Source organism: Trichosurus vulpecula, chromosome 1, assembly GCF_011100635.1.
Source record: "Trichosurus vulpecula isolate mTriVul1 chromosome 1, mTriVul1.pri, whole genome shotgun sequence".
In the NCBI taxonomy this organism is placed as follows: Eukaryota; Metazoa; Chordata; class Mammalia; order Diprotodontia; family Phalangeridae; genus Trichosurus; species Trichosurus vulpecula.
This window is the reverse complement of record NC_050573.1, coordinates 521,951,420-522,023,508: the sequence shown is the minus strand read 5'-3', so window position 1 is coordinate 522,023,508 and position 72,089 is coordinate 521,951,420. Positions and strand designations below refer to the sequence as shown.

At 43.7% G+C, this 72,089-nt stretch overlaps 1 protein-coding gene across 2 annotated transcripts; it reads right to left on the bottom strand.

Annotated features, from left to right (window-relative positions):
- Window positions 1–17,200: 17,200 nt before the first annotated feature.
- On the bottom strand, window positions 17,201–52,101 carry TNFRSF13B (TNF receptor superfamily member 13B). 2 transcript variants are annotated; one of them, XM_036741904.1, is made up of 5 exons: window positions 52,007–52,101; window positions 45,693–45,833; window positions 42,785–42,901; window positions 23,662–23,850; window positions 17,201–17,824 (listed from the first exon to the last, which is right to left on the bottom strand). In XM_036741904.1, exons 2-5 carry the CDS (start codon window positions 45,799–45,801, stop codon window positions 17,532–17,534), a joined length of 708 nt encoding a protein of 235 aa, XP_036597799.1. In that variant the 5' UTR covers window positions 45,802–45,833; window positions 52,007–52,101; the 3' UTR covers window positions 17,201–17,531. The 2 variants fall into 2 exon arrangements, with proteins under 2 accessions (XP_036597799.1, XP_036597798.1); XM_036741903.1 differs by having other exon boundaries at window positions 42,710–42,901; window positions 52,007–52,081.
- Window positions 52,102–72,089: the final 19,988 nt, after the last annotated feature.

The following is a 72,089-nucleotide window of genomic DNA, read 5'->3' as shown; positions in this document are numbered from 1 at the left end:
TCCTAGTCTACCTCCAAACAGTCGGGCTTGCCACCCTGGAGCTGAATAGAACAATTCGCCGCTGAAGTAGGAGTTTAAGAACAGCGGCTGAAGGTCCGAGAAGCTAGGAGATGGTTGACACAACAGTTATCTGCTAATACCGAGGGCAACCGTAGGATGAGGCTGGCTGGCAAGCTTCCTTAGTGATAAGCTGCAGCACATTTCTAGTAGTGACCTAACCGATTGTCTGGCCTCCTTGCCCGGACCCTGCCTGCCTGCCTGCCTGCCATGGACCATCACAGATTCCTAACATCCCCATCAGACTCAGCTTCAAATATTCATGATGTAATGCTTTTAAGGGTATCGCCCCCTTCTCCCCCTCCACCTCCCCCCATTGCTGCCTTTAATAATGCAACAAATAGGTCTGCAGTGAAGGATCGGCTTTGCTCACTCCCAGCCCATGCTGAGGAATGCAGCCTTGATCCCTGTATGGTTTGGCTGGAAAGAGCGCCCCCTTGTGGCTAATACTGACTCCTCTGCATGCAAGGCAAACAAAGCAAATTCATTTTGTGCTGTGCTGGCTTTTGCGGGGTTTTTCGTTTTGTTGTTTTTTTTTGGGGGGGGGGTTGGGGTTTTTTTTTTAACTTTTTGTTTTTAAGCTGGACAAGTTAATTCTTACTTGACTCACCCCAGTATCATGCTTGTGCTGCTCAGTAATTGCAAATCCCAAGTAGCCAGAGCATGTGGAAGAGGTGGCCAGTCCTCGAGTCTCCCTTCTTTACCTTGCCCGAATTTGCCACCCTTTGCTTCATCTACCTTCCTTGCCTGCCCTGTTCCTTCTTTTCTCCTTTCCATGTGTTCAGGCAGAAGGAACGAAAGCTGCACTCAAAACTCAAGGAAGAGTTGATGAGAGCCAATGGATCTGCACTGATTTTTTTTAAGACAATTTAAAAAAATGGGGGGGGGGTCCAGATTAATCTTCCTTGTTCGATTGTCACCCGCTCTTGACGTTGGTCTTGCAAGCACTTTGATAGATGGATTGAAAAGTTTTCAGTTTTTGCTGAAGCATCCGTAACTACCTACCTCTATACCTGCTGCTGCTGAAAATCCCTCCTCTGTAACCTTGGTGACATTAGGCAGTGGGATATGACAGTGCACTGGCTAAGCTGCCTTCCTGGTCCTGACAGAAGTGGAGGAAGGCTGAGGCCTCTAAACTCCTGCTGCAGCTGTCAATGCCTTTGCCCGGGCTCTGGCAGTGGGACCTGTCTTTCTTGTGCTGACTTGAATTCACCTTTAAAAGGATAAACTAAACCGAAATCAAATATGCCTACTGCAGTGTTGGGAGCTTCCTCCTCTTAGTCCCCAATCCAGCTGTCAGAAGTGGAAGGACTGTTTCCCTACCTCCTGATAACTGCACCCCTCTGTATGTGTTCAGACTTCTGCAAAGTGCATCATACCACCAGGTATCTGATCATCTGTGGCACCCTGATGTGTTGAGAAAAATAGATTGTCGAGACTTGTGTATTTCTGGAACTGTTCTGGCCATCATTTCAACCACTCACTGAAGAAAAAAGTGGTGTTTTGGTTTTTTTCCCTTCAAATGTCTGAACTGTGCGCTTTGAGGCAGCCATGGCAAGGGGATGGGAGAAAGAAAAATTGTGACCCAACTGCATAAAATAGTTAACTTGGCCCATGCGATCTGGTTTCCTTAGGGCAGAAGATTGGTAAATTACCAAGTTTCAGTGGCTGGTCTGGGATGGGCGCTGGCACTGGATCATCCCTTGCAGCAGCAGCAATGGGGTACCGGTGTATATCGATGCACTCGCTCCAACTTTCCTGAGTGCTATTGTATTGAAATTGGGTGTGTGTGGGTGGGTGGGAGGGTGGGTGCTCTTTTCATTGTACAAAGACTCTGTTCTTTTGAAAATTCAGGTAACGGTTTTGTTCACTTTCTTTGAAAGAAAACTTTGAATGAAATTCCCGTGGTTGGGGGAGGTGGGAATTTTATTCCCAAGATGTTTACACCTTCCATTGCCTATCATTTCATTTGAGGAGCTTCTCAATTCCTGCCCTGATGGCTTGTAGTCCTTCAGATTCCCATAATAAAGCCTACATTCTATTCTGGGACATGGCTGCTTTCTCCCCTTGTTAAGCACCTAAGTGCCAGAAAGAGAGTGGCTGTGAAGAATGGTCAGCAGCCCAGGATGTGTGTCTGGATGTTTGAGGGTGCACAGCTGCTCTTCTCTTGTTACCTGGCAACCAGAGCAGAGCCTGCAAGAGGCCAAGTGGTCCCTGAATGAATGAATGAATGAATGAGTGAGTGAATGAATGAATGAGTGAATGAAAACTTGAGTTTGACTGGTTCTCCTCTCCCCTCCCCCCAGGTGGCAAAAGGCATGTTTTTTCTGTTTTGTCCCTGGCTGGGACATCTACCTCTCTGGGCTAAGGAGAGCACATCAGAGCTTTGTCTTTTCCTTTCCTCAGCCTATCTATGGGACCAGATTTTTACTTATGATTACGCTTTTTGAATAATGGTGATCTTGACCAGGAAAAGGTGTAGCTTCCTTACTTCTTTTCCCCTCTTTGTATGAGCAGAGTCCATAGACTTTCTGATACCATCCTAGTAGATCCCCTTCATTCCTACAATCACTGTATTTTAACAACCAGAGGGCAGAATTGGGGCCATGGATACTCACAATTAGGTCTTCAGATAGGTAGTAATGAGAAATTTTGACAAGTATATTTTTAGAGGTTTATGTTTTAGAAAGACTACCAGACCAGGATTTAGGAGATCTGAATTGGCCACTTATTAGCCTGATGACCTTGGGCAAGTCACTGATCTCACAGCTTGCACAGGGTTGTTGTGAGGATCAGATGAGATGTGTACAAAAGCACCGCCAAAACATTAGTGATCTACAAATGTAAGGGAGCTATGTCATACCCTGCTGAAGGGAGGGAGAGTTGAACAGATTCTTAACATACCTCTCAGTAATTATATGACTTGGAGCAACTAAATTCATTTCTCTGGGCCTCTGTTTCCAAATCTGCAAAATGGCTGGGTAGGTCTAACATGCTGTGACCTCCCTCATTTAAAGACCTACATAGAAGGAGTTCTTGGTGCCCTCAAAAGAGATGAGACATGACAAGGTGAGGAAAGACCCACAATGGTTTAGAGTACTGGAGGATTTCAGGGGTCTAAATCCTGGATTGGGTGGTGGGGGGGTAGCATCTTTATTTTCACTAACTTCAAACTGAAATTTAGCATTTCCCTCAATTATTTGAAAACATTTTGAGGAGTCCATAGGCTTTACCAGACCTCCAGAATTATCTATGACACAAAATAGGTTAAGATCTCCTGCTCTAGAGAAAGGCCACATCTATACCTGCCCAGTCAGTCCTTTCCTTCTGGGCCATCATTAGCCAATCACAGTTACGGTTAACTTGACTCCAGTGATCCACTCTGATTTCTGAAGGTGTCCCCAAAGTGCAGGTTATCTGCTATGGTTTGGTTTGTAAACAAATCCTTTGCCTTGCTTCTTTCCACCAATAAAGTCAGCAAACGTTTTCTGCTGCTGTGTGGTCAGGAACAGTAACTACAGTTACAACTTTAGGGGAGGAAAAAAAGACAAAACTGCTAAACTTTCATAAATTAAGCTTTTCACATACTATGCATGTAACACCAGATGAGGTAGAATTGAGTTTTGGTCCAAGCTCTGACCCTGGGCTTTAGTTTCCTCATTTACAAAACATGGACAACACCCTATCTTACAGTTTTATAAGGATCAAAGGGGTGATTATGAAAGTTGCAAATTATAAAAACAGGCAAATTTCAGAGGCGATTTTTTTTAATTGGGGTAGAACTCAGTCTTGCTTCTTAGATTTTCTTTTTTAAAAAAAGTTTTTCATCCTTTTTCCTGTTGAACGTTAAGATCTAGGTTGGAGGCGTCCTTGGACAGTTATCCCCATGCTGCTCTAACTTTATCATATCCCATGTCTAATAAGTGCATGGCTCAGTCATGGTCCCTTTTCAAGCAGGTGATGATGTTCCAATGTCAGGGAACATCTAAGTCTCTGTCCTTAGCCAAAGTCTATTCAGTAACGTGAATTACTTGGATACAAATGTTGGTAGTATACTTAACAGCTATGGGGATGAGAACAGTAAGAGGGATAAACCATGCGACAGATGATGTTCAGGATTCAAAATGAGAAGTAACTGAACATCCAGGATATCCAAAGAGAAATCTTAGAAGAATGATGTATCTGCTTTCAAAAATGTGACAAGGCTGTTATATTGAAGGAGGGGCAAATAGACTTGTTCTCTGCCTTTCCAAATGGCAAAAGTAGGATGAGTAATTAGAAAGTACAGATACAAGATAGAAAGGGAGGGTGCTAGCAATTGGGCGATCAGAAAAAAGGCTCCATCTGAGCTGCCTCCAGAAGGAAGAGAAGATTCTATGAGGCAGAGGTGAAGAGGGAGAGAGTGGAAGGTGGAGTGACTTATGGAAGCAGAGAGATCACTTTGGCTAAATGACGGAATGTAGAAGTAACATGCAATGAGGCTGGAAAGACAGATTGGGATCAGGTTCTGAAGAATTTGAAAGCAGAGTAGCAGATTATATTTGTTCCTAGAGGCAATGTGGGAACCGCTATTCAGTAGAGGAGTGTCCTGGTCAGATATGTGCTTTAGGAAAATCATTTAGCAACTGTGGGATGAGGGGATGACACAGGGAAAGATCGGGCAGGAAAATCAGTTAGGCTATTGCAGTATATAGATGCAAATTGGTGATGGTCCTACACAAAGGCAGTGGCTGTGTAAGTAGAAAGGAGGGGCAGATACAAGAAATTCTATGGAGGTTAAAACTTTGAGATTTGGCAACTGCTTTGGTGAGGAGTCCAGAATAAAAATGAGGTTACGAAGATGGAAGAATGGTGGTGCTTTTGGCAAAATAGGAAAATTTGGAAAAGGGTTAGTTTTGAAAAAGGAAGAGCACAGTTTTGAACAATGTTGAGTTTGAAATGCCTTGGGGACATCCAGTTGGAAATATCCAATTGGCAACGGCAAGACGAGCTCAAGAGACTGGACATAAACCCTTGGGAACTGATGTGATTGCCAAGAGTAAGAGGGTAAAGAGAAAATAAGATGGCCCTAGACGGAGGGAGTGTGGTATGGATGATGAGCCCAAGAAAGAGACAGAGCAGTCAAACCAGCGGTAAGCAAACAAGGAGAGTACAATGTTACATAAACCAAAGAAGAGAGAGTATCCAGGAGGAGGGTGTGGTCAACGGTGTCATAGGTTGCAGAAGTCAAGAAAGACTAAGCTAAGAAAAGACCCATCAGGTTGAGTGATTAAGAGGTCTTGGTGAACTTTGGAAAGAGCTGTTAAACTTGAGTGATGCGGTCAGAGGCCAGATTGTAGAGGATTTAGAAGAAGGAGGAGACAACAAAGTATGACACATTTCACCTTAAAATATTAACTTATTAATTAGCTAGTGTTTCATGTAGTGGATTAAGCAATGGATTTGGACTCCAAGAATGTCAAATCCCTACTCTGCTTCCCTACACCCATCACCCTCTCTGGGCTTCAGTTTCCTTGAATGTAAAGAGCTAGATGTCAGCCCTTGGTCTATGATACTAGGGTTATCCAACTAACAGAACAGACTTCCAATAGTGAGTAGGGGAAAACGTTAAAATGGCCTCCAAGGTCCTTTCTAATGCTAAACATAGCCGATCGTAAGTGAGATGGTTTTCCCAGATTTTTGTGTCTGGCTACTCAGTTCTCTAGAGCTACTTTGCATATATAAGTGCAAAATACCAGCTTGCAAGTTGATGGTTTGTTACTGTGGGATCTTATATTAAGAGCTAGAAGCGACCTTTGAGGTCATCAAATCCAACCTCACTTTATAGAGGAAGCAGGTTTAGCAAGATTGAGTGATTTGCCCAACGTCACACAACCGGTAAGTGTCAGAGGCAGGATTTGAACCCAGATCTTCCTGACTCTCAAATCCAACACCGTGCATTAATTTGATATTTATGAGATATACTCGCCATCGCTGTATTACACTGCTACAAACTGTTCCTCTAACTGGCCAGCCGTATCTCCAATGTATCCCTTTGGTCATTAGGGAGATCAGATAGATCCATGTAAATCAGATAAGGAACCCAGTTAGGAGTGGGGGGGGGGGGGAGGGTGCGGGGGAAAGGATGCTGCTCTACAGAAGAGTTAGGAGACCTAGCCATGATCCCGGCTCTTTCACCAGCTTGTTGAGGCACCCTGGACTTTTCCTAGTCATTTATAACATCTCTAGGACTCGATATCTTCATCTGTTAAATGGGGGGAAATACCTGCTCTGCTTACTTCAGTGTTTTTAAAGAACAGATGATTTTATGTGAAAGTGTTCAGGGGTTATATCAAAGAGCCTGCTCTACTGAGTCCATTGTCTGGTCTGAAATGAAGAACTGCATTTTAAAATCTATGATCTCAGTTCAATCCTAAGTGGGATTGACACTTTTTACCACTCACCTGGCATAAATGCTTATGTTTAGGTTTGTTTTATGTTTAGCTTTTAGCCACTGGGCAGTGGCTATTTATAAGGCTGCTGGGTACAGTAGCTCCCTCCCTATTCCAAGACACGCACGCACACACACGCACGCACGCACGCACGCACATCACCTTCAGCTGACCCACACATTTCCGTAGAAATAGCCTAGTTTGACAGGATGCCATTTCAAGGTTAATGCTTCTAAACCAAGAGGTGGATTTGAGATTGATCCCATAGATGCGATCACAAAAATGAATTTCAGTGGCAAGAGGCTTGCTTTCCTTTTCCTTTTCCTTGCGTTTCCTTTTCTAAATCTGCGAAGGGAATTGGCTGCAGTGCATTTAGAATCATATCACTTTAGAGCTGGCAAGACCTTTCCAAATCTCAAATGCTATGTCTGGTGGAGCCTAGGGGATCCTAAATTCTCACTGCAACAGCTGCGGACTGCATTTCCTAAATAGACTGTACACATGCAGCTACGTCCATGAGAATACCCATTTTTCCTTAGGGCTACAGATTTCATTTGTATGTCTGTCATCTAAGGACCAATCTCACTTTGGCAGTGAGGATTCTACTACTTCAATTCAACTAAATGAGCATGTATTAATCACCTACTATTTGCAAGGCAGTTGGGGATACAAAGAGAAAAAAAAGTAAGCCCCTTACATTCTTTTGGAAGATATTCATGAACATTTTGTGAGCTGCATTATGTAGATCCACACAAATTAAATCATGCATTCTTAAAAGTATAATTTTAATCAGCTCCTAAAAACTTTTGCTTTTTAAGTCCCAGAGGGAGCATGTCTTCAAAAGTAAGGGTTTTTTAAAGTTTATTGATATCTTTTATTTCTATATCACTTATTTCCAGATGTATTCGCTCTCTCTTCCCCTGAAATGAAGAATAAAAAAGGGTGGGGAGGGCAGTACTGATTCAGCCAAGACCAACCAACTTATCAGCCATGTCTGACAATAAATGCAGTGTTCTGAACACATTACCTCTGTCTGAAAAGAAGGAAGGAAGATACATTTTTTTTCATCTTTTCTTAGGGTCCAAGCATGGTCATTATAATGACACAGTCCTCTACTTACTACAGGATTTACGTTTGTTCCATTTACATTGTTACAATTTTGTATATTGTTTTCTTAGTCCAATTACCTCACTTTGCATCAATTCATGTAAGTCTTTCCATGTTTCTCTATTCACATTCAGCATTTCTTGTGGCACAGTAATATTCCATTGCCTTCATGTACAGCAATTTCCTTTAGCCATTCCCCAATCAGTGGGCACCTAGTTTGTTTCCAGTTCTTTGCTATTACAGAAAATACTGCTATAAATGTTTTGGTATATGGAGCCTTTCTACCTTTGATTCTTTAGAATGTAGCCTTTGTTTTCTATTTCTGCCCCCCTCGAGTTAACCTGGCCTTGTTTTTGGAGCCATTACGATGTCTTTGAACTCAGTTAGGTTCTTGTGGAAGCTGTGATCTACCAACCCATGATACTCTGACATAGCGACAGAGACATGAAGGTAGAGAAAGTTTCTCCAGAAGTCAGACTAACCCCAAAGCATTGAAGGGTTGGATGATTTGAACTGACATTGAGGTCTTTTAAAAATAGGTCTTGGGGGCCTTTTGAGTCTTTGGGGAAGCAGCTTGAATTTTTTTCTGGTTTCAAGTTGCAAAGCAGGCCAGAAAGTGTTCAATGGTGAAAACAACATGGGGGAGCATCAAAATGTAGCACAGAAGTGAACATCCCCTTGGGCATCTCTGACCCCAGAGGACTGCCACCAATTAGTAGCTACCAATTTAGGTTTGTCACTAGCATCGCTTCTGTAATTCATGAGCCAGGATCCCTTTGGACTGCAAACGGCTTGGCTTGTGGTGTTCTAAGAAGTGAGCACATGTACAGGAATGTGTCTGTTCTTCCCTTGCCTGCTTTTCATCTCAAAACCCTCTGCTTCTTCCCACTCCACAGCTTGGTTCTACAAAGCCAGAGTTCATGATGTCAACCTGAAATACAGGCTGCAAGGTAATTTTAACTTAGGATTCCATCTTAGACATAGCAGAGGAGCCTCTTGTTCAAAAGACTGTCACTGGCAGCAGTAGAGACAGATAGGACAAAATGTCCACAGGGGCCCAGTTAGACTTAATAGAACTTTACAAGCATGCTTATTAATAAGAGTAATAATCAACAGCATCAGGTACCCAGCACACCTGAAAACCACCAGTGCCCACTCTGGGAGCAGCCTGTTGTGCTGGGAGATGTAGGGCTTAGAGACACAGATAGGGAGGTTGAACAGTGTGCCATAGTGGACAGAGAGCTGTTCTGGGATCCCAGAAAATCTGAACTCAGATCCCTGCTCTAAAATTGGCCAAGTCACTTAATCCCCTACGTTCCTCCAGGTAACTTTTTAGGACTTGTCTATTGAATCCAAAATTTCATACTGGGTGTTCTCTGTGCTGAAAGAATTGATCACACAGGTCTAATTCATCACACTAGGTGAAAACGAAGCACCCAAGAATTCCACTACTGGAAATGCCACCCGGGATTCTCTTTTTTGGGGGCAGGGGAAAGGCAAGGCAATTGGGGCTAAGCGACTTGCCCAAGGTCACACGGCTAGTAAGTGTGTCAAGTGTCTGAGGCTGGATTTGAACTCAGGTCCCCCTGACTCCAGGGCCAGTGCTCTACTCACTGCGCCACCTAGCTGTCCCAGGAATCTCTTATAGCCACAACATTTCCCTACTCCTCTCCCCTCATTGGGGGTGCAAAAGGAGAAGTAACTTGGTCTCTGAAAATCACGCCACAATTCATTATGCAGAATGAGATACACATATTTGAACGTAGCCAATACAGTCATCCTTTCCATATCATGACTTTTCCCACTGTGGTTTCCGTATATTGTGGGTTGGCATAAGAAATTAAATGGGAATTTGGGGGGAGTTTTATGGAAGCTGCAGACAACACAGGAAAAAGTTTAGAAACTCAGAAATGCATAAAATATATGTGTAGTACTACGTAATATCAGCCCAAATTTTATAATAAGGTACTGTAATCACTGCATAAAAGAAAAAGAAAAAATTCAGACTTTTCTGGTATAAAGGGAAGGCCAAAAACTTTTGTGTGGATTTTCCAGATTATGGGGATGCCATGTCTCTAACTCCTCTCCCCTATGTGGAAGGGATAACTGTTATGTGGATTTGTTTTGCTTAATGATAGATGTACATATGTATACATACATACATATATATATATATATTTGTTTCAAAGGTTTTATTTTTATTTTTTAAGGGGAAGGGTAGGAGGGAGAAAAAAATAAATGTTTAAAAATTTAAAAAGATAATTTTTTTAAAAATTACACTCTAGAGACATTATCAGATGAGACCAGACTAGCTAGTCTAGCTAGGAAAATGGTGGAGCGTGCCTTTTGGGGGAGAGGATCAGCTGGTTATACTTTGTGTGTTTTTTTAAAGAAACAACAAAGATAAGGAAATTATTGACTAGTACATCTTTATTGCTGTGTATTTAGAAGCCTGTTTTGTAGCTATCGGACCCTGACCATCTGTGTGATGGTAATCCATGCCTACCCTTCTCCCTTCCAAATGCTTTTATATCTATATTTTATAGCATCCCAATCTTCCACGAGGAGTTTATGAGGAATATAAGGTTAGAATTTTTCTCCCCTTTCACACTGAGGGGAGTAGGGAGAAAGGGAAGCATTGTGGTTAAATGATTTGCTCAGAATCACACAGATAATTAGGATATCCATTCAGTGAACTTACTAAACACTACTTCAAGCCAGCCAATATGGTAGGGAAGCCTTTCTAGAAAAGGTGGTAACTAAGTCCAGCCTTAAAGGAAAGTGGAGATAGCCACAGAGAGGGATGGAGTTGAAGGTAGGAAAATGCATTCTGGGTAGGACACTAAGCAAAGGCGGAGGCAGAGACAAAGACAAGAACAAGGCATGGTAAGTAACATCATTTAGCCAGGATGTCAGCTGGAAAAGTAGGTTGGAATAGTTTGATTCACGCAAATAGAAAGATTGCTTTGGCAGGGATATGGAGGATAGACTGGAGAAAGGAGAAGCTGGAGACCAGAAGACTAGTTGGGAAGCCATTCTCAGAGTTCAGGTGAGAGGTAATGGAGGGGAGAGGGCCTACATAGAATGGGCCCACCCCCAAGGGGTTTGCAGTCTAACAGAAGAAGACAGCACAGTATAGGGGAGTGATGGCCCAGGAGGAATGTTTGGGGAATGTTAGCTCGACCACTGTTTTCAGAACTAGAATGGAGTAGGAAGGGATGGGCCTGGCAGAAGGGTACGTGCTCCTTAGCATGGCATAAAGATGGCGCAGGTCCAAGGTGCATGTAGTGAATGATCACCAGCAGAAGCCCAGGGTCCTAGGGTGGGGAAAGGATTGTTGTTGTTATTTGTTCTTCATTCTCAAAGAGGACCATGACATCAGGAAGATGACACCAGGACTTGCAAGTGAATTGGATTTAAGTGAGGGAGGGCTGGGCAAAAAATCACCAGCCTCACTCTCTCCTCCAGAGCAATCTGGGTCTAGTGGTAAGGTATAGATCAGGACACTGGAGACAGCCCCCTGAGAACATGAAGTGCCAGCTTGGAGGTGGAGGCTAGATCACAGGAGCATGGAAGCATGAATACAGCCAGGGACAATTAACTTTGCCAAACACCTGTCCAAGATCTATAGAGTTGATTGTTTGGACTCTTGGTGACCCCATTTGGGTTTGTTTGCTTTTTTGGCAAAGGCACTGGAGTGGTTTACCATTTCCTTCTCCAGCTCATTTTACAGATGAAGAAACTGAGGCAAATAATGTTAAGTGACTTGCCCAGGGTCACACAGCTACTAAGCATCTGAAGCCAGATTTGAATTCAGGAAGACTCATCTTCCTGACTCCAGGTCTGGCCACCTAGCTGCCCGTATAGAGTTAATACTCTTACATATAGATGGAGCATTCTAGGATTCTACTCACACTGGCCTAAGTCTTGTTCCTGAGGAGTCATGTGTGGTCATAGATGATTGCAGCAGGCATAGAAGGTAGGAGATAGAGGAGAAAGATAACTCAGATCTCTCAATCCATAGGCTGGTTTTCCTCCCACTAGGCTGTGTTTGTTGATCTTCTCCTTTGTCAGATCCCTACAAGGTGACTGAAGAGGAAGGAGCCTGGTCTTTTCTAAGCAGTCACACCTCACATACAGTCTGAAACTCAGATTGCTCGAATCTGCCTGTATTTTGTCTCCCAACTCCCCAGGCTAATGCATTAGAGCAAAAGTGACATCTAAGTGGCTGTTGGTGACAGATGTGTGATGGAAACAAGTATGGCTAAAAGGTTTGAGGACCAGCCCCAGACAGAACTAATAGCATCCCTCTGTCCATGGTGCTACACTGCCATTCAGCTGCTCTTAGATTTGCATTACCCAGTTCTCCAAGGAGAGGAGATGTGATGTGTTTACTTTGGGAGATTCTGAAGGAGAGCTGTGGCCTAAACCTTCTCTGCTTAGCATTTTGAGAAAAGCCTAAGAGGTAAGATCAGGGCATCAGTTCATTGCAATGGGTTCGTTCTCACAGGGACAAAAAGATCAGTCTAGAAGTTCATATTTATATGTATCCAATCCCTATTCCAAGTCCATAAAGAGAAACATGTTCTAGTGGAGTTTGCCTCTCCTGCCTGTCTAACAAAGGCTGGTGCCCTGATTCTAGAGACCAGAGAGAGCTTGACCTGGAAAACGATCCCAAGCCTAGAGGCATCATGTTATGTTGAAAAGAGCCCTGCCCCCAAAAGCAAAAAAATTAGATTCAATTCTACCTTTGATGCTTACTACTTGGGTAACCTTGGGCACGTCCCTTAATTTCCTTGGGACTCAGTTTCCTCATCTGTAGTTTGGACTTATTGGCCTCTGAGGTTCCTCCCAGATCTAGACCCATTATCCCATGATGTGCTTTTGATCAGGATTCTTGATTGTGCAGGTCAAATCCTATCATGGAAGCACTAAATTTCATTCCATGGTGGACCCGAACCTCCACAGTGACCCAGCCTCAATCCATGGAGCACCACAGACCCAGAAGCTTCTTCTCACTTCAACTGACACTTAATCAGGGCACTTGAGTCTCTGCTTAGGCTTCCTAAAGTCAATTTTTCCAACTTTAAAATAAATTTCTTTTTTTTTAGATAAGAGCCACAGCCAGGTTGAGACAAGGGCGTTTCAAGCTTAATTTTACTCATTCTCCCCAAAGTGCCATTGGTGATAGGGAATAGCAATGTATCTTTTTTACATGGGAAGAAATTTAGAAATTGTGGGGGCTAATGTAGAGAAATGCAATCTCAAAATGATCCCAAAGCTCCCTTTTGTCTACTAGCTGCAGTCTTCTCCCCATAAAGCCATAGATAGACTACATTGGCTGCTGGTCAGCTAGAACTGAGGCAGCTGCGTGGCCCAGTAGATAGAGCGCTGGACCTACAGTCAGGAAGACCTGAGTTCAAATCTAGCCTCAGACACTTACAAGCTGTGGGACCTTGGGCAAGTCATTTAACTCCCGTTTGCCTAAGAGGCATCCAAGTGGCTCAGTGGATAGAGCTGTGCGCTTGGAGTCAGATACCCACAGCTAGTCACTTAACCTGCCTCAGCTTCCTCAACTCTAAGAAGGGGATCACAATAGCACCTACCCCCCAGGTTGTGAGGATCAAACACAATAATATTTGTAAAGCTCTTGACTCAGTGCCTGGCACAAATCAATGCTTGTTCCCTCCTTCTAGTCCTGACTCTGCCTCTAACTGGCTGGGCAGCCTTGGCAAGGTCCTTCCTTCCCCGGATCTCTGTTTACTCATCTGTAAAATGAGAGAATTGAACTAGATGATCTTTAAGGACATCCCTGTCAAATTTGGCATTCAATCCATTCCATTCCTTTATGAATTTAAATCTTCCCCAGATTTGCTTATGCTGTAAATTGTGATCTAGGCAGATTAAAATGTCCTTTCTCCCCCCCCCATCCCCAATCTCCATCAAAGGTAAGGTCCTAACAAACAGTAGCTTTGCCAAAAACGTGGAAAATAGAATCGTAAGAGAGATAAAAAGGTATTTTGGGGTTACATTCCCATTCTCTGCATGAAGAAGTGACTTTGTGGAAAAGGGATTAGATTTATTCTGCTTGGCCCCAGAGGGGTCTGAGAGGACTGGGAGCAATGGGTAGAACTCAAAGCTTAATTACATTAATATGATGTTAATATATTAACATCACATTAATTATATTATATTAATTAGACTGATGAGACATATCCAAAGTGGAATGGACAGGCTTGGACTTGAGCCTCCAAATTGGGCTCCCCCTCAGTGGGAATCTGAGTCAAAGAAGCATTACCACGTCAGGAATGTTATAGAGAAGAAGAGTCTAACACATGGCCTATAGCTACTTGCAACCAAAGCAGTCCCAAGTGCTGCTCAAACCAGATTAAAATGTAATTGGAAAATATTCAGCAAAATAAATAAAAATACAATAAAACATAGATAATGTTAAAAAAAATGGGGTTTTAAGTCAATATTCGGCCTGCAGGGATCCTTGAGTAGTGTTTCTCTTTGATTTTGATAGCACTGCTGTTGAGGGGACCCTTGTCCAGGTAAGGGTTGGACTAGATGCCCACCTCCCTTTCCAGTCTGAGATGCTGCAATACTTTGCTTATGTGTTCATGCAACCATGGACTGCCTCCATCTAAGTTCTGCACTGATGCCTCATCTCGATGTGGAAGGGACTCTGCATTCTTGATAGCTGAGTACATTCTGGCAAACTCTGTCTGTTGTCCAAGGACCAACTTAACTAAGTTTGGAGAGACTCACCACCACGTAGGCAGTAGAGTGACAGATTTTTTTAGCTGCAGAAACTCAGTCAGAAAGGTTAATTCAATTCAATGGGTGTTTATTAAGCACTTATTAATAGGTGCTGGGGACACAAAGATGGGGGAAGACACCCACTCCCTGCCCTCAAGAAGCTTACTCTACTGGGTAGAACAACACGTACGCAGATAAGTAAAAAGCAAAATATATGCAAGATGGGGCAGCTAGGTGGCCCAGTAGATAGAGCACTGGACCTACAGTCAGGAAGATGAGAGTTCAAATCTAGCCTCAGACGCTTACTAGCTGTGTGACGCTGGGCAAGTCACTTAACCTCTGTTTGCCTTAATGTGCTAGAGAAGGAAATGGCAAACCACTCCAATATCCTTGCCAAGAAAATCCCATGAATGGTAGGGTACATGGGTCGTGAAGAGTCAGACATTACTGAATGACTGAACAACAAATATACAAGATAAACATCATTGCAACACCCCAGAGAAATACCACCCACTGAACTGTCTATGGTTGTGTTCCCCTAGAGCAGTGGTTCTTAATGCAAAAAGGTGGGTCATAGGTCCCTTTCCTGGTCAAATGAAACCTATGGACCCCTTCTCAGAACAGTGTTTTTAATGTATAAGATAAAATCCATGGGATTACAAAGGAAGCCAATTATATTGAATTAGGAAAATATCTTTTTTTAAGTTCATAGACCCCAGGTTAAGAAGCCCGAACCTCGAAAATGTTCAAGGTATCCTGTGGGTCTGCACACCTTAACCTATAGTTTACAAGCCCCCACTGATGGGTTTACCTTTCAGTAATCAGCAAAATGACATAATTACTAAAATGCCATAATAAGTGAAGGAGCAACAAAACATCTCTCCAATAAACCTGGGACACACTCTCCTACAAATACACTCAGCATCAGCTGACAGAGAAGACATTCCGGGTGGCCCCAAGGAGAGAGGCACACGTTTGAGAACACTGTGGGACCGTCATGGGTCCCACAGAAGGAGTAAATGACGCCCTTGTTGCTTCAGGGTCACTGATGTACAGTGTTGTGATTTGCTTTGGTGTTGAGAGCGTACACACTGCAACCACAGACCCGGAAGAATTGAAGTACAGAACGTGAAAGCCATCAGGCACCAGAGAAAACATCTAGCCCAGCCCTCTCATTTTACAGACAAAGCCTAGAGAAATAAAGTGCCTTTTCCCTTTACACAAGGGGAAGATCTGGGATTAGAACCTGGGTGTCCTGTCTTAAAGTCCAACACTCATTCCTCTACCCCAAGTTGCTTCCAGATGCTTACCCTATTTGTTCTAAAATTTGTTCCAGCCTTAGAGGCTAGGTGGAGACGGGGCTCCGACAGACGGATATCACTTCTGACATCAGACAGGGTACCTTCACATTCAGCCAGTGGGGAAACTCTCTGCCTTGAGCCAGTTTCTCACGACTGCGTAAAAAATGATTTCTCCCTTGGCTGTCAGGAGCTTATCATCCTGTGATAAAATGGGTTTTTCAGACTCTCTTATGCATGAAATTGCTGTCTTCGCTTTTCCTGCCTTATCTTAACTGATGTATATCAAACCCTGGGACTCTTTGGGGGCTGCTGACTCCTTCTGTTCTGATCCACAAAGGGAGAATATAAAATCGTCTCTTTACATTTTGCAGGACCCATTTGAGTTTCCTTTCCCCATCAAAAAGGAGAGGAAGGTGTCATTAGAGGAATCTGGGAGTCTAAATAAAGATAGGTTTAAACAGATCTCAGCCCTGATAGAAGGAGAGCTTGGCAGCCTGGGGTTGAACGGATCAGTGTCGCAGCCAGCTCCCCGCCTACCCTCCCTCCACTAGCTTGAGCAAGAAAGAAGAGGTGGTGGAAAATTAGCTTGTCGCTTAAGGGGCCATGACGTGACTCTGCTAGGTACGGCTGTCCTAGGGGTTTAACGTTAACCAAATGTCTACTTAAGATTCAGAGTGTACCATGTGATAGGAAAGGGAGGAGGATAGCTGGCAGGTTTCCATCTTTTCCCACTAAATATAGCCTTCTAAAACATATAGCTCTCCTTCAGGTCTGACCTAAATGCCAACCTTTACAATTTGTTAGGCTAGATGACTTGGCTCCTTGCCAAGAGCCAGACCTAGAACTCACCTTAGGAGCCACGCCCCTCACGCGAGAGAGAAAATGGAGGTCTAGAGAGGGGAGGGGGCTCACCCAGGATCATGCAGCTGGTGAATAAAGGAGCAAAGGCAGGATTATGAACCCACATCCTCGGACTCCAAATACAATGTTCTTTCCACTACACCAAGTTGTGATAGACGAGGTTGGGTAGGTAGAAACCTGCCTGCACAAAACAGCTTTGATGCGAACAAGCAAATAGCAAAGGGCGCACAGCCTCTCCTGCCCTCACTACTGAGGGTGTGGAGACCTAGGCTGAGGATCCGGAAACCTTAGGCTGTATTGTACTTCTCACCCTTTCCCCTCCTCTCTCTCTTTCCTCTTCCCTCTCTCTTCTCTCTTTTCCCCTTCCCTCTTTCTCCTCTCTCTTTCCTTTCTTTTCCCTCCCTCTTTTCCTCTCTTTCCCCTTCCCTCTTCCCCCTTCATTTTTTCACTCTTCCTCTTTCCCCTTCTTCCCTCTTTCCTCTCTCTCTCTTCCCCTCCCTCTCTCATTCCCTGTATTTCCTCTCTTTCTTTTCCCCTCTTTCCCCCTCCTTCTCTCTTCCCCTTCCCTCTCTTTTCCCCTCCCTCTCTCCTCTCTCTTTGCTGTTCCACCTCTTTTCACACAACCCCCCTTCATACCCACTGCCCCTTAATTGAAAGACATAAATATAAATCACGGTCATTCTCTATGCATTGTATTCAGTTACTTCGGAGCCAAAGTAAATTAAAGACTCTGATTCCAGAGCGGGTGCCATCATTAATACCCAAGAAAAAGGAAATGGATTGGAGAAGCTTTGTTCTGTTTCTGCCACATTAGGTGGGTAGGAGAGCAGGGGATGATCTCAATGAGAATAACCAAATGGAGAAGGTCATAACCCAAAAGGGGAGGGGGGCCCTGCTCAAATGAGATTTTATTTCCATAGCGGAAGGAAGTGTTCGTGAGGCTCTGTTTGTTTGGGGAGAGAACAGCCAGCAGCATCTCCAGCTTCTTCATGTCCTGCCTCCTTTGTCCGTTTCATGGGGAGGACACTTTCTCCTGTGAGGGCGAGCAGATGATCTTGAAGCAGCCTTCCTTGCAGCCTGGGCTAGACCCTGACGATGCCGTGCCCACCAGACCAACGCATCCCTGGATGGCGGCTACGTTTTCCTGCTGAGGTGGGACCTCGGGGTGTGAGAGCTCCGTAGGGGCTGTGCTCTCCTCGGTGGGGGGAGTCTGCTCCGGGAAGCTAAAGCTAGATGTCTCCACAGGCTCTGGTGTCTTGAACTCCTTGCATGCATCTCCAACACTTCCTGCTTCCATTAAATGATCTGTGAAAAGTGGGTGGGAGCAGAGTGAGTTCTCTAAGACAACCCTTCCACTGTGGGGGACACAGCTTCACCTTCATGTCTTTCTCACCAGGGGCACTCCACACCTCTGAACCTCAGGCTCTTCATCTGACAATCACATATATGCCCTCATGCTTGCTGTGAGAATAATAGAAAAAAAATCACTCTGGAAAGCACAATTAATAGAACCCTGGGCCTCGCTGGATTCCAGGCCTGACCTTGCCACTTACTGGCCTTGTGAGCTTGGCCCAGTCGGGTACTTTGAATAGCAGCATTGTGATATATGAAAAGGGCACTAGATTTAGAGTCAGAGAACTTGGGTTCAAATCTTACTTCTTCTACTTTACTACCCATGTGACATGGCAGAAGTCACTTGCCTTCTTTGAGCTTTGGTCTTCTCATTTGTGAAATTACAATACAGGATTAGATGACCTTCAAGATCACTTTCAATTCTTAAGTCCTCTGGGCCATGAAGTTGGGGATGATAATTACTTGTCCTACTTGCCTTACAGGGGGGTTATGAGCATCGGAATGAATGAATGTGTTGGATAGAGCCAGTCTCGGGGGTCAGCCCTCACCTCTGTGATGCAGACTCGCCACCTGGGGGACCCTGAGCTTCTCAGTTCTTGCCCACATGCATCAGTTAGAGGAGTTTCCTAATGAGGAGTTCAGTGAAATCATCATCATGATGTTAATGAAATAAATTCTCAGTGAAATCACAGGTCCAGACCAGAAAACCAAAAACAACTTGGTAAGCTGTAAAACCTCTACGAATGTGTTATCACAGCTGCTTACACCTGGAGAGTTTTCCTATTTAAATCTTTTCCAAGCAGAACTATCTCAGAATGGTGATCTTTTTTTTGGGGGGGGGGGGAGGGAAGGCAGGGCAATTGGGGTTAAGTGACTTGCCCAAGGTCACACAGCTAGTAAGTGTGTCAAGCGTCTGAGGCTGGATTTGAACTCAGGTCCTCCTGACTCCAGGGCCAATACTCTACTCACCTCGCCACCTAGTTGCCCTACAGAATAGTTACCTCCACAGCCCTTTCATCTAACTGCCCCTCAGAGTTCATAGAAATGGCCTGCAGTCCCAGATGCTTTGGGTTGGCCAGTGGTGACACTTTAGTCTCACCAAGGCCTCTGGTTTCCTTAAGCATCCTTGGGAAACCAACGACTTGAAACATCCTCCATCTCAGAGCCAGGTATCCCTGCCTTTCTCTCCTCTTCCCAGATGGGAAGGATCTGGGTAAGGAAAGCTCTGATCCCACCATAGGAACACATGCTGAGAATTATACAGAGAATCCTGGCATCATTTGGTACAGGACAAATGGCAGCCCTGGTGACCTTTGGGTAATGTCCTTGGGAGTCATGTCAATAAAGTCTTGATTTAAATGTTATCTTATTCTCTGTTGGTGTCAGTGAGGGCCTTCGGGGGCCCCTCTAGTCCAGGAGTTCTTAAGATTTTTATGTGTCATGGGCCCTGTTGGCACTATGCACTCCTCAGAATATGGTGGGGGAGTTTTTTGGGAGGGGGGTGGCAATCAGGGTTAAGTGACTTGCCCAGGGTCACACAACTAGTGTCTGAGGTCACATTTGAACTCAGGTCCTTTTGACTCCAGGACCAGTGCTCTATGCACTACGCCACCTTGCTGCCTCTTCATATGTTTTTAAATAAATGAAAAAAATTCTAAATTTCAGTTAGAGGTCAGTGAAAATGATGATATAAATTTTTTTCCCATCCAACTTCATTGACCCCTTCAAATCTACCAACAGGAGAATTTCTCCTTAGGAATCTGTGACCAGACTCCTGATCTAGACCAGCCTCCTTATTTTATAGTTGAAGGAACAGAGGCCCAGAGAATGACCACACGGGGAGGCAAAACTCAAGTATAGGCTGGGGGAAAGCACTGGACTTGAAGTCAGAAGAGCTGAGTTAACAATCATGAACGACTGTGTGACCTTGGGCAAATCACCTAACCTTTCTAGGATCCTAGTCTACAAAGTGAGAGGTGAGAGAAACTATTATTAATAACCAATGATTGGGGAAATCCGAGAGTTACCCCTTTTGCTAAAGTCCTCGTTTCAAAAATTCTATCTCTTGAAGGACATAATAATGACAATGACACTGAATTAACTCTCCTAAGTCTTGGTCAGACTCTACCCAGCTTCTACTCAGGTTTAGGGGGGGATAAATTCTTTGAATAGATTTCCCAAGGCTGGGTAACTTAGAAGTAAAGAACCCAATCAAAGTTCATCAGAATAGGTTCAGCCCCTCATTGTAATATTTATTATCTCATTAATTATTAACCAGAGTTGATTGCCACCTTCAGAAAAAAACCCTCTTCCAAGGGCATATAAGCCATGAGTCCAGCTGCCATGATTGTCTTTGGCACTCAAGAATGCCATTGACCGTTTATTAAAATGCTAGTGTTATTAAAGGGACTAATTACCCAGAAATTATGTATCTCAAACTTTTTAAATGCCACAGAGGGTTGCTCTATGTGATCTCTCATTTTCTTCTAGCTCTGAAATTCTGTTATTCTCCATTTTAGGCAGCCCGAGAACACGTTATTTTGGATATAAGAAAGGTACCCCACTGGGGGACCAAGGAACAAACCAGGAGCCTCTGGGGGTGTTTATCCTTTAGTAAGGGGCCTGAGCATAGACCTCTCTGCATGCATGTTCTGTGGGATGGCCCAGCAGACACCGGGCTTCTCTCTCTTGCCCCCTATTAAATTAATATCTAAAGGCAAGTCAGGAGCCTGAAAGGACTAATTCATCTTAGATGAAAGGCAGACAGTGTGCTATGATGAATATAGTGAGTGTTAGGCTTGGAGCCGGGAAGATCTGGGTTCAAATCTAACTATGTGACCCTAGGCATATGGAGATAATAATCCATCTCACGGGGTTGTTAAGAAGGTCAAATGTAAAAGTGTAAGAAAATACTGTGCAAACCTCAAAGCGTTAAATAAATGTGAGCTATTATTATTTAAAATATGCATACACAAAACTGGTCTCCACTCCTCCCCTTGCTTTTTTTTTTTCAATTATTGCCAGGCATTGCTCCAGTGCAGAAAGCATACCTCATAGTCTCATATAATGTTAGCCTTGGAGGGGACCTAGAGCCCATCAGGACAGCCTCTTTATGATATAGAAAAGTAAACAGAAGCCCAAGGTTACTCAGCTGAAGATTAGCAGAACCAGGACTCTGGTCTCCCCAGTCCTAGAGGGGGGGCTCTTTCCACACTGCATCTCCTGTATTTGTAAACTAAACACTTTATAAATGTTGGCCTTTTGGTCTCTTGTTAAATAACCCAGTCCCCAGGCTGTTTGTCCTCAGGAGCCTCACTAGACATAGGTCAGTCAAACATCCATCAAGTGCCCATTTAAGTGTCAGGCAGTGCGTAGAGGACCGGGCTGGGAACCAAGAAGACTCATCTTCACGAGTTCAAATCCAGCCTCAGACACTTACTAGCTGTATGACCCTGTGTAAGTCACTTAACCTTTTTGCCTCAGTTTCTTCATCTGTAAAATTAGCAGGAGAAGGAAATGGCAAATCACTCCAGTATCTTTGCCAAAAAAAAAAACCCAATAGGGTCATGGATAGTTGGGCACAACTGAAATAACTGAACATGTGCCAGGCACTGGGGATACAAAGAAAGACAAGAGACAGCCCCGGCCCTCAAGGAGCTCACTTTCTAGTGCGAAAGACAACATGCAAACAAATACATACAAACAAGTTATAAATAGGCACTAGAATTGGGTGGGATGTTTGCTGGGACTTGAGGGAAGTCAGGTGAGTCAGGCATAGTTGTGACCAAAGCAGTCTTTACCAGGTTTCCTACGGATTGCTGAGAGAGGCCAGATTGTTCCCAGCCAGATCCAGGACTTGGAAGAACAAAGAGGTGCAAAGTCACGATAGAAGCATGGATTTAGAAATGTTAGGGACCCCAGAGATGATCTAAGGCAACTCCTTCCATTTACAGGTGAGAAAACGGAGGCCCATAGACTTAAGTGACTTGCCCAAGGTCACCTAGAGCCCAGATTGGAATTCTAGCAATGATAACAGAGGAGAGACTTAGCTTTAGCAGAAGAACCCTCTTGTGTGAGCTCACAAAAACCCGGTGAGACAGGGGCTGGAGTTGCTCTAGGGGTCTCTGCAGGGAAGCCCTGAGGCAGAGGGGACTTGGAATGAGGATTATAGCAGTAATGATAATATTAACAATGATAGCACTTTAAGGTTTACGGAGGTCAGATATATATATATATATACATATATATATATATATAGATAGATAGATAGATATATAGATATATAGATATAGATATATAGATATAGATATATAGATATATATAATATATGTGCATTTGTATTCCTGTTGGGTAGCAGTGTATATGACCTATAAAAGGTGATAGATGTTTGTTAACTCACACACACACACACATATATATACATAAACATGCATACATATATACACATATTTACGAATAACACACATACATATACACTTACATATATATATATATACACATACATATACATCTATGTGTCTATAGCTCTAGCTATCTCCTAGGTGATGCAGTAAATAGAGTGTTGAACCTGGAGCCAGGAAGACCTGAGTTCAATTCATCCTCAGATACTTACTAGCCGTGTGACCCTGGGCCAGTCACCCAACCCTGTTTGCCTCAGTTTCCCGAACTGTAAAATGAAAATGATAGTAATGGCACCTCCCTCCTAGGGTTGTCATGAGGATCAAATGAGATAATAAGGCATTTAGCACAGTACCTGGCACATAGTAGGCATTCTATAAATCCTAACTTGTTTTTGTGAGGGCGACTAGATGGAGCAGTGGCTAGAGTGCCAGGCCCCTCCGGAGTCAGGAAGTCTCATCTTCGTGACTCAGACACTAGCTGTGTGACCCTGGGCTAATCATGTAACCTCGTTTGCCTCAGTTTCCTCATCTGTAATACAGTGAGCTGAAGAAGGAGATGGCAAGAAAACCCCAGATGAGGTCACATAGAGTCGACTGAAGGACAACGATCGTTTTTATTATTTCATTGGTGTGGATAACTCTATACTAGAAGACTTCCTTAACCAGTACGGATGCACAGCTGGTCTTAAAGAGTTGCCTGCAGGGCTGAGAAATTAAGTGACTTTCACAGGATGACACAATTAATATGTCTGGGAGGCTCAAGACTTGAACCCAGGACTCTGACTCCAAGGCCAGCTCTCTGGACTCTCTGGTTATATCTTCACTGTCCCCATTGACCTCGGTGATTTTCCTAGACACACCAATCCCCGGACAGGTGACAGTGAGACTGTAGGAATCCCAGAATTTTGGAACTGGAAGGGAGAGCCCCTCCTCCTGCCACAAAGTTTGTCCTCTGGCTGTTCACTTTAACCTTTGTTTACCTGAATGAACGTGTAACCTGAGGAGCTTCCACTTCCCCCAAACACCCAAGGCCCTTGGGAGCTGCAGAAATGCAGAAATAAACCAAAATCCCTCGGGGGCTCCAAACTTGAGGGGTGGATGTCATCGTCATGCCCCTCTCCCCCGCCCCCCACATACACACATACATACACCATGCACAACTGTGCTCAGGAGTCCACCTTCTAATTAGGTTTTTTCAACGTGTACCTTCACAGTTGCCTTCACAGAATGATGTAATAAGGGGCCACCTTGAACCAGAGGTCCTCTGAAAGCCTTGTGTAAAGGAGGGACGAGATAGAGAGCTTGGGGGTGGGGGCCAGGGGCAAAGGGGGGCAAGAAAACCCAAGGATACCAGCTAGGGAAGAGGCCCCGTCCCATCTACTTACATACCCTCAGTGGAGGTCTGATCCCTCACCGGCCGAGGCTGGTCTCCCTTCCTCCTGAGGAAGCAGGCCATCGTGATAAAAAAGCAGCACAAGATAGTGAACACACACAGCCCCAGGATGGTGTAGACCAGAGCCAGCTGTCCTGGGTCCCCACTCAGCTTCTGGTCCAGTTGCAGCAGGGGGCTTGCCTCGGCTAAAACAGAGACACGGGCAGGGGGGTCATTCAGACAGGTGTGTTCAGGGGGTGCCGAGAGAAGGAGATTCAGGCCAGGCAAGTCACAGGTAAAACCCTAGGGCTGCCTGTCCTTTGTGTGGGCAGAACGTGTGTTTGTGCCGGGTTGGTGGGTGGGGAGGAATCGAGCCAGGAGGGCCTTCAGGCTTTGGCCTTGAGAACCTACTTATTCTTGCACCTCTCCTTCTCAGATCACAGCGTGAGGAGGTGCCACAGGGTGAATAATTCTCTGTACAAATTGTTCCCGTGATAATATATATTAGATCTTCACAACAGTGAGTTAGGTGCTGTCATCATCCCAGATTTACAGATGAGGAAACTGAGGCTGAAGAAGTAAAGTGACTTATCCAGGATCATACACCCAGTAAATGTCTGAGGCAGGACATTATCCCGCTGCCCTACCTAGCTTGCATCTCTGCATGCAATAAAGCCCTTTTGAGCATGGTCAAAAGACAGACTTGGGCAAGGGGAAATGGGTGACGCCAGCTGCTGGCAGAAAGATCCCTCCCATCGTCTCCTAAACTCTGATGGAATTGCAGACTTAGGGTGAGGTCAGACTACCCAGAGGGCCTAAACCTGACCTGGGAAGGGGGGGAATTATGGGTAGGAGAGGCAGATGCTGAGCAAAGAAAGGCCAGTAGGAAGAAGGAGGGCATGGAGCCGTGAGGAAAGTGGATGGGAAGTCATGAACAGCTGAGGGGATTCCTGAGCCAGAGTCTTGAGCCCAACGCAAGCATGGGAGATGACTGACCTCCCTCCTTCCCTTTTCCTCTCCCTGGAGAGGGTGGTTTAATGGATTATTTACTCATTTTCTCATCCCCGCCCCTTCCCTCCTGGCTTCGGAGACATTTGCCTTTGTCTTAAAGGGTTATTTTGTTTCTTAAGCTGGCCAATGTGATAAGCTGATCAACAGAAATATTTCATTCTTACCAACAGAAAGAAAAAAGAGCCTTTATTCTAGAGGAGAGACACCAAACATACTGCCCCCAGGCGGTGTTGCTTCCAACACTGGTACAAAACTAATTAGAATGTAATTGGGAAATATTTCATGAAATAAATAAAATTACAATAAAACATAGGTAATGCTACCGTATGGTTTTCTAAGTCAATATGCCACCTGCCGGGATCCTTATATGCATAGTTAGATACCACTGTTCCAGAGGGAAAAAATGTTTGGTTTGAACTAAACCTATGGGTACAGGGACTAATTTAAAACCATTAGACAAAGTGAAAGATCAGTATTGAACTGTTATAAGTCTAGCAAAAATTTGGGGTTCATATTTCTCTGGAGATAAAATCATGATTCCTATATCTCTAGACATAAAATCATGAACTGACAATAGCAAACTCTGAAGGGAACAAAAGCTTGGTCATTTTCACTTTCCATTTAATTAGTGGTGGCCACTTGTCATATCTAGTTTGGAAAAGCAAGCCATGCCCCACCGAGGGCAGGGAAGGGAAGAAAAAAGGAAGGAAGGAAGGAAGGAAGGAAGGAAGGAAGGAAGGAAGGGGAGGGAGCAAGGAGGGAAGGGGAGGGAGGAAGGGAGGGACGGAGGGAGGAAGGAAGGAAGGGGAGAGAGGGAGGGAGTAAGGAGGGGAGGGAAGGGAGAAAGGGAGGGATGGAGGAAGGAAGGAAGGGGAGGGAGGGAGGGAGTAAGGAGAGGAGGAGAGGGAGGAAGGGAGGGAGGAAGGAAGGGTGAGTTGTGTTGCCCAACTGGCCAGTTCCAGTTGTGTCCCCAGTAGGGCAGCTCCTACTACTATTTGCAGATCATTGTTTGCCCTTCATTCTCAAAGAGGACCACGATACCAGGGAAATGATGCCATGCCTTACAAGTGAATTGGATTTAAGTAAAGGAGGGCTGTGCAAAGTCACAAGCCTCACTTTCTCCTCCAGAGCCATCTGGGTCCAGTGGGAAGATATAGATCAGGACGACTGGAGACAGCCCCTAGAGTGCTGGGCATGAAATATGAGAAAAAGTGCACATCCTGCCTCAGACTGGGAGGACCCTCTGCCTCAGTTTCCTCATCTGTAAAATAAGGCAGTTAGATCAGATGGCCTCTAAGGTCCTTTCCAACTACAAATATATGTCCAAGGTTACACAGAGATTAAGCAGCAGAACCAAAATCTGAATTCAGATCCTCCGACTCCAAATACAGGGCTCCTTCAAGAACACGTTTCCTCCCAATCAAAGGCATCCTTTAGCAAAAAGAGAAGTATACAAGGATGAGATGAGGGAACTCCTATAGCTCTCAATATAGCAGGTAGGTGGCAGTGTGGATAAAGCACTGAGCCTAGAGTCAAGAAGACCTCAGTTCAAATCCTGACATACTTACTTGCTCTGTGACCCTGGGCGGATCACTTAACTTTTGTTTACCTCAGTTTCCTCGTCTGCAAAATGGGGATGATAATAATAGCCTTACCTCCAAGGGTGGTTACGAAGGTCAAATGAAAGAAAACTGATAAAGTGCTTTGCAAACCTCACAATGCTATATCTTGTTATTCAACTGTGTCTGACTTTTCATGGCCCCATTTGGGGTTTTCTCCCTTTTTTTGGAGGGGGAAGGCAAGGCAATTGGGGTTAAGTGGCTTGTCCAATATAGCTAGTAACTATCGAGTATCTGAGGCCGGATTTGAACTCAGGTCTCCTGACTCCAGGGCCAGTGCTGTATTCACTGTGCCACCTAGATGCCCCCATTTGGGGTTTTCTTGGCAAAGATACTAGAATGATTTGCCATTTCCTTTTCCAGCTCATTTTACAGATGAGGAAACTGAGGCAAACAGGGTTAAGCGACTTGCCCAGGGTCACACAGCTAGTACGTATCTGAGGTCAGATATGAACTCAGGAACATGAGTCTTCCTGACTTCAGGCCTGCCGTTCTAGCCACTGCACCACCTAGCTGCCCTACATAAATGTGTTACATAAATGCTCACTGTGATTAGAAAGTACTGCGGACTGGAGGTCAAGAGGCAGGATTCTAGCCCTGGCTCAGTTAGTAAGCAGTTGAGTGACCTTGAGTAGGTCACTCCCTCTGTTTGGGTCTCAACCCTCAAAGGAGCACAGGCCTGAGGGGGTTGGGTGGGGGGAGAGGGAGGGAAGGTGAATGGTATTGTTATCTTCATCACCACACCCCTCTCCCCACTCAACTGAATTTAGCCAAGGTGCCCAGATCCCTAATTACGCCACTGTTCCCTCCCCTTGATGCTTCCTGGGGGGAGAAACTTGTAGCAGACAGTGATACAAAAGCTGTGAACCCTCAGAGGAGCAGAAGCCTCAGTCTGGAAGAAAATCGTGCAGGTAGGAAGAAGGAAAGACCCCTTTGGGTGGAGAAGGCCTGGGAATGTGCAGAGCCAGGGCACTTCCAGCAACGAACCACCCTCTCTCACTGGTCTCATAATAAGAGGGCAAGCCAGAGCTAAGCTTTCCACACACATCCCAAGGCCAGGCTCCCAGGATCCCATATCTGCCCCCAGTAGAGTCTCACATCTAGACCATGCACCAAAGCAACAAAAGTTTTCTACTCATTAATAGGGGATGGGAGTGGGTGGGAAGACCTAGTAGGGATGCAGTCTAAGGTCCTTTCCAAGGAGAAACACCATTTTTTCCCAGCAGGTGCAATTCCAAGACAGCTACCACAAGAGGGCAGTAGCTCCCAGCTTTTGATAGCCATCTTCACCTGCTATGGGGGAGTGAGAGATAATGCTTCTTCTGTGGTTTCCTTTAAGCCCTGCTGACAATTTTTAAAGCAGCCTAAAGTTAGATCTTCCATTTTCTCCATGGCAGCTGGCCCTCTCCTCGCTTCCACTCCCCTTGAGCCACGGTTCTTTGCAAAACAATGGGAAATAATGGGAAGAAATGGTGCCTGCCATGCTTGATGGCCCCGCAGAAGGGACTATAGCATCATAGCTGGAAGGGCCCCCTCAATCAACAGCTGAGGAAATGAGGCTCCTTTCCCTTAGTTGAATGTGATGGGCTCCAATGGGGTTAGAGCCCTGGCCCAGGCACACTAGCTGCCTGACCTTGCAGATCAACCTCTCCAAACTTCAGTTTCTTCACCTATAAAATGGAACAGCAGCATGGAGATACAGATGGAAATCAGCCTCGAATTTAGGAAGACCTGGGTTCAAATCACTTGCCTTCTCAGGACCACAGGCAACTCTATTGAGACTATAAATTACCAAGTGGGTGAAGCCCTGCTTTGGTAGAGGGTTTCCTCCCTGAGAGTAGCCTATGCCAATGAAACCAAACATCCAGTCCAAAAAAACCAACAGCCTGCATTTGAATCTTGCCTAGACTACCTTTGTGGCCTTGGGCAAGTCACTTCCCTCTCTGGGCCTCAGTTTCTGCATCTGTAAAATAAGACAGTTGGACAAGAACAGGAGTTAACCTTGTCTGTGTCATAAACTCCTTGGGCAGTCTGGTGAAACATATGGACCCCCTCTCAGGAGAATTTTTTTTTCAAGTTGTAAAGAAGAATTACAACCAATGGAATGAATCATGAGAAAGAAGAAACGAAAACAAAAAAGAAGGGAAAAAAGAGAGAGCAAATAATTTGCCTCAATCTGCATTCAGACTCTGTAATTCTTTCTCCGGGTGTGCATAGCTTTTTCCAGCATGAGTCCTTTGGAGCTGTCTTTGAACCTTGTATTACTGAGAAGAGTCAAGTCTATCAAAGTCAGTCATCACAGATACTGTGTGTCTATCATCGTGTATAATGATCTCCTGGTTCTGCTCCCCTCACTCAGCATCGGTTCATATACATCTTTCCAGATTATTATGAAGTCCGTCTCCTCCTCCTTTCTTATAGCACAATAGTATTCCGTTACATTCATATACCACAACTTGTTCAGCCATTCCCCAATTGATGGGCAGCCCCTTGGTTTCCAATTCTTTGCTACCGCAAAAAGAGCTGCTATAAATATTTTTCTATATACGAGTCCCTTTTCCACCTGTATGATCTCTTTGGGATATAGCCCTAGATATTTGGGATATTCCTGAGTCAAAGGGTATACACGTTTTTATAGCCGTTTGCTCTCCAGGACGGCTGGATCAGTTCACAACTCTACCAACAATGTAACAGTGTTCAGGAGAATGTTTTTTAAAATAAAATACACTGGATTACAAAGGAAACCTATTATATTGAAATGCAGTTATCCAGATTAAAAAACCCCCCAAACAAGTTCACAGACCCCAGATTAAGAATCCCTGGATTTAAGGATCTGATAAGCCTTCCAACCCAACTCCAGATCTAGGTTACTATTTCATTTGAATGCATCCATGAGGTCAAGTTCAAATCACATTATGTCATTTTTATGAAGATGAAATCAAGTTAATAATAATGATGATGGCTAGCATTTGTATTGCATTTTAAGGTTTGCAAAGCGGTTTACAAATATCACCTCATTTTAATTATAACAATAGTAACTAGTATTTACATAGTGCCTGCATAAATATTTATACATTTTTTGTGTGCTTTATAAATATTGTCTCAACTCTGGAAGACAGATGCCATTAGTCTTTAGGGCTTATTAGCACAGTACTTGACGTAATAAATGTTTGTGAAACATCTCTCCGTTTTATAGTCAAGGAAACCGAAGCAAAATGACTCTGCCAGGGTCACACAGTTATTAAGTGTCTGATGGACTGGATTTGAACTCCTGTCTTTCTGACTTCAGGCCTAGGTACCACCTCATTGCTTCTATTTTATCCTCGCCCTTAGCCTCATTCCACCCTGGGAGGTAAGTACTATTACCGCTTCCATTTTACAGATGAAGAAGGCGGGCAGAGGTTAAGTAACTTGCCCAGGGCCACATGGCTGAGTCTGGATTTCAGTTCAGATCTTCCTGAGTCTAGGCACAACGCTCTATCGACTGTACCACTTACCTGACTATAAGTTACAAATTATAATCCACAAGTCCAGCCCTTGACAAGGAAAGAAAGGGTTATAAGACAAGCAACAGGGAGATAGATTCCTACTCCTTTGGCCTTGATGCTGGGAGTAGATGGTATTCTTTGTCTATCAGGCTCACCACTCATTTTTACCTCCTGGCCACCTCCCTGAGGCAGGGCCCAGTGTGGAATGGAAAACAATCATCCTGGTTACTTATGTATGTCAGCATCCTAGGCATGGTTCTCGGTATCCATTGATAAGCATTTAATGTCAATTTAGTAACTTCAGTAAGGGCCAGAGCCTGAACTAATAATCAACCAGAAGAAGAGCCTGGATCTAACAGCTTCTTTGTCCTCTTCCTATGTCAACAAGGCCAGATCAGGCTGACTTAAAAGCATCCTGTCCTCTGTCTATGGCCATTAAGGGTGAGCCCCTTAACCTGAGACACTATCTTGAATAATGGGACCTTTTTCTTATCTTAATATTTTATGGACATATACTATGTTATGGCATGTAAATGGTAAATTAAACACAGAGATCCTGGGTTGTAATTTCAATGGACACTTTGTCAACTCTCTTACCTTATTGTATTTACAACCTATTCAATTAAGAAAAGTCCTTTTCTTGTACCATGGTTAAACATACATGGAGATCATAATTTGAGTAACACAGACACGCTGAGTTGGGACTGTTCTAAAAATGTATTTAAGCCTTCTCATTCTTTTGTTCAAACAGTCAGATTTCATCCGGCTCCATACATGTATGTATGCTGCTGGCTTTAAGGGAATAAACAATATGGATTTACATATCACCCAGCCTGTTTGCCTCCTTTAACCAAACTTTCAGGTCAACACTTCATTACCTACCTTGGGGCTAGGGCAAGGGAACTTTCCCTTTCCAAGTGGGACTGAGAATAACCATCACAGCCCACAGAGCAGTGGAACTATGGGATTGTGGCCAGGGCAGGGCAGAACTATAGAGGAATTAACACAGTAGTTAGGAGGAAAACCAGTTTCTAAACCTTTTTCTAAAAAAAAAAAAATGTGGCCACCATGTGATAGAATCTTACCGCTGGAACTTTCAGATAATACCTAGTCCTTCCCTGACTTCAAATGGACCACACCTAAGCTGGAGGGGCACCTGTAGCCCCTAAACTTCCTGTTTACAACCCCAACTGGCTCCCCTGAAAGAGGCCTGCTCTCTAAAGCTTCATAAGAAAGAGGATGAAATGGAGAGAGAGAGCAGCTTGTTCAAGCTAAGGCTTTGAATCCCTCCTCCACCCCTAGAAAAAGGCCTGGGGGAAAAGCAGTACTGAAAAAAGGAAAAAGATGGGGTCAGGGAAAAGGCAGTTTTGCTGGGATTCGTGTCCTCTGAGTGGTAGACTGCTATTATCATCCACATGAGCCCAAGGATCGGAGATTTAGAAGTGGAAAAGACTTGTGAAGTCATAGAGTCCAACCCATTTTACAGATAAAGAAACTGAGCCCCAGCAAAGGAGATGCAATTTGCCCAAGGAAGTAAATGACAGAGCGGATATTCAAACTCAGGGCTCCAGACTCCCATTCCAGTCCTTCCATTTCAGCAAGTTAGCTATACAACCTGTGCCATACAACTTTGCTGTTCAGTCATTCCTGACTCTTTATGATCCTATTTGGGGTTTTCTTGGCAGAGATACTGGAGTGGTTTGTCTTTACCTTCTCCAGCTCATTTTACAGATGCGGAAACTGAGGCAAACAGGGTGAAGTGACTTGCCCAGGGTCACAGAACTAGTTACCGTCTAAGGCTGGATTTGAACTCAAGTCTTGTGACTCCAGACCAGATACTCTATCCATTTTACTGCCTAGCTGCCCTACAACTTTGGTCTCATATAGCTCTAATCTCTTGGCTAGATACATCCCCCTGTATGTATTACTGGCATCAAACTCAGTATGTCTGAAAAGGGGCTCATTCTGTTCATTCTCTTTACTCCTAAATTCACTCCTCCTCTAAGTTTCCCTGTTCCTGTTGAGGGCACCACCATCCTTGCATTCCCCCAGGTTCATAACCTTCGAGTCATCCATCTTTCTTCTCCATTACCTCCCCCTCCCCCACATAGCCAGTATTTATGAAACTATTTTAGGTTTGAAAGGCACTTGACGAGTATTTTCATATTTGATCCTCATGACAATCATGGAAGGTAAGTACTACTGTTATCCATAATTTACAGATGAGGAAACCGAGGCAGACAGCAGTTAAGTAACTCTCCCAGGGCTACACGGCTAGTGTCTGAGGCAGGATTTGAACTCTGGTCTTCCTGACACCAGACCCAGTGCACAACCTAGCTGGCTCATAATAAATACTCAATCAATTGCCAAACCATGTGGATTCTGTCTCAACAATATCTCTTACATCCATCCTCTTCTCTCCATTTACACATGCTTTTATCATCTTTTGCTAGTGCAATACTTTCTTTCTTTCTCTTTTATTTTAAACAATAGTTTCTTAGTTGGGCTCCCTGCTTCCAGTCTCTCCCTTCTCTAATGCATCTGCTACGCAGCTGCCAAAAACAATATTACTAAAACGCGCATTTAACTGCATCATTCCCATACTAAAAAATCCTCACTGGCTCCCTATCGTCCCCAGGATAAAGTACAAAGTGCTCAGTGTGGCATTAAAAGCTTTCCACAATGTGGCTCCCGCCTACCTTTCCAGACATTTCATGTTACCCCCCTTCCTTTACTCTACATCCAGCCAAGCTGGCCTACCTGCTTCTCCCCAACTTCAGCATTCCACTTCTGGCCTGGAGGGCACTTCCTTCTCAATTCCAACTCTTGGAATCCCTAGCTTCCTTCAGGCTCAGCACAAAGGCCATGTCCCATAAGAGGCCTTTCCTGATACCCCAATAATTAAAGATTCTGCTCAAATTTCTTTATATTTACTCATCTGTGTACCTATCATTCCTGTCCATGCACATGTCATTTCTCCCTCCCCCAAGAATCTAAGCTCCTTGAGGATTTTTCTTTCTTGGCATCACCAGCACCCAGCCCGGTGCCTGCCTTCTACATAACAAGAGCTTAGTAATTGCTTGTTGAACTGAGTTGACCTTCTGCAACAACTATTGATGTAGAGAGGGAGAAAAATGACTATTTTCTTATCACATTAATAACCAATTTTATATACGGGACCCACTTCCCTTCATTCAAAGCCCAGACTCTCAAGGCCATTTCTGACCTTGCCTAAAGAATTCACCCCACTCCGACCATCTAACGTAGGTGAATTCTGGTCCATCATGTTCCACTTCAGTAGGACTGGAGTGGAGAATAGTAGATCCTTTGTATGGATTGCCCTAGTCGGGTGTGACCTGGGTAGAGAGGAGTCTCTTTGTCCAAGAATGACAAGATCGGAGTCACATCCCCTGCCCCCAGCCCCTCATTAGAATAAACCCACCTTTCATTAGAATATTCATTCTCTCATTAATTGTTAACCAATCAGAGTTGATTTCCACCCATCAGGCACAACCCTTTTTCCACAGTTATTTAACCATTCAAGGGGCCTCCAGAGGTCGTCTTTGGTTGCCAAGAGAAACCACCAACCTCACTTTACTGATTACTTGCCAGTCATAATTAATAAATTGATCCTTAATTACCCAGAAACTCCATCTTTCAGGAATTTTCATTCGTTTCAGGAGGATGGGGAGAAGTGAAAGGGAGGAGAGTTGCTTCTTTTCTCCCTCCTCTTCTCATCCATCTTTCTTTGATGCTGTCAGCTGGCTTAAGTCGATAGCACTCATGTATTTACAGAACCCCTATAAATCTCTGTTTCACTTCCCAAACAGTCTTAATCTGATAACACTTTTCTCTGCAAGGGGGACAAAGAGGGGCATTGGGGGACTTAGGGAGCTGCCCGAAATCCCTGGCATGGACGAAGGTTTCCAGCCTTTCCAAAGTTTTGTAGCGAGGGGCCAGTCCCTTTTCATCCCTGGCTATAGTTTGGGAGGGAAGTAGGGGAAGCAGGAGCTGGGGGTGTTAGGGCAACATTAGAGGCAGCTTTCTGGAGCCAGTGAGGAGTAACAGTGGATACCTCCCAAACTCAGATTATCCCTTTGGGTAAATCCTTTGGTAAAGGGTTAGCCTGGGGTGGGGCGGGGAATCACCTTTGAGTCTTGGATATCTAGGCACCCAGGAATTCCCAGGGCATCCATAGATGGGCATAGGCTCCAGTACCCACTGTGGGCATGACTCTCTAAGGTATTCTAAATCACCTCGTGGGTCCCCTTCACCCAGCCCACCCAACCTCAGCCTCCATCCTTATTAACAATAATAAAAAAATCATATTTCCATCTGCCTAGATGTTTACAAAACTCTTTCCTCCAAATAAGTGAGGTTAATGACATGGGTAATATTTTCCCCATTGTGGGGTTGAGCTTTAGTTTCATCTACATACCATTAAAATATAAGCTACTTGGGGGCAGAGACTACTTTTACCATTCCTTTTAAAATTTTTTTTCTTTATCTTACTTTTGAAGGCAATCAGGGTAAAATGACTTGCCCAGGATCACACAGCTAGTATCTGAGGATGGATTTGCACTCAGGTCCCTGACTTCAGGGCCAGCATTCTATCCATGGTACCACCTAGCTGCCCCCTGCCATTCTTTCTAATCCAGTGCCTTTCAGATAATAGATGTTTAATAACCACTTGTTCATTGAGCAGTGGAATTAGGGAACTCCCAGTGAGGAAATTCCCTTCACTTATACAACCTTCAGTCTTATTGAATGACCTGGGGTACTGAGAGGTTTAAATGACTTGCCCAGGACATTATACCCAGAATGGGTCTGAGGCAAGACTTGAACCCAGGTCTTCCTGACTGTGAAGCTAGCATCCTCTCCACTATGTCATTATGTCATCTCCACTATGACTCTCTTTACTGAGGAGGAAGCCAAGGCTCAGAGAAACTCATTGACCTGGCCATGGCTAAAGAGCCGATAAGTATCAGAGCTGGGATCTGAACTCAGGTCTTTGACTCCAGAACTAGCATCATGCTTACTGCACCATGTAGCAACACCCCACCCCCAACTAACCACTTCTACTAAGAAATCTGGACTCTGTGAAAAAAGGTGCTCCATCAAAAGAACGTGGCACGTGGTGTCTGTCATCTGCTCCTGCGCTTAGGCCTTGAACAACGCCATCCCTTAATGTTTGTGGAAGTGCAAATGAATGAATGAATCCTAGCTGAGGGGACCGTCCTACTTGGCATCTTTATCACGCCATCACAGATAGATCTGGCGGGGACCTTGGAGGCCAGCCCGTTGAACCACCTCATTTTACAGTTAAGAGCAGGGAGATCACACAGCTTGGTCCTCATGACCATCTACCAAGGGTCCTAATCCATCTAGTGAAAGGAGTGTCTCTCAGCTTTTTCTACCCACCCCAGAGAGCTGTTTTTTTTTCCAGAAGGGGGAGGTGAGGCAATTGGGGTTAAGCGACTTGCCCAAGGTCCCACAGCTAGTAAGTATCAAGTGTCTGAGGCTGGATTTGAACCCAGGTCCTCCTGACTCCAGGGCCGGTGCTCTATTCACTGCGCCAGCTAGCTGCCCCTCAGAGAGCTGCTTCTACTGTCTCTGGTGGGCAGGCCCCAAGCTACCCCAAAACCCCCAAACAGGAAGCATTTGTAAGGTAACAGTGACCTCCTTCTCGGAGGCAACTTTTACTTATGTTCGCTGGGTCCTTCTGGGTTACTGCTTCGCTTTATACGTTCAAACTTCTGAAGATTTGCTTGGCTGAGACTTTTTCTTATGATAATAATATGATTATCATAAATAGAGAGCATCTGTGTAGCGCTTGAAGGTTTGAAAAGAGCTTTACAAATACCATCTCTTTGGAGCCTCACAACAACTCCGGGAGGTAGGTGTTACTGTTATCTCCATTTTGAAGAAACTGAGTCAGACTGAAGCTAAGTGACTTGCCCAGGTTGACACAGTATCCAGGGTTATATTTGAATAGAGGCCCTCCTGACTTTGAGGCAGCTAGGATAGAGCACTGGCCTTAGAATCAGAAAGACTCATCTTCATGAATTCAATTCCAGTCTCAGACTCTTCCTAGCTGTGTGACCCTGGGCCAGTCACTTAACCCTGTTTGCCTTGATTTCCTCACAATATAGAATGAGCTGGAGAAGGAAATGGCAAACCACTCCGGTATCTCTGCCAAGAAAACCCCAAATGGGGCCGTGAAGAGTCAGACACAGCTGAAATGACCAAACAGCATCTTCCTCACTGTAGGTCCAGGACTCTAGCTTCTGCCTTGAGTTGAAAATAAATAAATAATCTTAAACAACTTCACACATGCAAAAAAAGAAAAGCAGAACGACACAGCAGATAGAGTTCTGGTCCACAAGTCTGGGCCTCAGCTCCTTCATCTGTAAAATAGGGAGGCTAGATGCCATGGCTTCCTAGGGTCCCTTCCAGCTCTTGTTCTAATCTGTGAGCCTGTGCCTTACCCCATACCTGAACAGGAACTTTCTCCGTAACACCTCTGAGGAATGCCCAAGCCAGCTTCCCATGGAAGACCTCCGGTAATGAGAAGCTCACTACCCCTTCACGATCTTTCACCTGCTTTTATATGGCCCCAATTGTTCTATGGCCCCAGTTGCAGCCTCTTTTATATGGCCCCAGTTCTATGACCCCTAGTCTTGGTGTCAAAGAAATAAGCAGACAAATTATTTCTATTCCACACAACAGCCTTGCCAAACACCGGAAGAGAGCAACCATGACCTGACCATAAATCTTCTCTTCTTCTTAATAACCACCCCTGGTTCCTTCAATTGCTCCTCTAGGTTCTTCCCAGTTCAGGTCTTCATGCCTCTCTTACACGGCTATAATCCCTCCCTCTTGGTGTCTTACCAATCCACCCTCCACATAGATAATCAAATTCATGTTTCTGAGGAATAGGTCTGACCATGTTACTCCTCAACTAAAAAAAAAAAATGTGTTCCCTATTGCCTTGGGAATAAAATGCAAATCCCATAGACGGGCACTTAGCGGCTTCTGTATTCTGGCTCTGGCCTACCTCCCCAGCTTTATTGCATGTTGTTCCTTCCATGATTCCACCTTCCAGCCCAAACGGGCTACACTCCGTTCTCCAAAGTCAATATTCCATCTCCTACCTCTATACGTTTGCACTGGACTCTGTCCTGCGGCTGGAATGCACTTTATTTCTGCTGCTCAGAATCCTTATTTTTCTCCAAACTAAACTTATGTCACCACTTCCATGAAATCTTCCCTGATTTCCCTCTCCCCCCATTGTTACTGTTGTGTCTCCTCAGTTTTCCTTATACTATATTTCGTTGTATGTACATTTTATTCCCTCCAGCTTGAATAGAACGTAAGCTTCTTGAGGGCAGTGACGGTTGGATATTTTCTCTTTGTATTCCCAGCACCTAGCACAGTGCTTGGCATATAGTGAATATTTATTGAATGGAAATGAATATGGTATGAATGCCAGTTGGCTCCAGGAATTTTCTCTGGCTGTCCTTTATGCCTGGACCATTCTCCCTTCTCCACTCTGACTGCTGATGTCCCTGGCTTCCTTTAAGTCCCAACAAAAATGCCACCTTCTGCAGGAAGCCTTACCTAACCCCTCTTAGTTCCAGTGCCTTCCCTCTGTCAATTATTTCCTATTTATTCTGTATATAGTTTGCTTTGTATCTATGTATTCATTTGTTTCCTGTCTCCCCCATTAGAGTAAAAGCTTTTCGAGGTTAGCGACTGGTTTTTGCCTCTTTGTATCCCCAGCGCTTAGCACAATGCCTGGTATATATCAGGTGCTTAATAAATGTTAATTGATTGATTGATTTATCCAGATCAACCTTCAGACAAACTCCAGCATGTCCATGTCCTTAAAATGTGGTGCCCTGAGCTGAACACGATTCTCTAGGGGATGCTGTGGCTTGTTGGAGAGAGCACTGGACAAGAAACCATAAGACCAGGGTTGAATCCCAGCTCTGTTACTATCAGTACAATTTTGGACAAATACTTGATCTCCGTCTCTATTGGATACTTTGATGATCTAACCCCTCTCTCATTCTAATTTTTTGTTTCTCCTCATCCAAAGACTATTTCCCTTCCACCTACAAACATGACCGGATCTTCTAAAAACCTTAACGCAATTCTATCATCCTCTCAAACTATCATCTCATACATCTCTTTATCCGTTGTGTTTGCTCAGTCATCTCAGTCATGTCCGACTCTTTGTTGGTTTTTTTTTTTTTAGAATTGGATTAGAAGATTTTATTCTCTGTGATATAAACACCAATGTGCACAGAGTTGACAGGATGGATGGGAACATTTACAAATCTTTCAGTATTTTTTTTTAAAGTCCTAAATGAAACCAGCAATTGTATGTGTGTCTAATTGTCATCTCTGAATACCACATGACCTAGGTGTTGACATTTACCTAGGTCAGTTCCTCATTCTTTAAAAATACATAACAGGGGCAGCTAGGTGGCACAGTGACTAGAGCACTGGCCCTGGAGTCAGGAGAAGCTGAGTCCAAATCTGACCTCAGACACTTGACACATTTGTGTGTGACCTTGGGCAAGTCACTTAACCCCAATTGCCCTGCCCCCCAAAAAAATCAAAAAATAAAAATACATTGTGGCTTTTATAATTTAAGACAATTTGAGAAAATTGAATGCCTGTTTCCTCATCAGGAAACAAGCATACTTTCTTATCATCATCCAGTATTAAAAATATTTCCCAGTTTTGATTTAACTTTATCTAAGGGTAGAATTAATCACTCCTACACCTAGATGTTTTTGGGTGTTTTTTGGTATTCAGTAGTTCCAAAAGCAAATTCTGTCTAAATTTAGACCGTCTATACCAGCAGAATATCCATAGCCAGATGCTAATCCAAACTATGTCAGCATGCTGGCTGAAGTCCATGTGTTAACAAAAAGAGATTAATATGAAATGTTCGCCAACATTGTTCTTGGAAATTTGGCCGCGGTCCTATGTAAGTGAGAGACCCAACTGATTCCTTGAGGATTTATTATATTCACTAGGAAGATGCAAACATCAATAGACGTCTTCAGGATGTTTTCCAATTTTGGCTTTTAGATTCCTAAAATGTAAAATATCTTCCCATCTATTTCAAGCATTTTTTTCTTCCCACAATTTAATTTCATTTGCATAACAAATTTTATCATCTTCGGCAAACTGCATATATACCTGCTTCATGTCTCACTTTTTGTGACTCCATCTGGGGCTTTCTTAGCAAAGATAGAGTGGTTCGCCATTTCCTTCTGCAGCTCATTTTACAGATGAGGTAACTGAGGCAAACAGGGATAAGCGACTTGCCCAGGGTCACATAGCTAGTAAGTATCTGAGGCTAGACTTGAACCCAAGAAGTTGGGTCTTCCTGCCTCCAGGCCTGGCACTCTGTGCACCATGGCATCACTTAGCTGCCCCAACGATGTTATTATTGTTATTCAGTTGTTTCAGTTGTGTCTGACTCTTTTTGACCCCATTTGGGGTTTTCTTGGCAAAGATACTAAAGGGGTTTGCCATTTCCTTCTCCAGCTCGGGCAAACAGGGTTAAATGACTTGCTCTGGGTCAGACAATTGGTAAATGTCTGAGGCCACATCCGAACTCAGGAAGATGAGTCTTCCTGACTCCAGGCCCAACAGTCTATCCATTGTGCCACTCAGGTGCCCTTGTCTCCTTAAAGTCATCACCAAACTCTTAGAAAAAGTCATCTACACTCCCCGCCCCCCATTTTTAGACCTCCCATTGATTTCTTAGCCCTTTGGACTCTGGCTTTGGACTTGATCGCTCAACTGGAACTACTCTGTCCAAGGTTATCAGTGATCTCTTCATTGCCAGATCTGAGGTCCTTTTCTTATTCTTTTTGAACTGTCCATAGTATTTCACACCGTTGATGACCACCTCCTCCTACCTGGACTCTGTCTAGGAAGGTTTTCATGACACTGCTCTTTCTCCCTGTTCTCCCACCCATCTGACTTCTGTTTTATTTGTTAGATCGATGTCTAGGTCCCATGTCCTTGATGTAGGTGAACTCCAGGACTTTGTCCTGGACCTTCTTCTCTCTCTCTCTTTCTCTCTCTCTCTCTCTCTCAGTGATCACATCTGTTGTCATCTTCATCATATCTATCTTCATCATATCTTCACCAGATCTATAACTTCTCCTGGGCTCTAAAGCCATATCACCAACTGCCTATGGGATGTTTCCAGCTGGATGCCTTATTGTCATCTCAAACTCTACTTGTCCTTAACGGAACTCACTATCCTCTCTGTCCTCTTCCTATAATAATAATAATAATAGCCAACATTTATGTCACTCTTTAAGGTTCATAAGGCACATTTACAAACATTATCTCACTGGGGCCTCACAATAACTCTGCGAGGTAGGTGCTATAATTATCCCCATTTTATAGATGAGGAAACTGAGGCTGGCAGTGATAAGTGATTTGCCCAAGGTCCTGCGTCAGAGGCAGGATTCAAACCCAAGTCTTCCTTGACTTCCTTGACTTCAAGTTCAACGCTTTATCCACTGTGCCACTAAAATGATTCCGAATTCCTACCCTTCCTATTTGTGTTGAGAATATATACTGCCGGGGCAGCTAGGTGGTGCAGTGAATAGAGCACCAGCCCTGGAGACAGGAGGACCTGAGTTCAAATTTGGCCTCAGACACTTGACACACTTATTAGCTGTGTGACCTTGGGCAAGTCACTTAACCCCAATTGCCCTCCCTTCCCCCTCCAAAAAAAAAAAAAGAGAGAGAGAATATATATCACCATTCTTCCAGTGACTCAGGTTCATCACAATGGAGTCATACTTGACTCGTCACTCGCACATGTCTCCCCATCATGTCCAACCAATTACAAAATTTCACTGATTCTACCTCCCCAAGATCTCTCAGGCCTACCTCGCTTCTCTTCACTCATGCAGTCACCACCCTCCTTCCGGCCCTTAGGACACTTTGTTTAGCTCCTGATCCCGACCTCCCCTCTCCAAGCTGTCCTCCACAGCTGCCAAATGATACTCCTACAGCACATTTGCGACCATGCCACTCTCTTATTCAAGAAACTTTAGCGGTTTCCCCGCTGCCTCTAAGATAAAATACAAACTCCTGCATCTGGCTTTTAAAGCCTTTTCCAAGCTGGTTCCAGACTACTTTTCCAGATTAATTACACTCTACATTCTAATCAGAGCAGCCTTCTCTCTGCACCTTATACGCTACACTTCATCTCCCACATTCATGCCTTCACACAGACACCAGGTACCTAGTATACGCTCCATCCTCAAACCATCCTCCTAGAATCCCTACCTGCCTTCAAAGCTCAGCACAAGGGCTTCTTCCTACAGGAAACTGATTCTGACCTTTTCCAGGTGCTACCACCCCTATAGAAATTCTATCCCCCCCCCAATAATTTTCTGTCTCCTTTGTATGTATCGGAGGCTGAATGAGTCAATCAATCCAATTGTCTTCCTCCACTTAAAGCCAATGACAAGGTGCTTCGCCCTGATACCTTTGTCAGGTAAGAACAATCCATTAGACTAAGTGAACTAGGTGTAAACAGAGCCTAGATATCATAAGTGAATCAATCAAACACAGGCTTAAGACTAAGTGCAGGAAGTCCTCCTTAAAAGTCATCAGATGTCCTTGTGGGGCCATTGCTAGCGTATACCATAAAGAGATAAAAGCAAGGACCAAACATACACATATATTCATAGGAGACCTTTTTTGTTGTAGCAAAGAACTGGAAACAAAGTAGGTGCCCATGAATTGGCTGACAAACTATGGCATATGAATGTGATGGAACATTTTTTTGCACCATAAGACAAGAAGAGATGAATAGTTTCAGAGGAAAGGGTTCTGTGAACTGATACAAAGTGGAGTAAGCAGAACTAGGAAAATGATTTATACAATGACCTCTGATGGATGCAATGATCCGTCATGCCTCCAGGGGATCCATGGTAAAGCATGGCACCCAGCTCCTGGCAGAAGGGTGATGGGCATGAGGTACAGAAAAAGAAATACATTTTTGGACGTGGTCAACGTGGGAATTTATTTTGTTCGGAGATGAGTACTTGTTATGAAGGGCTTTTTTAAAAGAAGCCCTTCATTGTTTAATTGTTCATTGTTTATATGTTCAACTGGAGGAATGATAGGGAAAGTATAGAAGTTCTTTATTAACTGAAAAAAATAATAAAATTAAATTTAAGGATAGAAAACATAGAGACTAAATGATTTGCTGAAGGACAGACAAATTGGGATTCCAACCAAAATCCCTCAATCTCAAATTCAGTGATCTTCCCCCCCAGAGGTGGGGAACCTGAGGCTTCAAGGCCACATGTGGCCTTCTGGGTCCTTGGGTGTGGCCTTTTGACTGAGTCCAAGTTGCACAGAACAAATCCTTTTGTTAAGAGGATTTGTTGACCTTGGGCAAGTCACTTAACCCCAATTGCCCTGCCTTCCCCCCTGCAAAACAAAAAGATTTGTTCAGTGAAGTTTGGATTCAGTCAAAGGGCCACACTTGAGGACCTAGAAGGCCACAGGTTCCTCACCCTTGCTTCCTTCTCAAACTGTTGTTTGCTTAGTCATATCACTATTTGGGGGATTTTAGATTTTTCCCAATTTTCAATATTCTAAATAATGTTCAATATTCTATAAATGGGGCTGACTAGTACAATTAGTTGTTTTTTGGTTTTTTTTGTTTATTTTGCCTCCTACCTTTTGCCATATTTGTTTCTCTGGACTTTGACTGGCCCTCTTTCCTCTGCCTTCAGGGGTTTGTGCCCACTGAGTTCTGCTCTCTCTATCCACCTGGCCTCTGGCATGGTGATCATCCAGCCCCTTGACCTTTCTCAGTGCCTTTCTTGGCTCTGACCCCAGTTCCTTCCACCCCCAGAGCCTGGTATCCGCTTCTCTGATACCTCTCCCAGAATCCGCAATCCAGTGCTGCCCATGTGCTGCAGTGACATTGACTCTCTTGGGGTCGGATTTCTTACTCTGGCAGATGTGGGCGCACTGCTTCGGATGCTGTCCGCAGATGGAGTAGCAGCTGATGCACTCTTTCACCAGGTGGTCGTAGTAGCTGCCTTGTTTCTTGCTGCACTTCAGAGACTCTGGGAAATGGAGATTGGCAAAAAGTAAATGCTTCAGTTCTTCAAGAACGAAACAGTAAGGCTCATCCCATCCCCTGGGTCACACAGCTAGGAAATGTCCGAGGCCAGATACAAAGGTCTTCCTCCCTCCAGAGCCAGTATTCTATCTACTCCACCACCTACTAGGAGATTTTTATCCTGTGGATAAATTATTATAAAGGACTTTGTCCCTGGACTGTGTTTTGATCTTATTTCTTTTTTTTATTTTTAATTTATGGAATAAAACAAGCAGTTCCATAACAGAGTAAAATAAAAAAGGTGATTGCACATGAAACTGCCAATCTGCTATGGACAACTTGCTAGTCCTTTCAAACGTACAACAAAATTATCATGTAAATTGATATAATTTCTATAGCCACGTGACCAAAATATATAAAATAATAATGATGCTGCTTTGAGGTTTCTTATCATCCAGGTCCAAACCCACAACAAACAAACTCTAAGAGGTTCTGACTTTATTGGATCAGTTCTGGGATGAACATGTGGCCATTGGTGGGAGCTTCACCCTCTTCTCGTTGTACAGAATTTCTGCTGTAAAGGGAGCTGATCTGCAACGCCTTCATTTCCAAAATCTTCCCTTATCTGTTGTCTCATTTAATTTTCACAATTGCTCTGTGGAATAAGTAGGGAATAAGTAGGGAAACTGAGGCACAGAGAATCAGCGACCAGCCCATGGACATATAAATGAGCAGTAGGATCATGATAAGAATCCAAAGCTCTTTACTCACCTCTTCCTTTAACTTCAGACCAAATTATTCTAAATGATGCCACAGCCTTTGCTCACTCTCCTAAGGCGGTGATGTGTGTAATTGTCTTTCATATTTATTATTTCAGTAACATGACATTTTGAAACAGAGAAGAAAGTGCATGTACTAAGTCATTCCCCCTCTTTCTGGGCCTCTCTTCATCCAAAAAGCACTGATTTACGTGCCAAGCACTGTGTTAGGCTCTGGAGGTACAGAGGCAAACATGAAGCAGAGCTTGCCCTCAAGGAGTTTGCATTCTGTTAGGTGGAGGAGAGGAGAGACAACATGCACACATCCAAGGACGTTTAAAAAAAACAACTATACAAAGTAATTTCCAGGAATATTAAACTAGCTACTGGGGAAAAGAGGGAGAGCAGGAAAGGCCAAGCTAAAGGCCAAGGAGGAGGCGACACTGTTCAAAAGGAGGCAAGGGATTCTGTAAAGGCGGTCGGTCCCCTTTGTCTAAGGTTCCTTCTAGCTCTCTGACTCTGAGGGTAAGAAGATACTACAGTGGAGAGAGCACTGGGCCTGCAGTAAGGAAGTGCCCATTTCAAACCCCGCCTCAGACATTTGCTAACTGTGTGCCCCTGGGCACATCACTTAACCTCTCTCAGTATCAGTTTTCTCATCTGTAAAATGGGGTAATAGTCTCATCTACTGCATAGGATTATTGTGAAAACCAAAGATAATATATGTAAAATGCTTTAAGCATTATATAAATACTAGCTAATGTTATCATTATTTGCCTTTGTGTACTCCATAGTGCTGTGTTTACAGTAGGCCTTTAATTAATAATTACTGAAGGCTGAACATTGAAAGATTTGGGTGAATGGATATTAATCAACAAGCATTTATTGAGCTATACAAAAAATGCCGTGCTAGTCACTGAATGATCATTGGCTACTGTTACAGTAATTTAGGGTGGGACTTTTTTTTTTACTGTTTTCTCTTTTAGAATGATAAAATAATCAAGTGTCTTTGATTAAGCCTTACTAGGTCCAAAGCCCCAGGCCCACACCCTTTTACTGATTAGATGTGAAGCCTCAGGGCCCTATAAAGAGTATATAAAATCAGAGGTTAGCATTTTGTTTGGGACTCTCACTCACTGGAAGAGTGTCATGTGACTTGAAGAGACTCTAAGCACCCATTGTTAAGAGCCCACCCCCCCCCACCCCCCTCTTGTAAACCCATATGTTGATGCTTTCCTGGTAACTGTGAATTGTGATTTGAATCACACAAGGTTAGTCTGTTGATGTTTGTAATTTCTATTTGTATTTGCTCTGAAGTTCAGGGTGCTGGCTTTTTCCCCCTGAACTAAATGAATGATAGATGAATGTTTGATTAAAGTGAGATTGTTAGTCTTTCCTAAGAAAAGTTGTTTTCCTTAGAAAAGCAGATCAAAGAACCTGTCCTGGCAGCTCTTGTTGCTGGTCTCTTTGGGTCTTACACCTCAACAGCAGCTGCTAGCCACATTGTTGTTACAGCCATGTATTCTTGAAAATTGCTTTTAGGTCTGAGCCCAGTGTCCCCCACCCCACCCCAATTTGTGGCTGGCACATAGAGATGTTTTCTGATTAATTGGTTTGGTTTTTAAACCTTTGATCAGGTCCCCCAGAACCATGAGATGTCAGAGTTGTAGAGACTCTTAGGGATCATCTCATGAGGGAATTGGCCAAGGTCACATACTACGTGACCCTAGCTATGCTAGGGAAGAGGCTAGTACCCATGTCTCCTGGCTCCCAGTCAAGGTGAGTTTAGTGTGTCCAGGCAGAGGCTGCCATGTCTAGAGAGGGTTATGCTAGGGCTTAGTCCAGTTATCCAGTCCCCCAGGGCCAGCACACCAGAGTCCAAATCCCAGCTCTGCCACTTACTAACTATGTAGCCATGGGTAAGTCACTTATACTCTCTGAGCCTCAGTTTCCTCATCTGGAAAATGGATCTTGTAGCCTCCAAGGTCCCTCCCAGCTCAAAATCTATGCTCCCAAGATCCCTTCTCCAGGACTTACTGCAAAACATGTCACAGCTCCTGTGGTTGGGTCTGCGGCATAGATGCTCACAGGGGACACAGTCGTGTACTAGCAAGTCCCAGTACTCTTCCTTCAGGCAGCGTTTCATGGTCCTCCACCATAGGTAAGGCTTGATGATAGCTGTGAAACAGAAGAGGGATGAGGAGGGTCTAGTTGGACCACAGCCTGAGGGTTTGGTTCACTCTACACCTAAGAGAGCCTTCAAGGGGCTTGGCTGCTCAAAGCCTGAGATCAGAGCATTTGCACTCAAAACCCTTGAAATGAGCAATATCCAATCCAATAAGCATTTATCTATCAAGCATTTGTGCAATGAACTGTGATGGGGGAGAGACGCAAAAATAAAACAACAAAAAAAGTTCCTGCCCTCGAGAAGCTTACATTCTACTGGAGGAATAGAAAATATAAACATACGTGGAATATCGTTTTAGGAGGGAGAAAAGACAAACAGCAAGTAGAGTCAGGAAAGGATCCCTGAAGGAGGTGGCATATTCATTATAGAAGTATTTATTAAGAGCCTACTCTGTTCCAAGTATCATATTAGGAGCTATGGGGAAAAAAAAGTAAAAAACAAAACAATTCTTGCCTTCAACAAGCTTACATTCTACCAAGAAGAAGCAACTGGGACACTAAGTTCATCTAAAATATATACAAAGTTATTTTGGGGTAGGGGATAGTACTAACGATGGGCGCAAGGATTGGAAAAGGCCTCCCATAAGGCCTGGTGCTTAAGCTGAAAGGCAGAGAGAGCTTTCCAGGCATGGGGTACACCCTGTGCAGTCGCAGGGGCAGGAGATGGAACAAAGCCCAGGAAGTAGGCAGTTGGGCTGGAACACTGAAGGTGAGAGGGAGTCAGATGAAATCAGTCTCGACTTCAAAGGATACAGTGGAGCCAGACAGTGAAGAGCTTCAGATGCCAAACTGGAGAATCTGTGTTTTATCCTAGAGGCAAGGGGAGCCATCGGAGGATCTTGGAGAAGGGAGTGACAAAAATCAGATTTGTGTTTTAGGAAGGCCAACGTGGCAGCTGGGGTGAAGATGGATTGGAAAGGGAAGAAATCAGGTACAAGAAGACCTACCAAAAGGCTATTGTAATAGTCCAAGCGAGAAGCGATACAGACCTGAACTAACATGCTGGTGGTATGAACATGGCAGGAATATTGTTAATATCAACCGTAATGTTCCCTTCTCTGTCCAAAGGCTGTTGTTGTCCACCCTTCTTTCTCAAAGAGGACCAGTGACGTCAGGAGGGTGATGTCTTGACTTGAAAGTGAATTGGATTTAAGTGAGGCAGGGCTGTGCAAAGTCACCAGCCTCACTGTCTCCTCCAGAGCCATCTGGGCCCAGTGGCAAGATATAGACCAGGAGGACTGGAGGTGGCCCTGGAGGCAGTGGGCAACTTTGGCCTTTTTAAGCTAAGGTCTTTCCCAGGTCTCAGTTTGACTGAGGTCATACCCATCCAGTGATTAAGGCTAGGGAAGAAATGAGGCAGAGAATGGCCTCTTTTACCTAGTCAAAAAAAAAAAATCAACCTGGGAGGGGAAGACCTTAAGGTCGAATGCACTTTTAAGATTGTGCAAAGAGGTGCTCCATCCTCTTGTAAGGGCAAGAGCAAGTGGTGTCTGAGTTCAGAATGTTGTAGGCTGAGAGATGAGGTCACTGGGGTGGTTGGTTTTGTTTGATCATGTATCATTGATTCAAGCAACAATTCAGGAGACAATGGGGAAGGTGGCATGCTGAGAAATTACTCAAACACTAATAGATCTACGAGCTTATTTATGTAGGAATTCCTTGTAGTGATAAAGACTCCAGCCTGTCCATGCCAACCCATCCTGTGAGACTCTTATTCATGAGAGCTCACTACGGTGTGAGTGGGAGAGGGGCCATGCAATATTCCCAGGATTCTTTGCTGCTTTTTTCTTAGGAAATGGCTATAAATATAATATAAAATATATAATTCATATGTAAATATATAATGTTTATTTATGTGTATAAATAAATATAAATATATAAATATATAAACAAAAGGTACCAATGAAACTCCACTACCATAATAAGGCATGAGAGGAAGACTGTGGAAGCATGATGAAATAGTGGAAAAAATATGGACCCTGGTACAGTGGATAGAATGCTGGGCTTGGAGTCAGGAAGACTCATCTTCATGAGTTCAATGCCAGCTTCAGACACTTGCTAGCTATATGACCCTGGGCAAGTCACTTCACCCTGTTTGCTGCATGAGCTAGAGAAGGAAATGGCAAATCGCTTCAATATCTTTGTCAAGAAAACTCCAAATGGGGTCATGAAGAGTTGGTCATGAGTGAAACAACTGAACAGTAATGGACCCTAGAGTTTGAGGACCTGAGTTCAAATCCCAATGTAAGACCTTGGGCAATTCATCTGCAAAGTAAGAAGGTTGGATCAGATGGCTTCTGAGGTCCCTTCCAGCTCTAGAACTATATGCCTATGAGGCAACGTGTTCTATTCGTTATTGCTTAGCCTTCTTTTCTTTATTTTGAAAATAAGTACATGGAAATTAAAAGATTTTTCTAGTGGCTCAGAAAATACTTGACTTAATTAGGCATTGTGGGGTAGTAAGTAGAGTGTCAGACTTGGAGTCCGGAGATCTAGATTCGAATCCTGCCTCTGACATTTACTAGCTCTGTGACTATGGTCAAGCCTGCTTGCCCATCTGTCACATGGGGATAGTCCTATTTGTCCACCTGCCTCCTAACATTCTTATGAGGAAAGTGCTAGCGTAAATCTTAACCACATTATATAAAGATTTAAATTATTATCATTCAAAGTTTAACATAATTGTCAGTGGCTTTCTAGCTTATTCCAGAACCACGGCATCAGAAAGGACCTTGGAGTCTTCTAATCCAAAATCCTTGAAGCAGGATTCCTCTTGAGAGCCTCCCCAACAAAGGGTCATTCAGTCTCCATTTGAAGATTTTCAATGATGGGGGACTCACTGCCTCCTGAATTAGTCCATTCCACTCTGGGAAGCTCTGATTTCTGGGAAATGTTCTCCCTAGAAATCAGCCCCCCCAACCCCCCAAAAAGAAAAGAAATCAGCCCCTCTTCCATTTCCACCCATCGCTCCTTGGTCTTCCCTCGAGGGCTAAACACGCCAAATACTTGAGGACGACATTCCCGTTCACTCAAGTCTTCTCTCTTCTAGACTAAACAACCTTATTTCATTCAGTAAGATTACTGATCTAGAACCGTGTGGAACTTTATAAGCCTTGTAGTCTAGTCCTCCCCCACCCCCATTTTACAGATGAAGAAGACCGAAGCCCATAGAACTTAAATGATTTGTGCAAGATCACCCTGATGGTGTCAGAGGTGGGATTTGATCCCAAATCCTCCGTCTCCAGAGGCAGTGCTCCCTAATCACATGGGCCCCTTTAGCTTATCCCCTATTAGAATGGAAGCTCCTTAAGAGTATGGATTGTTTCATTCTTTGTATCTCTATCCCCTCAACAAGTACTTAATAAATGTTTGATTGATTAATTGTCAATACTCTTCCTAAAATGAATCACCCAGCAGCAGCTAGGTGGTGCAGTGAGTAGAGCACCGGCCCTGGAGTCAGGAGGACCTGAGTTCAAATGCAGCGTCAGATGCTTGACACGCTTGCTAGCTGTGTGACCTTGGGCAAGTCACTTACCCCCAATTGCCCTCCCTTCCCCCCTCCAAAAAAAAATTAAAATGAATCACCCATAATAATAACAAATTCATTTATCTTGTGCTGCAAAATACTTTTCCTTACAACAAAGGGAAGTAAACAGTGTAGGTATCTATTATTTCCATTTTGCAGATAAGGAAATAAAGGCTCTGAATGATCAACTAACTGGTAACACAACTACGATATCTTAAGTATGATTCAAATCTAGGGCTCCTTGCTCCCAATCTAGTGTTCTATCCACTATGCCATACTGTCTCCCACAAACACTGGCTATGATACTCCAGAAGTGGCCTGGCCACAAGTATGGAACACCTGTCATTTCCTTCTCTCTAGACACAATGTTTCTGTTAAGACAGTCTAAGACAGAAATGACACTTTGGGCCGCCATCTTGTACCATTGACTCATATTGGGCATATGGCCTACTGTAAACCCAGATCTTTTTTTATAGGATCTTGTATTTAAGCAGTTTGTTTGTTTGCATGTTTAAACCCCATTCAGGTATGTGGTTGGCTGGAGGTAACATCTAACCAAATCCTATCTTCATATTCAACCTATCGAAATCTCTGCCTCTCGATACTTAAAGCCCTCAGCATCTAGACCACCCATACAAACATTATCTATCTGTCTGTCTGTCTATCCAAACACAAATACACACACATATGTATAGATTTGTCAAATTTGTCAAATACAGGGTTGTAACCAGAGCAGGGCAACCAAGGCTTTTTTTCCAGAGGGCCAACATCTTGCGGAGTGGGTATTTTCTCCCACTAGCAGTCTGTGGAACCACCAACCCAGGCCTCAAGACCTTAGCATCCATCTTGTACCATTACCGTACCCCTCTAGCTCCTCCTCCTAAGGTCTGAGGACTGTTGGTGATGCTCCTGGGAGACAAGCTGCCTCCTCTTGTGGTGCAACTGCACCTGAGGTGTACCTCCCTCTGTGGTAGTCCCACCAGTTGAATTTGCCTTTGGGGCAACAGTGATAAATCTGGCTGAATGAAAAAAAAATGGCAAAGCTCTGTTGTGCTAAAAATAACCAACACCCAAAAGCAGAGGCAGAGAAATACAAGGTTGGGAACGCTTGAGCCTAGCCTGGAGTCTCAATCGTCTACCTTATCTACTTCCCCATGTATATCTGTATATCTTTATGTATGCGTGTCTATCTAAATGTAATGTGTATATGACTACATATATGTAATATATATCTGTGTATGTATATCATGAGTCACTATAAGTTATTCGGACTTATGATTCATGTCCAAGGCTACTCGGACTCACGTCCAAGTAGGGACAGGATCGTTTTATGCTTCATGACCACCCACCCCGCTCAGTGATAAATACTCGAGCACATTCTGTGTGCCCGTTAGTCTTTCAGGTTATGGGCTATAGGAATTCTAGAGAGGAAAAAGAACACATTCCCTGTCCTCATGGGTGTAAACTGAGATGCAGCCTAGTAAACTGGAATGAGCTTCTGGCTGAAAATGGGAAGACCCATGGACTTAGCCCAGACTCTGCTGTGAACCCACTGTAGGATGTAAAGCAAGACCCTTCCTTTCTTTGGGAAATTAAGGCAGTCTAATCAGATGGCCTCTAAGGCCCCTTCCAGTTCCATCATTCTAGAATTCAAACCGAAGTGAGCCAGGAGAGACAATGTGGTGCTATCAAAAGCATTCTAAGAATTTGGGTTCCAATTCCACCTTCGATGCTTGCTACCTATGTGGAGGAGTTCCTTAATCCTCCTCAGACTCAGTTGTCTTGTCTGTAAAATAAAAGGGCAAGACATTCAGTTCTGGGTCTGATGTTTGACGTGCTGGCACCATGCTGACGACTAAGATTGGCTAAACTTTCTGCAGATTAAAGAAAAGTTTTTTGACGTTTCCCATTTCTCAAGAGCTTCTCTTTCCTCTTCTTTCTTGCTCTAATGGTTTGTGGCCTACCCTGTCTTTTCCAAAGATTCAGAAAGAAGGAAGATGGGGTTTCCTTGATGGCAGTGCTGAGACCTAGCCTTCAAGGCTGAAAACAAGAAAGGCCTCGCTCCCCTCCCCTTCTTTCATGAGACGGAGGAGAGAAAGGAATGAATTTGGTTGCCCTGTGCTCCCCAGGCTACAGTAATAGACTATAATCCCTTGTATTTACAGAGTGCGGCTAGCTTTTGAAATTTTCCCGATCATTTTCTAGTTCGGTGCAATGCAAAAACATGGATTTTGAGACAGAGGACTTTGGGTCTCATCTCAACCTCACAGTATTTACTACCTCCTGGGGCTACCTCCATTTCCTCATCTGTAAAGTGAGAGAATTGGGCCAGATGGCCTTCCTTCCAGCTCTAGATCTCTGATCCTATCATCTCCTTTATGGGTGCTAAGTTATAGTTAGAACCCTCCTGGCTGTCATCTGCCTTGAACCACACACGCCGGCTGAGCTCCGTGGGAACTAGACTGAACCTCTGGACTATCTTCCAGACCTAAAATACTCTCTGAGCCTCTTCCAGCTCCCAAGACAATCCCATTTCCATCAAGTCAACTCTGCTTCCTCAGCCTCACTCCCGTTCTCACTCCCATGTGACCACTTCCCCGTTCCCTATGTCCCACAAAGGGTCTGGGAAGATACTCACATCTCTTCTTCCGCAAAAGGCTGTTCTCTCACCTTGCTCGACTTCTGCTCCCTCACAAGGAACTACAGTCCCAGGCCTTACCCATTACTCAGTAGGTTTATTATTAGCCTTAGATTTGATTAGCGTCTATGCTGTATGTTTCCTGGGTTTTTCCCCCAAACTTTTAATATGTAAATCAGCCACAGGCCTGCCCATGCATACATATGTATGCACACGTAATCTCTAGGGCACACTGGAGCTGGCAGCTTAGCCATGCCCGGTGAATCTTTTTTTTTTTTTTTCCTTTTTGGCAGGGCAATTGGGGTTAAGTGACTTGCCCAAGGTCACACAGCTAGTACATGTGTCAAGTGTCTGAGGCCGGATTTGAACTCAGGTCCTCCTGACTCCAGGGCCGGTGCTCTACTCACTGCACCACCTAGCTGCCCCCTTGCCCAGTGAATCTTATCCAAGTCTATCATATATTTATGGAATGCATACTGTACTAGGCACATTATTCGGGCAGCTCGGTGGATAGAGCACTGGGCCTGGAGTCAGAAAGATTTATCTTCTTCCTGAGTTCAAATCCAGCTTCATGTAGTCACTAGCTGTGTGACTCTGGGCAAGTCACCTTAACCCAGTTTGCCTCAGTTTCCTCATCTGTCAAATGAGCTGGAGAAGGAAATGGCAAATCACTCCAGTATATTTGCCAAGAAAACCCCAAAATAGGGTCGCGAAGAGTCGGAACAAGACCTTTCTCCCTCCTGGTGATGCTGTCCTGCTGGCTGCCCTTTCCAGTACTGGTCCCACTTTTACTCATGGTCATCACAGGGGAGTCAGAATATTTCTTACTCTGCTTTATCGTTTATAGACTGTCCCTCTACCTCCCTCACCACGCGAGCAGGCTTTCCTCCTCTCCTGTCTTCTACTTGTCATTTCTAGCTTCACAACATCCCTCCTGTTCCTCCCCTTCCCTAACATTCATTTCCCAAAAGATCTTCCTCAATTACAGGTCTGACCTCATCACCCCTCTAACCTTGCTGTGGCTCCCTATTACCTCCAGGATCAAATATAAAATCCACTCTTTGCCATTTAAAACCCTACGCAACTTGGCTCCTTTCTGTCTTTATAGTCTTCTGATGCTTTACTCTCCTCCCACCAACGCTGGCCACTTTGTCATATTTCACATACAACGCTCCATCTCCCATTTATTTCCATGCCTTTGCATTGGCCAAACCCCATGCTCAGAATGCTCAGCCCTCCACCTTCTAGTTTCCCTGGTTTCCTTTAAGACACAGATCGAGTGACTAATTTGAAAATAGGTTTAATACGAATGTACATGTAGAGCCTTGGAGTGCGGGGAGAGGGGAAGAGGAGAGATGGGGAGAAAATGTGCAACTCAAAATCCTATAGAAGTGAATGTTGAAAACTAAAAATAAATATTTTTAAATTTAAAAATATATTTAATAAAAATAATAAATAAATAAAATAATAAATGATAGAAATTTATTTTAAAAATAATTCTAAAAATCTAAAATTAAATGACTACTTGTTGCTGAAAAAAAATAAACCAGTTCTTTCACTTACTAATGTGTAATTTATAATTATAAGACTTACAGATAGAGAATTTAAAAGGATAAATAATCTCAGTCTTCTTCTGAGCCTTCATCATTTTGTTTTCCCCCTCTCTTCTTCTATGTGAATAAAGTAAAAATCTGGAGAAAAAAAAAAAACACAGATCGAATCCCACCTTCTGCAGGAAGATTTTCTTGGTCCCATGGCCCTCCTACCCCAACTGTTATTGCCTTCTCTCTGAGAGTATCTTCCAACTACAGTTATCCCTTCCACATCATGACTTTCCCCATTGTGGTTTCAATACATGGCAGGTGGGCACAAGAAATTAAATGGGAATTTTGGGGGAGTTTTGTAGAAGCTGCAGATGACAAGCAAAGGCCAGCAGATGACACAGAAAATGTTTGGAAACTCAGAAATGCATAAAATATATGTTGAGTATTGTATAATAATCAACATATTTTATCATTTAATACCATAATAATTCCAACTTCTTCTTTGGTACGAAGGGAGGGCCGAAAATTTTTACATGGATTTTTCAGATGGGGGTGGGGAGGGAGCGTGCTCCTAACTCCCCCTTCCCCCTCTCCTCCATGTGGAGGGGATAACTGTACTTCCATTTTGTGTGTAGTTGTTTGCATGTTGTCTTCCCCCATTAGAAAGTGAGTTTCTCTGGGTTAGGTTTGGGTTTGTTTTTGGGGTTTTTTTGCCTCTATTTGTATGTTCAACACTTAGCATAGGGCCTGGAACTAAGTAACTACTTAATAAATAATTAACAAGGTACAGAAATCAGAACCATCAGGTATTGTGTAAATAAGTTTAATGCGAAGCTATATGTAGAAGATATATCGGATTCCATGCCATCTAGGGGAGGGAGGGGGGAGGGATGGGGAAATCTGGAACTCAAAATTATGCGGAACTGAGTGTTGTAAACTGAAAATAAAAAATCTTAATTAAAAAAAAAAGAACCATTGGGAAAAGCACAGGTCTTAGAGCTACAAGAGATGTGATGCTTACTAAGTAATGTTGAGTACACCGTCACTTTACCTCAGTTTCCTTAGCTGTAAAATTAAAATAATGTTAGCACCTAGCACGAGGGGTTGTTGTAAGATCCAATGAGATAATATTTGTTGGGGGAAAAAAACCACTCTGCATAGTACCTGGCACGTAGTAGGGCTTCTTCCCCTCCCCCTTCACCCTAGTCATGCCTCCCAAGGTTTTTATGAAGGTGTAAGTGGAATCAAGGCTGAACTCTGCTAGAATTGCATAAAAGCTTCCAGACCTGGAGCCCGGCAATGACGAGTCTGGCTCAGAGGTGCCAACATTTCATAGATACCCCCAACACACACAAGTTCCCAGAGCCCATGGCCATGGCCGTACTAGAAAAGGCTAAGGCTGACATCCTCCAAATACTAGGTTTTTAATACTTGCTTCTTCACTTTTTTGGAGGTCGGAGGAAAAGAGAGAATGGGAGAAAGGAAGAAATCTTTTGTTTTTAATAAGTGATTAATATTGTGTTGAGCCAAAAAAAACAAAGTCTCCCTCCTCAAATTATCTTTTCTCTACTTATCTGTGTAAATGTTATATCCCCTTTAGCAAACTGTCAGCTCCTTGAGGGCAGGGACTAGTATTTGTATTTTTTTACATTCCCAGAGCCTAACACATAGTAGGCACTAAATAAATGCTTACTGAATGAATGAATGAATGAACAAATTAAAAAGCATTTATTAAGCACTTACTGTGTCTCCTCTCCAACAAATATTGTCCTTATGACCCTGGGCAAGCCACTTAATCTCTCAATGCTCAAAAGACATGGACCAGAGTTTGGGGAAGGGTCTTCTTCATGGTGTGGGGAGGGAGAATGTTGTGGAAGATGAAGGGGGACATCAAGAGCTAAGTTGGGGTTAGGGTGGGAAAAGACTGTAGGAAGCCACCTTTCCACCCAAATTAGAATCCTTCGCTTCCTTACCAACCCTCCTCAGGGGATACCTTCTCCATGAAGACACTTAATCCTCCAGCTGTCAGTGTCTCCCCCACCCCACAAAAAAATTAGATTATATTTATTTTGCATATTTTTATACATTCTTATATATGTTAAGTATTGTCTCCATGAATAGAATATAAACTCCCTGAGGATAAGGGATTTATCACTTTTGTCTTTTTATCCTTGGTGACTAATTTGGCACATACTGGGTATTTAATAAATTTTGGTTGAATGATTGACTGAGAATTTGGAGGTACCCTAGAGATCATTCTGACATCTAATGATTTAGTAGACAGAGCACCGGACTTGGAAGCACAAAGACCTGAGTTTGAATTCTGCCTCAGACTCTACTCTTGAGACCCCTGGTCAAGTCCCTTAACCCCTCAGCCTCAGTGTCCTCATTTGTATAATGGGGATGATAATAGCTCCTACTATATAGAGTTAAAGCGAGCATCCAATGTGATGGTATTTGTCAAGCCCTTTGCAAATCTTAAAGTGCAACATGAATATTAGCTATCGTTAGTTTAATCCCTTTTTTTATGAGAAGGAAACTGAGAATGAGAGATCTCGAAAATGACTTGTCTCAGGTCACCACGAGTTTAGTAGCAAAGCCAGGATTAGAACTAGAGTCTTCAGAGCCTTGATTTATTCATTTTACCTTCATGCAAAATGGTCAGACTGGGCTGAAACAACTAAGAAGTGTATGGAGGCTGTGTGATCCTCTATCCAATTTTCCAAGATAGCTTTCTGGCTAGAGAATCATTACATTCCAGCCAAACCATCTCAATTCCATCCATGCCTGAAATAGGCTCCCACCACCCTCTCCCCACCCTGTCTCCACTTTTTGGAATCTTTCCCTTCCTTCCAAGCCAGGTGTTCTGCCCCATCTCTTTCCCTCCAGCTGAAAATTACCTCTCCCTCCTCAGATTTCTCAAAGCAGGTTACCTGAATTTCCCCTTTGCACTTAAAATGTTCTCTGTTCCATCACAGTGTGTCTGCATCCCCCCGAGGTCAGGATCTGTGCCTTTCTTCGGCACGTGGTGCCGTGTTTGGATATGGTAGATGCTCATTGAATCGAAAGAACTAAAAACTAAAACTTCACTCTGTTTAATTATAATGACCCAAACTTGGCCCCAGGAATGAGATGAGAAAATGTTCCTTCATCTATTCTTTGCAGAAGTAGGGGAGTAGGAGCGTTGCCCTTCTCAGCTGATCATAAGAGCATAGATTTAGAGCTCGAAGGAACTTCAGAGTCCATGTAAACTAACCACCTCATTTTATAGATGAGGAAACTGAGGCCCAGAATGATTAAGCTTGCTTGAAGTCACAGAGGTAATCTGTGATAGAATTCAAACCCAGGTCCTCCGACTCCAAGGCGGAGGGGATGGGGGGGAAGTTATTATACAACTAGTAGACTGCAGAAGCCACAGAAGACACGTGAAGGCCAGCAGACAACAGAAAATGTTTAGAAACTCAGAATGCATAAAATATATGTATAGCATTATATAAAATCAGCCTGTTTTATCTTTTGATACCATAAAATAAGACAGTCAACAAATATTTATTAAGCAACTACTAGTGCCTGGCATTGTGTTAGGTGCTGGGGATACCAAGAAAGGCAAAAGACAGCCCCTCTCCTGAGGAACTCACAATCTAACAATCTACAGCTAGGTCCCTATTCCCAGGTATTTGAATTCGTGCTATTCAAAGTTTTAATTTTGTGGAAATAGGGTAACTGGTTCTCAGCCAGCACCCCAATGGAAATATGCAGTGTGAATTTGTATAGTAAGACCACTTCCCCGTACCTTATGTTATTTATTTGTACTCCTCAGAACCTAGCTGTACCATGGTGTGTTGGTTAGTTTTGCCAGGCTATTTTTCCCCCTTTCTTTTTTATCCTTTGTTACAGGGGATGGCTCTCTAGGGGAGGGGGTAGTCATATTTGGAAATGAAAGTAATGTCAAAACAAATGGTACCAATATAAATTTAAAAGAAAGAAACTGAACCATGGGATGAAATGAATGGATATGACCCAAGCATGCTATTCAAAGCAAATGACTAATGGAACACATCCCAACCTCAACACCAATCTCTCTCTCCCTATCTCTGTCTCTCTCTCTGTCTCTCTGTCTCTCTCTCTCTCTCTCTCTCTCTCTCTCTCTCTCTCTCTCTCTCCCTCTCTCTCTCTCTGTCTCTCTGTTTCTTTGTCTCTGTGTCTGTCTCTCTCATCTTTTCTCTCATCTCTCTGTTTCTCTCTGTCTCTGTCTCTGCCTGTCTCTCTCTGTCCCTGTCCCTCTCTCTCTCTCTCTCTCTCTCTCTCTCTCTCTCTGTCTCTCTCTCTGTCTCTCTCTGTCTCTCTGTCTCTCTCTGTCTCTCTCTCTGCAGGTGCTGAAGGTTTCCTTCAGCTCAGTCATTCTGAAACCTTCCTCTTCTGAATGCACTCCCTTGAGGAAACACTGTTCTAATTATAAGCTGCCAAAGTCAAGGTGACCAAATAATTTTGGGATCCGGAGCAAAATGTCCTTTCACATCTCAAGTCCTCCCAGACCACCATGTTTCTTTACTTTACAAGAGGTGTTCTAAAAAGGTCTGAGTCAATGGGACATTTCTCTTCTCTGGAGAATTCCATTTCAGGGGAGGAGAGCTGATCTTCTGATGGCCCAAGGTAGCTTGCTTTCAGATTTCCCCAGAGTTCCCCTACTTTGGCCATCTTCTCCCTATGGGCCAACCCAGCTTATTGATATTACTACACCTCTGGTGTAACTCTCTTTTTCAGGGAAATGAGCAAGTTGAAAACAAAAGTATTCAAATGAAGCAGGTCAGGCCACTTGAAAGTCCAGCAAAATCCCTTGTTTTCATTATTGCTATTTATGGTTTCCTACAATTTACAGATTCCATCCTCACCCACTCACCCGGGCCCATTAAAACTTGCTAGGTTTTTATTCTGCCAATTTGCATTCCTTTCTCAGAAATGCTTGATGGTAATCCACTTTATTTGGCAAAATTGGCCTTGAATAGCAGGTAGTTTTTGTTTTTGTTTCTAAAGGAGTGGGGCTTACCTTTTTTATGGGATAAAACTATTGTTTTATTTCTCTTAAGCCTTCAAAATTGTCCTGGAATGATCAAAGAGTCATAACTTTAGAGCTGACAAGGATGGTAGAGGTCATTTAGACTAACTCCCACATTTTACAGCAGAAAAAAATGAGCCCCAGGGAGGGTGATTTGTTAAGTTTACCACAGATTGTTAACAGTTAATTAATTCATTTTAAATTAAGAATTTAAAAGTATTTATTAAGCACTTATTGGCAGGCACTGCGATATGCATTTAAGAAAGAAAATACAAGCAAACAATCATCCACAGTCTTAGCTTTCAAGGAGTTTACATTCTAATGTAAACTAATGACTAATGGAACACATCCCAACCTCAACACCAATCTCTCTCTCCGGAATCTCTGTCTCTCACTCTCTCTGTCTCTCTGTCTCTGTCTCTCTCATCTTTTCTCCCATCTCTGTGTTTCTCTCTGTCTCTGTCTCTGCCTGTCTCTCTCTGTCCCTGTCCCTCTCTCTCTCTCTCTCTCTCTCTCTGTCCCTGTCTCTCTGTCTCTCTCTCTTAAAGGAGAGACACAAAGTCGCAAGACATCCCAAGTCTGAGCAAGACAAACTGAGAGCGCATCTATCAGAGCCCCAGGATCCACATCTGTCCACTGGGTCAGACAGTGATGCTGGTGACCTTACACAGCCCTCCCTCACTTAAATCCAATTCTCTTACATCCTGGCATCACCTCCCTGGTGTCATGGTCCTCTTAAAGGACAAAGAACAAACAGCAAGCAGGTCCCGGGGTAGGACCTGAGTTCCCGTGGAGGGTAGGGTCTGGGGGGAGTGGGGATGAGGAGAGGAAGACGGTCAGAGGGTAGGCAGCAAGGTTTGGAAATGACTGCTGAGTCTGTGACCCCTAAAGTGGTGAAGGGTTGCTTGAGGGGGATTAGTTAATAACTCCTACTTTGCAATTGAATGGTGAGTGCTTACTACCTTTTTTAGTCCTTAGAGATGCTTCCTTAGGTAACATCCATTTTAAGTGGAGGGAACTATGACTGCTATCAATTTACATTTTGCTACAGGGGCCATCTCCAGTCATCCTGACCTGTATCTTGCCACTGGACCCAGAAGGCTCTAGAGGATAAAGTGAGGCTGGTGACTTTGCACAGTCCTGCCTCACTTATATCCAATTCACTTGCAAGCCATGGTACCATCTTGCCGATGTCACCATCCTCTTCAAGAACAAAGGACAAACAACATTTTGCTATAATTTACAACATTGTGTCACTAATTCCCCCGCCACCACCCATTCCCAAAGAGTATAAAATACTAGCTTTATTATCCTGAGAAAATGAGTTCTGATTTCTCTTTCCTCCTTCAATGAATTCACTGTGATCAGGGTTCTGAGTCTCCTTCCTTCCCATCTCCTGTCCTCATATTTGGGGACTTCAACATACAGATTAATACTCCCTCTGGACCACGAATCAGGAAGACCTCAGTTCAAATATGCCTTCAAACACTTACTAGCTGTATGAACCTGGGCAAATCACTTCTGTCTGCTTCAGTTTCCCGGTCTGTAAAATGGGGATAATAAAAGCACCTACTTCCCAGGGTTGTTGTTCGGGTAAAATGAGATAATATTTGTAAGGCAAATTTATAAACCTTAAAGTGCTACATAAATGCTAGCTATTCATACTACTACCACTACTACTGCTGTTGAGGTTTAGGGGTGCTGGGACCCCAAAATAGCGACACACAGGTCCTGCCCGAATGAATTTGACCCAAGCCTTCTTTCAGCCAAAGAAAAACAAAACTTGTTAAAGATCCGTCATCTTGGATAGACTGAGCCACGTTGGGAATCTGAGCATTTGTGATGCTTGTATTGGCAAGCTGGCCAGATTGCATCTGAGCACCTTCATGGAGATAAGGTGGATCTTATGTACAGAAAGACCGAGGGAGAGGGATCTAGGGGTGGCCAAGTAGTCCGGGGTGACTGGAGGAGATGTCTAGGGAAGATCTTGATGGGAATGGCCACTAGGTTGGGGTGACTAGAGGCCCAAGTCCAAGAACCAAGAAAATGGGGTCTTAGACTGGATGAAGGGTGGGAAGTAACTGGAGGCCATCTGGAGGTTACGGACAATGGAGGGCTAGGCTAGGTTAAGGGTAACAAGAGCATTGGGCACAGTGATAATGAAAGGCTTACGGTCTCAGGCAAACGCCAGATCAAGTGGGGAAGATTCAAGGAGAGTTCAAGGGGGTTTCCAGAGCTTGCACCCCATCACTACTACTACCACCACTACTACTAATGCTGCTGCTGCTGCTGCTCCTACTACCCCACCCCACCATAGAGATGGTCATACTTTGATTTTGCCATCACCCACAAGTGTTCTACTTCCATGTTCACCAATTCTGAAATTCCTTTATCTAATCAGAATCTTTTCTCATTCCATCTTTCCCTATGCCTTACGGTGCTTGACCCTACTCATCACCTTCACCACGACCTCCATCCCCTCCACCTCCCAGTTCTTTCCTAGGCCATTACCCCTCCACTGGTTATAGTCCTCTCCCTTCTCTGGCTCAAACCCTTGGTGAACCAACTCAACTTTATGGCATCCTCCACTCTGGAAGCCCTACCCCTTTATCCTATCACCATTCTTGCCTTGCCAAATCCCAAGCCTGTCTCACTCCTAATATGTGCCTTGTTCAGTCCTATTCATGTGCTGCCAAATCACATAACTATGCAGACTGGGTTAATTGCAAACTCATGTTACCTAATCTGAACGAGGCCCTCGCTCTCCATGGAGGCTGCTCTAAACATTCTTATCTTTTCAATCCTCTCCCAGATGAGGACATATACTGAAAAAAATTGAAGGCCCTTACCAAGAGCATTCCCCTCTCCCTTCCTTCTCCTCATCTCAAATTTCTCAGATGTCTTCCCCTCCCATCTCCTCCTTTACTTCAGTCTGATGAGGAGGTGGCCCTTCTCCTGGCCAAAACCAAGTCCTCTACGTACATCTCTGATTCCGTCTTGCCTCTCTCTTCTCTGCAAGACTGCCCTCACTACCATCCCCACTCTCATTTTCACTTTCTCCCTCCCTACTGGTTCCTTCCGAGCTGCCTGCAAACAAATGTTGCCCATTTCTTATGCATGCTCCTTCTGTGAGAAATACCCCTGGTGCCCAAATAGATGCAATAAATTAGACAGACTGAGGATGAGTGAAGCAGTTGGAACTTTAATACGTCCTGCAGGGCAGATGTGGGACCTAAGATGAGCTTCCCCACACCCTACAGAAGCCCTTTTGACCCTCTTCCTCACCTCCAGTCCCTCCCATCTGACTCTGATTGGTGAGAGTCAGCGAAGTTTACAGGCTTCCTGAAATGCCTACTGCATGTTCCCCTTAATATGTTCCCCCTCCCACCTCAGGTAACACATGTTCACAAAATGGCACTAACCCCTCCTTAGGGGCCTGTAAGTTAATATGCAGGAACCTTATTAAGCAGGCACAGTAGAGATGGCCCTTAACCTTTGTCCTACTTTCTGGCCCCTGATACCCTCAGGCTGTTTTACTGGAACTCTCTCCCCAAGAGATATCTTCCTTTTAGGGCTCCATCTCCTAACATGGAAACACAGCCATTAGCCTAACAGGGCCTGTTGACTGCATTCCTTGTTCGGATAACCTTTGTGGAAACACAACTCATCGGCTAACTCTTACACTTCCTTATGAAAACCCTCTTTCAGACCCACCCATCCCCACTAGGTATCACCCGATATCTCTCTTCTTCTTCCTGACTAAACTCATTGAGAAAACCATCTACACTGGCTGCCTCCATCTCCTCTTCTCTCACCCTCTTCTAAACCCTCCAGATACTGACTTCCAGTTTCATTATTGTTTTCTCAAAACCTTCATCCAATTTCTCTATTAATGACAAAGTCACCACCATTCTTCTGGCCACCCAGGCCTGCAAACTTGTAGTCAATTCCTCACAAAATAAACATTCTGATGAGGTGGTACAGTAGCTCCATATCTCAACGGTGTGTGGGGTGGTGAGACCACCCGAGTACCCCAATAATTCACAGAGGCTTCTCAAGTAGAGACAGAAAAGGAATTAATCTTTATTTGACAAATCTCTTGAGATTTGGGTGTCACCTCCACTAGGATGGACTAGTGGAATATATGCAACTGAATATTCATGGAAAAATAGATGATTAATCCAAATATTCTGTAAAAAAATCTTAAATTCATCTTCCCATATGGAAAGTTATATGCATATAAATTATGTTGTATAATGAGTGTCTTCCTTTAGTGTTTGGTCACTTTTGAAAAATATTAAGATTTTAAAAGATAGCTAAACTTCCAGCTTCTGTTGTTTCAAAGAGCCTTCAAAATGTAAAAAAAAAAAAAATCCTGTTAACCAAAATAAGAGAAAACAATCTCTTATCAAAACATTCTAAAGAAGTATCCTAGAATTTATGCCCTAATAATTGACCTTACATTAAATCCAGATTTGCAAAAGGAAAGTAGTAAGAAAGGCCAACTCTGTGTGTGTGTGTGGGGGAGAGTGGGAGAGTGGAAGAGAGGGAGACAGACAGAGAGATAGAGAGAGAGACAAAAAGGGAACACTCTTAAATTTTAAGAGTCAAGGAATTTTAAGTGTCAAGGTATGATCTCAAAGTATTGTCTTATATGTCCTCCCTCCCTATATTTTCCTGTTGGCCTAGACTGGATGGGGGTTATTTCCACTTGATCAAACTAGGAGTTCAACATTTTATTTTCCAATCTTTTAACTAGCACAAAATATAGTAATACAGATACCACCTGCTGTCCATTAAGGCTGTGACATACTCCAAGAACTGACCTTTAATAAATATGAAAATATGAAAGTGCTCTAGTCCCAATCGAAGTTTAGATTTATCACTTTTTTGCTGAAGTAGTAGCAGATCACAAAGGCAAAACACCAACATATATCCTATCTCGAAAGAACTGCCACCCACCACTATCCCTCCTCTCCATTGGCTGGGAGGCAGGCTTACAATCTAGGCATGAAAAGCTAGACAAAGAACCAGGAAATCAAGTATAGCCAATCCAAAACATATCTCCTTATTTAGTAACTAGCTGCTGATGTGGCAATAATATGGCTAAGGTAAAGAGGCAGAATGAGGAAAGAGGGAGGGAGCTTCCTGGAGCCAGGAACAATGCATATGCGGTCCTTTTTGTCTTTATTTGGTAACAACTCTGTATTAGCACAGGGTGGGGGGAGGAGAGAGAGAGAGAGAGAGAGAGAGAGAGAGAGAGAGAGCACTTACTGCCCCAGGCCCCGAATTCCTGAGTGTTAGGTAATCACATTCCTACAAGGTTAAATCCCAAGGTCTATTCCATCCTCTCACTGCCCTTGCTTATTCCAAAATTTTTTTTTAAAAAAAGGTAATTCTTATATTTTCTCTCTCTGTGAAGTCTTCACAAGAATTATCTCCCACTCTTGACAATTGCCTTCACTGTGACTCAGACAGATGGCTTGTGGTGGCCTGCCAGACTCAAACCACACTTAGGACTCCTGACATCCCAGGAGGTGGCCCTGAAGGGCACAGCCACTCCTAGCACAAGATCATTCCTGAGGATAGCCTGTGGCCAGGAATTCACACCAGCTGGAGTTTAGGAGATGCTCTGGGCATCAGGCTTCAGGAGACGGGGTCAGACACGAGACAAACCTAAGGCTGGTCTACCCAATTGAAGAGTCATGACCACATTTCCCTCTCAGAAATTCTCAGGAAGCAACGATGACCCAAATCTTTTGCCTGTTGCTCCCATTCATCTGGAGCCCAGAGACATGCACCTGTCTCTCAACAACTTCCTAGACTTTGACCATGAGCTCAGTGTGGGAGAATTTGTTCAGATGCTTGCCAATTCCAATTGTTCCAACCTGGACACTAAGAGGGTGTGTTGGTAAGAAAAATGGGCTCCTTAGCACTTAGTTCAACAAGTGCCCTTGAAGAGTTTGGCTTTTGTTTGCTTTGAGTAATTCAGTGTATTTCACTGAGTCTTACTAAGTGCTAAGCCCCAGGCCCAAACCCCTATTAGGTGTAAAACCTTAGTGGGTGTGGATTGGCAACTAAGGTGGGGCCCAAGGTGGGGCTAACTCCAGGGAGGGCCTAGTTTACACATCTGGGACAGCAGAGGCTCTTAGACCACGTGGGTTTAAGTTGCCTCTTTGTGACGATTTTAGGTGAGTCGTATGTGTGACTCAAGCTGAAAAAGGTATAAAACCCGGGGTTGGCCTCCTTTTCCTTGGAGCTCTTTGCCGCAGCAGTGGTGGCGTGTGTGACTCTGGGCCAGCCCTTGTTCTGAGTTCCCGGGCTGAACCTAGATGTTGGTAACTACGAATCTGTATTGGGTCTGTTTGTTGATGTTTGTACTTTGTAATTTGCTCTGAAGTTCAGGGTGCTGGATTTTTTTTCCCTGAGCTAAGTGAATGATATTTGTATGCTGAATTAAAGTAAGCTTGTCAACCCCTTCACCTTGCTTTCCTTAGTTAAGCAGATCAAAAGAACCTGTGCTGTTGGCAGCTTTCTGGGTGCTGGCTGTGGGTGGATCTTACAACCCCACAGAAGCTGCTAGCCAGATTGTTGAAACAGGGATGTCCCAGAGACCAGAGAAACGATTGAGGCTTTAGGAGCCCACCCTGAAGTGGAAGTAGATTGCCATCCTGACAAGAGGAACCTATTATCTTTTGAAAAATATTTTCCCACTGCTGGACGCTCTTTTGGAATGCTTGGGGGAGAGAGCAGCCTGCAGAGGAAGGCTCTTTCACAAACGTTGATAAGCTAAATGGGGAGGGTTCTACCTTTGACAGCCATCAGTTGAGCAGCTGAAGAAAACCAGCATCTGTCATCAAGCACCTACTATGTGCCAGATACTGAGATAGGCACCTTTTCTCCATATCTCACTCGATCCTCACAACAAACCCTGGAAGGAAGGTGTTGTTATCCCCACGTTATTTTTACTTGTATATTCAGAATGATCTGGGGAGAATTTTTTAAATAAAAAAAATTTTACAACAAAATTATCCTTCTCTACCTTCTTTTTCCACCCCTGTCCATTAAGAAAGCAAGACAAACAAATCCCCTTTTACAAGAATGTATGTAGTCAAAGCTAATCAAAATTTCTCATTGTCAAAGCTAAAGAAAGTTACGTCTTAAACTACACACCAAGCATCACCCCTCTACCAGGAGGTAGCCAACGTGTCATCATGAGTCCTCAGGAACTGTGGTTGATCATCTTCAACTCCTCCCTCAGACTTGCCCCAATCTCTTGCTTTTGTTTGTGCCTTTGCAACACATCTCACAAACATCTTCTCTCCATCCACACAGCCACTACCCTGTTGTTGTTGCTGTTTGGCACTTTTCAGTTGTGTCCCAATCTTCGTGACCCCATTTGGGATTTTCTTGGCAAAGATACTGGACTGGGTTTCCATTTCCTTCTCCAGCTCATTTTACAGATGAGAAAATAGAGGCAAATAAGGTTAAGTGACTTGCCCAGGGTCACACAGCTAGGAAGTGTCTGAGGCCAAGATTTGAACTCAGGAAGAGGAGTCTCCCTGACTCCAAGCCAGGCTTGCTATCTGTTTTGCCACCCAGCCACTGTTCAGGCTCTTATCTCTTTCTCTCTCTCACAAAGATTATTTTGAAAACATCAAGTCTCTCCCCACTCCAGGCCATCCTCCATTCAGTGATCTTTGGAAAGTGCAGGTCTGACCATGTGATCCCCTTAGTACCACCCCACCCCACTCCAGGATCAATTGAAAAGCCTTCACAACCTGGCCTCTTCCTCCCTTTCCAACCTTCTCACACTTGACTCCTTCCCTCCCTCCCACACACTCTGTGATTCAAAGACTCCAGCCTTCTTGAGGTTCTTCATATTTTGGACATGATCTTCCCTCTCTGTGTCCCCATGTTTGGAATGTTCTGTCCCGTAGTCTCTGCCTCTTGGTTTCCTTGGATTCCTTCAAGACTCAGCTCAAATCCTACTTTCTGTAGGAGGTCATCCCCATTCTTCCTGCCTTCCCCTCTCAGATCACCTTCCACCTATTCTATTTATTAGTTATACACCCAGTTACTTACTTGATTAGAGTGGGAGTTCCTTGAGGGCAGGGAGCATCTTTTTGCCTTTCTTTGGGTCTCCAGCACTTAGCATAATGTCTTGTCACAAAGTAAGCGTTTAATAAATGCTAGACAACTAGGTGGCACCATACTACACGGAGCGCTGGACCCTGGAGTCAGGTTTCTTCCTGAGTGCAAATCTGGCCTCAGACATTTATTAGCAGTGTGACTCTGGGCAAGTCTCTTAACCCTGTTTGCCTCAGTTTCCTCATCTGTAAAATGAGCTGGAGAAGGAAATGGCAAAACCACTCCAATATCTCTGCCAAGAAAACCCCAAATGAGGTCACAAAGAGTCAACAACAATAAAAGCTGATTGACTGATTGACTTTTTAACCCCTTCTGGGGTTACTTGGTAATAATGCATTGCACATAATAAAACTATTTGATTTAGAGCTGGAAGAAACCTCAAAGTTCATCTAACCCAAGCCCCTTATCTTGGAGATGGAGAAACTGAAGCTAGACATGTGAAGTGACTTAGCTAAGGTCACACAGGTAAGAAGAGGAAGAGTCATAATTTGAACGAAGATCCCCTGTCACTAAAGTTCCCTTTTCCACTGAACCATGCTGCCTCCTGGTGCTTAATTAAATGCTTATTGAATCACTCCAATGAATTTGACTAACAGATTGCATGGTTTTTAGATCTATCAGGAGAGAAAGGAAAGGAGACTCTTTTACTTTAAAAAAAACTACATTCAAAGTTACTTGTAACCTCCACTTTAAGACTTTTCCTCTCTTAGACTTGAGATATGGTAATGAGCTAATTTGCATGTGGATTTCATGGTAGGGGACGGAAATATGAAATTCACTGGTGCAGAAACAACAAAGATTCTCACTAAGAAGAAAGACTTGGCAGGGTTCCCCTTTCCCCTCGAGCATTTTAACCTCTTGTTCTGTCTCACCATCCTTGAAGCAGCTTCCTTGGCCATCTAACTTTAAACAGTATACTTAAGGGTACCCTAAAGGCCAGAAATAACCATCTGCCTTGGGTTTCCCTTGGTGACTGACCAAGGAGGTGATGACTGAAATCCACCTGGTGCTGGTGACGACTTTGGGGAAGGTGAATTAATGGGTTGGGTCCCCTGTGAGATGAAGGAGCTGGGGTGCTTACTGGAAAGCAGTCTGACTCAGCAAGCATTTGCATAACTCAGTGATTCAGAATCTACGGGTAAAAAGAGGAGGAGGAAGAGGGAAAAGGGAAAGAAGAAGAGGAAAAGAAAGACGAGGAAGAGAAGGAGAAGAAAACTGAGGAGGAACAAACACCATTAATGGTAGCAAAAGTCTCTCCTGCCTTTCTTGGGGAAAAGATGGAGAAATGTGAACAAAGTCCATTGTACAGATAGTAGATAGAACACTGGGCTCAGGAGGGAGTCAGGAAGTCCTGAGTTCCAGTCCACACTCAGACGTTACCAGCTGTATGAGACTGGGCAATCTTAACATCCCTCCTCCTCAGTTTCTTTATCTATAAAATGGGTGTACCTAGGGCAGCTAGGTAGAGACGTGGGTGGAGTGCCGGGTCCGGAGTCAGGTAGAATCATCTTCCTGAATTCAAATCTGGCTTCAGACCCTTACTAGCTGTTTGACCCTGGGCAAGTCACTTAACTCTGTGTCAGTTTCCCCATCTATAAAATGAGCTGGAGAAGGAAATGGCAAACCACTCCAGTATCTTTGCCAAGTTGGACATGACTGAACACCACCAACAAAATAATAGTACCTACCTCCCAGGGTTGTTGTGAGGACAAAATGAGATAACATTTGTAAAGCATTTCGCAAACCTTAAAGTGCTATATAAGTGCTATATATAAACGCTAGCTATTTCCAGTAGCAATGTATGGCTGTGAAAACTGACTGTATAGAAAGCTGAGTACCACAGAATCAATGCTTTCAAATTGTGGTGCTAGAAAATGGATAATTTTGATTACATTAAATTGAAATGTTTTTGCACAAACAAAGCCAATGCAACCAAGCTAAGAAAGGAAGCAGAAAGCTGGGAAAATACTTTTACAACCAGTGTCTCTGATAAAGCCCTCATTTCTAAAATATATAGGGAACTGAGTCAAATTTATAAGAATACAAGTCATTCCCCAATTGATAAATGGTCAAAGGATATGAACAAGCAGTTTTCGAATGAAGAAATTAAAGCTATCTGCAGTTATATTAAAAATGCTGTAAATCACTATTGATTAGAGAAATGCACATCAAAACAACTCTGAGGTATCACACCACACTTATCCGATTGGCTAACATGACAAAACAGGAAAATGATAGGAGAAGATGTGGGAAAATTGGAACTCTATTGCATTGTTGGTGGAGTTGTGAACTGATCCACCCATTCTGGAGAGCAATTTGGAACTATGCCCAAAGGTCTATAAAATTGTGCATACCCTTTGACTCAGCAATACCCCTACTATGGCTGTATTTCAAAGAGATCATAAAAATGGGAAAAGGACCCACATGTACAAATACATGTATAGCAATTCTTTATGTGGGGGCCAAGAATTGGAAAATGAGGGGATACCCATCAATTGGGGAATGGCTGAATAAGTAGTGGCATATGAATATGATAGAATACTATTGTTCCATAAGAAACAATGAATAGGCAGACTTCAGAAAAACCTGGAAAGACTTGCATGAACTGATGCTGAGGGAAGTGAGCAGAAGCAGGAGAATGTTGTACACAGTAACAGCAACATTATGGGATGACTGACTTTGATAGACTTAGCTCTTCTCAGCAATACAATGATCTAAAACAATTCCAAAAGAGTCATGATGGAAAATGCTATCCACATCCAGAGAAAGAACTATGGAGTCAGAATGCAGATCGAAGCATACGATTTTCTCTTTTTGTTTGTTTGTTTCTTTTTTCTCATGGTTCCTCCCATTGGTTTTAATTCTTCTTTACAACATGACTAATGTGAAAATATATTCAATATGAATGTATATGTACAGTTTATATCAAATTGCATGCTCTCTTGGGGAGGGAGGGAAGGGAGGGGGAGAAAATTTAAAACTTAAAATCTTATGGAAGTGAATGTTGAAAATTAAAAATTAATTTTAAAATTAAAAAAAAAACAAATTGTGGTGCTGGAGAAGACTTTTGAGAGACCCTTGAACAGTAAGGAGATCAGATCTGTCAATACTTAAGGAAATGAGTTCAGGCTATTCATTGAAAGGTCAAATACTGAAGCTAAAGGTTAAATACTTTGGCCCCATAATAAGAAGATGGGACTCATTGGAAAAGACCCTGATGCTGAAAAAAATTGAAGACAAAAGGAAAGGGGGACAATAGAGGATAAGATGGATAGATAGTGCCACAGGAACAATAAACATGAGCCTGGACAGACTTCAAGAGATGGTGAAGGATAGAAGGGCTAGCTGTATTTATGGTCCATGACTCTTCACAAACAGTCAGAAACGACTGAACAACAACGAAACCTATTCCTAGTCATTAGTGGTTTGCATAATAAAGGGGCTAGACCAGTTGAACCTTTTAGCTCTTACATCTATGATCCTATGAGGTCAAGCTGGGAAGGAAGTCATTCTTTAGGAATCTATGCTTGTATATTTAACCTTTTAAATCAGATTTAAGCACAAGTAGCATATTTATCCAACTCACAGATGGCACGAATTCCGATAAGAGTCAAGTTGTGAACTGATCTCAAGAGACCAGAGTCTAAGAAGATGAAATGTAACTCGGATATAACGTAAAGTTTTCAGTTGGGTTCCAGAAAGTCAATTTCACAAGGATGACATGAGGGAGCTAGGGATAAACAGCGAACAGTCCATCTGTAAGACCTAGGGAGCTTTCAGTGAATTTCCAATTTTGTATGGGTCAACAGTGTGCAGTGGCCATCATAAAGGCCGCTATCATCTTGGACATCACGAAAAGAAGTGTGGTGTCCAGGACTAGAAAGGCGATGTGACTGCCCCGCCCCCCACCCAGACCTGGTCTGGTCAAACTTCATCAGAAACACTACCTTCAGTTCTAGCAACACATTTTAGGAAGAACACTGATAAATTGGAAGACATCCAGAAAGGATCAACCATGATGGCAGGGGGCCTTGCCCTGTGAGGCTCAATATAATAGTTGTCTTCGAGTATTTGAAGGGTTATCTCAAGTGGAAATGTGGGGATGAAGCTTGTTCTTCTTGGTCCTACAGGACAGCATTTGCAAAATGGCAAATTTAGGCTTGAAGCCAGGAACAACTTCCTAAAATCAGTGCCTCACTAAAGCTGCCTCAAGAGGTGAGGGGTGCCCCCTACTATTAATTCTGCAAGTAGAGGCTGCAGGACCATGAATCGTGCCACAGTAGACTAGGTGGTGCAGTGGATAGAGCACTGGGTCTGGAGTCAGAAAGCTGAATTCAAATCCAGTCTCACAACCTTATTAGCTGTGTGACCCTGGGCAAGTCACTTAACCTCTGCCTGCCTCAGTTTCCTCCTATATAAAATGGAAGTCATAATAGCACCCATCATTCAGGGTTATTGTGAGGAGTAAATAAGATAATTGTTAAGTGCTTAGCTTGGCACATAGAAGGCACTGAATAAATGCTTGTTTCCTTCCTTCTTGTTCAGTAAGAGGTAGGACAAGATGCCCTCTGAGGCCCTTACTAGGTCTGAGCTTCACACTGTCCCTCCACATTCATTGTGTGGTTCCTGCAGGCTCCTATTTTTTTCTGGAGCCATCTTTGAACTTTTTCTTCAGTTCTGGGGACTTCTGGCCCTCCTGCCCCCTCACAATCGCTAGAGTAGTGGGGACGGTCAGAGCAAGGAGCCCAGTCTTCACATTCAAGGCTACCATTGTACAAATGTCACTAGGAATATCTGCTCCTGAGAAGCTTATAATCAAGGTGGGATGTTAGGCATGTACACAGAGAATTAGAATCCAAGGCAGAATGAACTAATTGCCATAAGGGGAATGCATACAATAAATACTATTGTTTAGAGCAGGGCAGGGTTCAGTACAGAGTCGTCAAGGAAGGCTTCATGATGGAGATAAACACTGAGCTTGAAAACATAGGAAAGGTAAAATCAGGGGTGTGCTGGTAAATGTTTAACAACCAGCTCTCTGCAGAGAAAATATGCGCTGAAACCACTTTTAAGGTTAATCTTATTAACTTTTATTAACTTTTTCTCTATCATTTTCATAAGTCTGGACAACCAACAAAACAATAAATCAAGCTCTGATTTGTAACCGTTGCTGATTTTTAAGGTATAAATGAACACCCTGAAAATTTAATAATCAGTTTTCCCAAACCAGCTCCACATGGATCCAGCATACACCTGGGTAGGATGTGGATAAAAATCATGGCTTGGAACAAGGCAGTGGAAGGTGATACCTGACTCAAAAAGAACAGAATAT

Excerpts from the sequence above, each read along its gene's own strand:
- TNFRSF13B (XM_036741903.1), bottom strand. The coding sequence starts at position 45,801 with ATGAAACGCTGCCTGAAGGAAGAGTACTGGGACTTGCTAGTACACGAC. Across the intron at positions 23,851-42,709 it reads GATTGCGGATTCTGGGAGAG|CCGAGGCAAGCCCCCTGCTG; the intron begins GTATCAGAGAAG and ends TCTCTGTTTTAG. Across the intron at positions 17,825-23,661 it reads GGATCAGACCTCCACTGAGG|ATCATTTAATGGAAGCAGGA; the intron begins GTATGTAAGTAG and ends CACTTTTCACAG.